Source organism: Gossypium hirsutum, chromosome A10 (assembly GCF_007990345.1).
Source record: "Gossypium hirsutum isolate 1008001.06 chromosome A10, Gossypium_hirsutum_v2.1, whole genome shotgun sequence".
In the NCBI taxonomy this organism is placed as follows: Eukaryota; Viridiplantae; Streptophyta; class Magnoliopsida; order Malvales; family Malvaceae; genus Gossypium; species Gossypium hirsutum.
Window position 1 is genome coordinate 117752828 of NC_053433.1, and position 70976 is coordinate 117823803.

Below are 70976 nucleotides of genomic sequence, written 5' to 3' on the forward strand. Positions count from 1 at the left end.
GATAGTGTGGCACAATTTTAGAGTGCCATGTCATCATATCTTAATGAGATCCAAGTTCAAGGACTAAATTGAGAAAAGCTATCAAGTTCCAGATCTAGCGTAGACCAAAAAAAATTTTCAAAAATCAAGCTGGAAAAAATTGTCAAGTTCAAAGATTAAATAAAAAAACTGTTCCAACACACAAAAAAGAGTGCATGTTAACATGATAAGTAAGGATTCTTTTTAAAAATAAGTTAATCAAGGATTATTTAGTAACTAACAGTATTATAAAAATAGAGGATCAAATTATGTCAAATTAAATATAGGGATTAAATTAAAAATTTGAGCATAATGAAGGGACCAAACTCATAATTTAACCACCAATTAAGAATTGATCTGAATATCATTCACAATGTAAAAGAAGGCGAATTTGGAGCAAACTACACACCTTATTAGACTTGGGAATCAATTTCCTCAAAGCTGTAAGCTGCGAGTTAATCCGATCCCTCCGACGCTTCTCGGCTTCACTATGGCTCTTGGAAGCCACCGTAGCTTTATCAGGTATCGCTGGGGAAGTAAACCCGTGGCAACGAACTGAGCTAGAAGCTGAGAAAAGAGGTTCGATTGGCCATGGAACTATGAAAGGAGGCTCATTGCTTATAGCAGCAGCATTGAAACCATCACAATTTGGAGGTTCAAGAAAGCTAAGAGGATAACAATTCTCCATTTTCAGCTAACAATATAAAAAACCAACAATACCAAAATGCTCATCTTGGCCTTCCTATGGAGATGAGAAACACTGTTGGTTGAGCTAATAATGTGTGGTGACTGGTGTGATATTTTTTAACTTTTGATTGGTCAAATGAAAATAATGTGTTGCCCATTATTCGGTTGTCATTTCAATAAGGATATCAATTTGGGTTTAACCTTTTCTTTCTTTCTCTTTTTTTAGTTCACATTAAATTAAGAGTCGAGCCAGATTGAATAGTTAAATAGGTAAATATTTTTTAGTACTTTTTTTGTTTTTTCGGGAAAGTGGGATAAATTATATTGGTATTGCTCAATTATTAATAATATTTTTTGGTTATTTAATTATGAAAAGTTACAAAATAGTCACTTAAAAATATTTTACTAATAGTTATGTGACTACTAGTGTTGTTTATCAACAAGCTAGAAATTTAGATTATGAAGCATCGAACTCTTGAGAGAATATTATATCATCGTACCTTAACATAATCCAAGTTTAGGGATCAAATTTTTAAAAAAATTATCAAATTTCAGAACTAATGTAAACTAAAAAAGAAGTTCAATAACTTAATTCGAAAAAATCACCAAGAATACAAAATTCGAACAAGAGATCTTACTTAAAAAAGTATCCAATGTTTTTCCACTCATCCAACAAAGGTTTGGAGTTTACTTTTTTTGAGTATTGATGGAGTATTAGAGGAGAAAGAGAATCATGGTTTGGCAAAGGCATTCAATACAATGAGTGTCAAAAAAAATATGGACAACAAAGAGAATTGTGCGGAAAATACATGTGGAAGAAATGAGATAATGATTTTTTTAGCCCTCTAATTTTATGAAAATATCATTTTAACCCCTCATTAAATTTTTTGTTTCTTTTAGTCTTTGAACTTGCATTCTTTGTCAAATCACCCAAAAATAGATGGAAAAAGTTAATATTTGTCAACTTTATTGATGTGACATACATAAGGATTATCATGTAGATAAAATGTCAGCATTTAATTAATTTTTTTAAATATTAAAAAAATTTTAAAAAATATTTTTATATTTTATACCTTTTAATAATTTTAATAATTTTTTAAATTTTAAAAAATTAATTAAGTGCTGACATGTCTGACATGTCAACAAAATTAAAAAAACATTAACTTTTCCATTCAATTTGAGGTATTTTGATAAAAAAAAGGCAAATTTAAGGGCTAAAAAATATGAAAATTTAAATTATGAGCTAAAATGACACTTTTATAAAATTAGAGGACTAAAGTCATTATACAAAAAATTTATTGTTGTTGCTTTTCAATCAAGAATTCATTGATATGTATTCAATTATTTCACTCCACGTTAATTTTGGGTTCAAATCATTCTAAGTTTTGTCAAATCAAACATTTCCAAATTTAGATCATATCAAATTCTATTCATTTCGAGTTAAGTTCATTTCAAATTACTTGCACGAATCATTTTGAGTTTATCGTAAACATATTTGAACTATTATCTTTTTTATAGTTAAATCAAATTTGAGAATTTCGTATCGTATCATGTTTTACTTTCTTTCTTTTTGTTGATGCTTATCTATGAACTATTTTATCTTTTTCTTTGTTTTTTTTTTCAAAAGAATGAAAAAGATGTCATTGAACCCCACATTGAAGTGAAATGCCTCTCTTCAGCTTTCTTAGATTGGGCAATATTTATGTCTATGCATTATTTGTAGTCTATAATGTAGAATTTTTAGTTAATATTATGGGATAAATTTGTGAGATTTTTGAATTATTAATCCTTATTTCGAACATAATTGAAGTGTCTCTAGATAAGATCGGATCGGAAATTTTATTATAAAATTTTCTTTTGAAAGAAAGAAAAAAAAACCTTTTTTTGTATTTTCCTAAGTTTTTTTTTTCTCCTCCTACATTATTTATCAAATTTTTATTATTTTTCTAAGAAGGAAAAAAAATATAATTTTGGTGGGTTTGTTTGTCGTCTCTCACTTGATTCTCTATCCAATCATAGAGTGCATATAAGCAAACAAAGTGGGCTTAAATTGTAGGGACCTCTTCAATCACCATTCAAATTGTAAACTCATTAGAGTGATATGAAATCTCATGACATTTGGATTTGTGTGGTGCCAATGATTTCTTTTTCTCCTTTCTTGTTTTACCTCAAATTAGTTGTGCAAACTCAACATCGAGTCACTCAAATCTAATGCAATCTAGTTTCATAATTAGATTTGACTTAAATAAAAAATATTCGAACTCAAAACGATTAGATATGGTTTGAAACTAGAAATTTTGAATAAAAAATTTAAGTGATTAGATCTTAGAATTGACACAAATCTAAAATAATTCGATCCATAATGACTTGACTCAAAACTAATTTAGCTCGCATAATTGACAGTGTTACCTCTTGATATTTGGATGGGGTGGTGCCATTGATTTCTTCTTCTTTTCGCTTAAATTCATTCTCATTTAAACTTAGATAGAAATTGTACTTAATTAATTCATGTATAAATTTGCCCCAATCCAACTTGATCATAAAATGTCAACAATCGAATTTACCAACCCAAACATGAAAATGAATCAAACCTAGAATAACCCAATTAGAAGATGACCGAAGTTGTAATCGAGCATAGTACCAAAATACTAGCAAGGTTGAGCTTGATTCTAATTCAATGCTTGCTAATTGGCTTGAACTCAATCAAACATCAATTTTTGAGTTCGAGCTCCACTCAAGATTTAATTGAGTAATTTGAGCTCAAGCTCAATCAAAACTTATCTATTTATTTTTGTACTCAAGCTCAATTAAGCTAATTCATATCCAAACTTAAACTCTTTATAATAAGGGTAAAAATTATATTTTGATAATATAAAAATATATATTTAAATGAAAAGCTCAATTAGGTTTGGTGGCCATTCAAATAGAGTATTACAGTGCTAAAACTCACTTCAACTAATAGCTCGAGCAGTTCAAGCTCGAGTTCTTCTCAATAATTACCGAATTGAATTCAACCTTGATTGGAAAATCCAAATGACTCAAATCAAAAACTAACTCGATGACAAAATGATCCAATCCAAAACTAATCTAGGACACTCAAGCCTTGTTTAATAAACCATTGAAAAAAATTAAATTAGCTAAAAATCAATATTTTCAGTGATTTAATTTAAGCATTTTGATAATCCAAATTAAAAAAAAAACAATTGATAAAAAAACTACTTATCACTTATGGAATTTTCTCAATTATTTTTATTCTCTTAGCATCCTATAAACATTTTGTCTTTAAAATTATTATTTATCAAATAATTTAATTACATTTCTTACTTAATTTTAAGTGCTGGTATATTTTTTTTAATTTACAAATAATATTAAAAATAGACCTCTATTTTTAATTTATTTATTTTTAAATATTTTATTATATATCAATAGGATATTTATCAATCCCGTCCTTATTTGGAAGTCTAAAAACTCTACTGTGTTAGTTGACAGGTCTACTTCTCCCCCAATGGACGTCGGCAAGGAACACAATGAAAATATGCGAAGACATAAGTTCATGCTCCAAAATGGATTTAGTCGCGAAGTGTTTCGTCCAGCAATTTAATGCATGGAAGCCGCCCTCTCTGCTGCTAAACAGCGGTAAAAATAATGAACTTCAAATTTCAAAACTTAGATTCATTTGAAATAATAACTTCCGTTTTATTATTTTATAATATGGTATCATAATGTAATTTATGTTATATAAAAATTAAATATATAATACTATGATATCTATCTATTAAACATATATTTAAATCTTTAATAAAAATATAACTGTTTAATATATATTAAAAATTAAATATGATCAAATCTAAATATATTTGAATTAAATATTTACAAATATAAATGAATTTCGAATATATATATATATATATTTAAATTTAGTTGAGTTTAGACAATAATGCATGTTGTTGAGATCATCCAAACCACTCAATTCAAATTCGATTGAATACAAACCGAGCCATAGACAACACCATGTCTAAATGCATAGAGTGACTCGCTAACAAAACATATAATTCTTACAGCATTATTTTAGAAGTACTAAGGAAACCGTTGTATTAAAAACTGATTACGTTTTATCATTTTATCTAAAAATAAGTAAATTAATTAAATTAAAAAGCAAATTAATTATTTTTGTTAAAAATAATTTTATCTATTTTTACTGTTAAAAACTAATAGATATGCCACGTGTACTTCATTTTAGTCTTCTAGCATATAGAGACTAATTTTTAATAGATAATACATATATGGACTAATTTGCATTTTTTTTTAGAATAGGAAGTACTTTTACTAATATCAAATCAATTTGCAAGGGATAAAAATGACATGGAAATGTATCATTTCATATATATACTCAGATCAATTCGGAAATGGAAAGGAAATAACAAAAATACAAATATTCATGAAACCCTTAGACTACCCTTTCTCTAGTCTCTAGTATATTAGCAGCCAAAAAATGCCTCTTTTGCTACCACCAAGAAGGAGAAAAATAATGAGGGCAAACTACAAAATCATTATCACATCCCTCCAAAATAAAAAATAAAAAAAACACTAAAATAGCATATTATTCCAAATTGATAAGAACTACGGTTTTTTCTCCTAAAAATAGAATCTTCAATAAAAAACAAACCATGTTCTTAAGGCTTAATAGCTGCCCATTGGTGGCATACCAAAAGCTGGCATCGAAGGCGGCATTCCCATTCCTCCCATGGGTGGTGGTGGTGGAGCAAAACCTCCTCCCATTCCAGGCATTGGTGGTGCAGGTAAGGCTAGAGGTAGCAACTGAGCATACATGTTCTGCAATGAACAAAGGCCATTTATTATAATCCGAGGAAGGGCAAACTGGTAAAGTTGTCGCTTCAATTTTTCTTAGTATAATTTTACCTGTTGTGCAATCACTTCCTTCTCTTCTTGCTCTTTGGCTTTTACTTCCTTTTGAGCCTCGCTTTTATCCTTGATAAGTTCATCGACTTTGCCGGTATATTCACGGATAAACTGGAGAAATACAGGACTCAAATAAGGTTCCAACACAATGTATCCAAAATAAGAAACAATTGAAACCAAATGGGCATAAAATGAGAAGTATGAATCAAAGCAATCACCTGCAACAGATACGGGAATGCAAAGTCGATCATATTGTGAATCCAGGCTAGCTCGAGAACGACATCTGCTCGAAGTAAGTCATAACAAACAAAGAGGCATGATGCAAAGCATTCCTTCTTACCCTGTAAAATGAATATCGACGATGAAATTATATCCAATTTAAACAAGAAGCAACAATACCGTGATAATAGAAGAAAAACTTCATTTTCCATGTAATCCGGCACAGTTAACAAGCAGAACAGACCAGACTAACATAATAGGTCTACCGGTTGAACGAGAAGGTCTAACACAATACTTAGGGATGAGTTTGGGTACCTGTTCAATAAAGTAAACAAGTAACTCCTCGGCAAGTTCACGTTCACCAGACTGTGAAGCTGTTTCCATTGCATCTTTGTAATGGTTGTCTTTCTTTGACAATGCAATGGACTGCTTCCATCTGCCAGCCTTCTTGTAAATGTATGCAGCAACTCGCCTCATCTCCAGCAGCTCATGTTTCTCGATCTGCTCAAGCAATTTGGAAACAAATCAGAAACCGACCTAACAGCAAACAAAAACACAACTAACAGTACTTCACCTTTTGTGCAAGGCCAATCTGATCAAAGTTATCATGCAAGTCAATAGATTCTCTCAATCTATCGTAATCTTCTTCCTCTACATAAATCTCATTCAACGCCTCATTTACTGCTGACACATTGTTGCTCTGAACAGCAACCATGTAAGGCTTCACAAGTCGCAGATGACCCGCCTGAAATAACCAACCCAAAATGCATTAAAATAATGCTTAAGCAAGTCAATAGTCTTTATATCAAAATTCGATCATTTTCATCCAAATTCAAACCTTTCTCATAATATCAACAACACGAGTGTGGTCCACACGAAGTGCGAGCACGTTCAACATATCATTTATGAGATCAGGGTGTTCTTGCAAGTAGAAGTGGACAGCCTTGTAATATAGCTCAACACTAGCAACTTTGACTATAATGTCTTTGAACTGCATATGATCCCATGCTTCGGGAGAGTGGTTCATCACGGTAGTTGCAGCATTGTCAAACTCGTCGTATTGAATGTATAAATAGGTAAGTTCCGTCCAGTGCTGCTGTTCATCACAAGCTCTTATCAGCTTGGGAATGTTGAGACGAGCAGAGAACAATTTAATGTGCTCCATAAGCTTCTCGGGACGGTATCTGGCATACAAAACTCCCAGTTCAGTAAAGATCCCCATATGTGCACGTTCCAGTCCTAAACCACTCTCCATAAGAGAGATCAACTCATTGAAGCATCCTCTGTTCTGATAGTATTCGCTAACTTCTTCCAAGTCGTCCACCTAAAAAATCAACAAACACAACGGTCAAAATCATCGTGGACAGTCATACACACATATTACATACTTTCTTGTTCCAAAAATTTGTGATTCATATGAAAGTAAACTCACCTGTATGATGATGTTAAGACCACATATCTGTGCCAATCGGAATTCTTCTGCATCAACACAAGCAAAGCAAACCTCCTTCCATGTCTTTGCACTGTTTGCTTTTCGTGCTGCATCAACAGCACCTTGGAATTGTTTAAGTCTCACCAGTGTAACAGCCAATTTGGCCCAGTTAGATATAAACGCAAATATTATTTTTGCAGCTTCGTATAGGGCTTCATCGAACAAGCGGTCACCAACATTTTGAAGATTAGCAACATTTGGCATGAGAATGAATTCTTCAATTTCGCCAAGTCTATCAATCTTTGCATAGGCATAAATAAGTTCACCATCCACCTTGGGCTCCTTGACCTTCTGCCTAACCATCAGAAGATACCTCACCAAATCAGGGTAGACATCAGCATCCTCGGAAGCTCGGATAACATCAAGGAACTGGGTAGCATCATCCGCGCGAATAAAAGATTCAATGGCATCGCTCACCAGCCCCTCCCTCAGTTGTGCCTTTGCAACCTGACTCCAAACAGCATCTTCTTCAACTCGGAATGCGAATTCCACAGCCCGATCAATGCTTCTGATATTGTCCAATAAAACATTGACGGCCTGCACGTTTAAGTTGAACTTTTTGAAGATCGCAAAAGCTTCTTCATACAGTTGGGCTTCAACGGCCACTTCTCCAACAGCAGGTCCGTCAAAATTATCCAACCTATTGATATAATCCATAACCCTAGATGGATCTGCCTTAATCGCCGTCAAAATAAGAAGATTCTGTAGATTGAAGTTCCCACTGAATGCAGAGTTTTGGAGTACAATCTTCTCAAGAAGCTCAATAAGTTCATGGGGCAGGTCAGCTGTCATAAAAGCTTTAACAGCTGCAGAGACTTGTTCGGGACTCTTGCTCTCTGGAAGAGCAGTCGATACAACCTGATCTATCAGCTGTCTTCTATATTCATTTTCGGGATTTAGAACCTTCTCCCAAAGATCACCATCCATCCTTTCAACAACATACCTGTGATCAAAGGGTGATGGACAATTAAGCCACTTTAAAAACATAGGATGTATGATCAACCTATCAGAAATAAACTAAATAATTACATACCTAGCCTGCAATTTAAACAAGGAGTTCTTATTTGTGACGTTTATAAGTTCATCGTCACATTGTCCTCTTCGGTATGCTACAACAGCCAGGGTGGGATCACGCTTCTCACAGTACTTACCAACAACCCGAGAATCATAGTAAGGGTTGGTAGTGAGGAAGTGCTCTGGATTGTTATTGCTGTCAATGATTATTTTACCCAGAGCATTGTGGACATGCACATCTTGGCTTCCCTCACTCACAAGATGCTCCAAGAACTGTGTTAGTAAACGAAGTCGATTTCTGGAAATCACATGCCGAAAAATTAGAATCACAGAGTAATACAGGTGGCAACAAGGACAAGAAATGCCGAAAAAAATTCACCTCTTCTCACATTCCTCCACAAGAGGCTCAACAGGAAGCAAAGAACGGACAGACAGAATGAGACCCTTTATAAAGTCTTCAGGACATTCATCATCTAGCAACTGGCCCACTACCAAAGGAGCATTCCCTGGGTTCACCTATCAAAAGAAGCAAACAAGTTCTCAATTACTTGAGCTCAAATTGAAGTCATATAGTATGCCACTAAATAGATAAATAGGTAGAAATATCACAAACCTTCTGAACATAACCTTCAATGTAACGGAGCATATTATTTGTGTAGAGGTAGTGAATGAGATCCGGAACAAACCCAAATCGATCACAAACATTAATCAATGGCCTAGCATCCGGAAGTTTGGCCTCCATCAAGAAGTTCTTTGTCTTTTCGGCATCATAAAAGTTTGATTCCCTGGTCACGCGCTCAACCTCCTTTATTTGTCCGGTTTTAGCAGCTGCCTCAATGTACTTAAAGTGTATATCAGGGTCCTCACTGTCCCATAATCAGAAATAAACATCTTAGTAAGCTTAGAAATGACTATGCTCTAAGCAATCAACTGAAGGAAACCAAATTTGCTAAATAACTTACCTTGAGCTCAAATATGAGCCCAGGAAAAAGTACAATCCTTCATACGACTTAAACTGCTCAAAAAGTTTTATGCAAGCATCAACACCCAACTGTTCACAATACTCCTTCGCAACCTGCAGAGACACAGAACTTAACATTTGGCAATCTCTAAAAGAATTAGAGTACAATCAGACAACATCCCTTACCTGCACAATTATTTGAAGGTTGCCTCTAAGATTAACCAGTAGGAGGTCCTTCATGCACTCCAAAGCCCATTCACGTGAAAGAGTACCAAAAAACTCAACAAGTGACTGTAAACGGAAGTCTGGTTAAAAACATGTCACAAGCTTCTATAGTCTCTAATTTTATCAAGAGATAAAGATAGTGGACATCATTGTACCTGTGGCTCAATAGCATGTGTATTCACAATGACACGTTTAATATCTGGAAACTCAGAGTAATGCTGCAGAAAAGGCATTACATTTAATCAAGGATATCAATATACTGTTAAAGCAGTATAGAAAATCAGACATAATGCAACAAGTACTAGTTTTAACAAGATACCTGCAGAGCTCGGATATACAGACCAGCTTTCTCACAAAGCTGAGCAATTCGGGGACGATCATAGTGACTGAACATTCCATTTGCTAAAATGGCATCAGCAACATTTGGAAAAGTTACTAGATTGATTTCCAAGACCTGTAGAGAAAAGATTGTTATTAAACTAAGTACATTATTTCAAGAAAGAAGGAAAATATAAAACAAAATTAGACTAGCTTAACAAGCAGCATTCAAAGAAATAACCTTTGTTTGGAGAAAAGCATGCTCTGGTAGATTTGGTTTCAAAACATCCAATAGAAATGCAGTAGCTTCCCTTATCAAGTTCCTCTGAAAATAAAGAAAGAAATCCAAAGAAAACAAATATCATGTGTTCGTCAGGAAAAGATTTTAATTTTCACAAACAATTCTATAAGCAGCAGACCTGAAGGAAAAGATCAGTAATGGTGTTGTAATCAACCGGACAGCCTCCCTCCATTTGAGACATCATCAATGCAAAATTAACAGCTCCCTGCAAGTAAAACAAGTGATAACTCATCCACTGCCAAAAAGATTTTTAGTAAATGAAAATTACACACATTCAATCCAGTCGAAAGGTTCATAATACTAACATCTTTCAGTAGGCAAACAATAAAAATGTTTTTCTACTCAGAAAACAGAACAATCATAAAAATTGACTTAATAGGCTTTAATAAGGAGATTTAGCACATATTGCTCATATGATTTGACATGCTTCAATACCTCAAACAATAAAAAGTAGAGAAAACAGAAACAAACCTGTGGATCTGTACGGAGAATTGTTTGCAAAAGGAACAAGTAGTCAGGAGTGTACCCAACCTGAGGAAAACAATTCAGTCATGAATATTTGACGCATACAATAACTGAAATAGAAAGAACAAGCAGGAGAAATACTTGACCCCACCCCACCCACAAAAAAATTTATGCTGTGAAAAAGGAGATCAGATATCATCACTCCAGAAAATGCCAAAAAATATTGTAGTAATCACCTGCTTTGAGTAAATCAAGATCTTGTCAAACTCCCTACGTTCAGCAAAAGCAGCAACAACTTTTGGAGTTGCCCTTGCTTTAATATATATTTTCAGTGCAAGATCATTATCCACAGTCTACAACAAAAACGAAGCTGTAATTAGAATACGGCAAAAAAAGTGTCAAATCATTTCCAATTTTCTTGAAGTTTAAATTCAGATAAAACTGAATAAATTACTGATAGACTACTATTCCAGTGGGTAAAAAATCAAACCTTCACAAGGTCACCCAATTCTTCACTGCATTCCAATTTATCTTCAGCCAACCAATTCTCCAGAAGGTTCTTCTTGTTTTGGTTTACCACAAGCCGAGATAGTTCCAATGACTCAAATGCATTGAGCTTCCCCCTTGTTAGAAGGATACTAAAGTACTGCAACAGTGGTGCAGTCTGCCCAGCTTGCACGGGAACACTCTGCAGAAATCAAGTAATGGATTCTGCTTTAGATAAAATGAACAGAATAGTACACAATAACAAGTATCTAAATGATAAAGAAAGCAAAACGAAACCTGAAACTTGGCAACCGTATCAGGAGTGCGAAGGATCCCTTGTGGAGACTCTGCAGCAAGCTCAGCAGCTTCTTTATACTTAGTTTGAGCAAACAACTCTTGAAAACGTTGGACAACCTGAGAAATCCAAGATTACAGAGTCACCATTACTGTTAACAAAGGTGCAGCATCACTAACTCTAATCATGCAATAAGAAGACAATCAGAAAATAGGCCACTAAAGTAAATCAAGATACAAAAGCCAGCATGTTTTCAATCTCAGCATATCAGTGAGATTGAAGAAACCCCACATCCAAGAAGGAAGTTACCACAAAAGTATCCCCCCCCCCAAGTTAAAAAAAAATTATTCCCTTGGATATTATTATCTGGCAACTAAAAATTGATAATGCAAACATTCACAAACAACACACCAGAAAATATACAAATCAGTTCACTTACCAAGTTCTCTGCACCAGGGAGGTTTCCTCTTTTAGCAAGACTGACAGCAAGCTCCAAGTTGTTCAACTGAAACAGCAAACAACCCAAAAGAATCATCAAGCTAGTATGTCTAGTTTACCAGAAAACAGAAAAGAAAAGGTACAAAAACATACTTGACCGCTAACAAATGGCACTAATGTTGCTTCATTTACAGTAGCCAGCAACACCTGACCTCGCCTGTTGATGGCATAAAACCCTCCAACTGCTGAAGCTTCAGAGGTTAAAAATATTGGATCTGGACTGATTCTATTTCTGTAAACAGCAGTCGCTGTCTCCAGATCATAAACGAACAGCAGCCCAAGTTTGGTGATAACATAAATCAAAGCATATTTGTGGGATATCTGCCAATTAACAGAAAATTGTTTCATTATTGGTACAAAAATAAACAATTTGCAAATAATGTAAACAAAATCTGAATCTAAAGATACCTGCATGGCGACAGGAAAATCATCTTGAAAATCTGGCGGGAAGAATAGATCTGCCTGTTTCTTAGAAAACGATGACTTACCTGCAAATATATATTCTGTTAGAAAATAGGATATATAATTGAGTGAAGGACACACAACAAAATATTATAGTTATTCAAGAATGGTTCATTCATTATTAAACACAAAACCCTTAAAAGTCTAAGTTGGAGTAGTCTTGGTTGTGATTAGAGCTTGAAATAAATACAAATTTAAGGTTTCTGAGCTAAAACCTAACATATACTGCAAAGTAGTGTCCCAACCAACTTAACTTGCCAGAACTCAAAGTACTTTCTGATTGTACTCTGAATTTTTTTATCATGTGAAAAGTTTATGGAAAACCTTTTTATTTCTTTTGTATTCATTTAAAAAATACCTTCAGTAACCCCTCATATATAATGTGGAGATAGGAAACTGACCTGGCTGGGCACCCAGCTCAATTACATGCAACTTTGATGTAATCTGGCCAGCATTAAAACTCTTGGTGGCAAACGAAATAAGAATAGATGGATTCTCATTTCCTGGGACCTGCTCAGCAGAACCAAGCATATATGATAAGCCACTTGTTAGATCAGCATCTATAATATGTAGTGAATAAAGTATAAGAAATGCCCTTACCTTAAATAGTGCAAATGAAGCAGCATGTGCTTCAAGAGCTTGGCTACGCTGCTGATCCACAGAGAAAAGTTGCATGTTCCCCTTGACCAATTGTGGCCTCTAAATGAAACAAGACATGTAGGGTAAAATCAGAATTTTATAGTGGCAACAGAGGTGGTTTTCGAAAGAGAGAATTTCTTCATAGTAACGACTATGCAAGGAACAACATTTCCAACAATAGAGAGACAGAATGGGGAAAAGAGAGAACTAAAAAGGGGTGCAAGGGATGCAAGCCCAAAATGACAACACAAGAGACAAGATAAATCAATAAACTAATTCACAGAGTTCACTTCGGCGGTTTCAACCATAGGAAACATAGCAACCAAAGCAGCATGAAGAACATTTTAGGCTCATTTAGCTTAGCAAAATATTTTGAATATGTTACTTCAAATGTCACAGTTTTCAAATTCCAAAACATTAATACAAATGAAGCAACTTCCTCTTCAATGCAAAAATAATCACCTTTAGAAAGCACTAATAGGCAAACATACCTCAGGTGCACCAGGGGCAATTCCAATCAAAACCAACCACTTCTCTGAAGGGTCACATTTATAGTTTATTATCTGATTGTTTGCTAAATTAGCTGTTCTCTCAAACATCTTAACTGGCTCAGATTCACCTGCCAGGGGTAAGATGCAAGGAGGAACATAAAGTCAAAGAAATTTTATACAATGGATATGAGAACATTCAAAAAAGATGAATTCTAAGAACTGAAGAAAGTACAACTGTCTATGATACTAGAAAAGACACCAGAATAACATCTAACCTTCAATCGACCAATGATACACAGAGGTCTGTGTGACCAAGCCAAGCAGTTTTGGGCTAATCCATTTCCAAAATACAACCTGAACATGAACCAAGGCCAGTTTGCTAAGCTCAGCAATCAAGTACGCTATTAACAATCACTGAAAAACAATGAATATACTATGGACAGAAAATGGAAGCATTGCAAGAAATAATAATAATAAAACAGCAGATAAGTTTCACCTGTTCAGGCATCTGATGTGATTTGATTTTTGCTTTCTGCTCTATGTTAAATATTTGCAAGTGATCTTGAGTCGTTCCTGGTAGTTGAGCTATAAAAGCAATGCCAAAGCTAATGAGCATAAACAATAGATAAATAACAATGTCAAAGGATACAAAAATAATAATAGCATTAAAAGATATTGAATTTTTCTCCATTAAAAATACTATCTTTACAAGTATGCCAAGCACCTCATGACTGGCAATTCAAGCGTAGTTTCCATATCTCATTGGACAGAATCAAAGCAAATTCTGCAGTAGGAAGAAATTTAAATGCACTGAGCACCACCGAGTGATGCTAACGAGCTTATCCAGGAAAATTAAACAAAAATGTAGTGCAATCGAAGAAACCCGAGCAATTTATCCATAAAACAGTAGAGTAGAAAAGTTTTAACAACTAAGAAACACTATAGCTCACAAACCCTATAAATCTGTAAGCAGGATCCTTACAGTTAACTGGCAGGACATTCATTTGTTCATATCAGAAAGCAAAAAGAAAGTAGGAAACCAACAACCACAAGTATTAAGTGAAATTTCAAACAAGTTTCCATTGAAAAAACTCTCTAACATAACTAGATTCTCAATCAGCCAAAGACCAAACGAACAACATAAGGAAAAAGTCCAACAAGACCAAAGAGAATGGACATATCAGATTTGCATCCTTCGAATCCATAACACAATCTATTAAAAGATAACATTCACGTAATCCAATAATAGTAACTAACTGCTGATAGTAACAAAAATCAACCTTTCAAGGCGAGGATTCTAGAATTTGGATTCATAAGAGCAGAGTCCGCCGTAATAGGCCGTCTCAGCGGCTGCATCGGCATGTTCATGTCTATGATAACAACACTGTTTTGTGGTGCCGTTTCCCTCACACAAATATACTTCTCAGATTCCATAGTTACATTCGTGAACGTGATGAATTGAGGACTAATGCCAATGCTTGGCAACTGCAAAAAAAAAATGGCATCTTTTCAGATCACTCGAAATTCTCACTATCTTTCAAATACATAAAACACAAAGTTCCGAGCAGATCTAAGCAGATTCTACAACTATTCAACCTAACGAGATTCAAGGAAGTATTCGTTCAAGCTTAATGAATAAAAACCTAATATTCGCTTATAATTCAGATTAATTTGCTGAAAAAAGAATCCATCGAATCGAAACGAAGAGTGAGTGAAACGAGAAGACTTACATTTAAGACCTCTTTCATGGCGATTGGAGCGTTAGCGGCCGCCATGGTGGCTCGGATCGACAAATCAAGAGCAGATCTTACGGCTGAGATTGAATATTTTTGAAAGCTTGCCACTGAGAAAGAAAAAGAGGAAAAAAAATATAAAGAAACTATACTAAGAGATCTGAACCAGAGATTTCAAAATAGAACAGTTGAAAAATCTTGGAGATTGAATTTTGTTGAAGAAATGAGGAAAAGAAGAGAGAAAGAAGCAGATAGAGAGAGATCAAATATAAGGCACTCGATAAAAATATATTATATAGTAATCTTATTTTCTTAGTTAAAATAAATTATTAATAAAATTATATTACACCACCAATATTTAGGGATAATATATTTTTTGACCCTAAGTTTGGTAACTAAATCTATTTTTGTACATGTACTTTTTTTTATTTATTTATTTTGGTACTTGAATTTGACAATTAAATTTATTTTGGTACATAAAATTGGATCCCATCAAAGACTTGATGATGTGACGTGTGTTTTTGAAACATGACTAGATTGGTCGCCCTGACTAACTAGACTGAGAATCGATCGTTATGTTAACCCAAATAAAGGGGTTAAATCGATTAAGTTAAAAATTGCTCAAAACAGATAAAAATCGAGAAGTATGACAAAAATCGATAAATGAACAAGTGAAGTCTTAACTTAAATGAAACGATATTTAAAATTGTTATCAAAGACCTGTTTGGCACGAGTTTGAATCGTGTTACCCATTTATTATCCCTAATATTGTATAAAAAAGTTTTTATTAAAGTAAAATTCTTTAATTAATTAACTTTTATTAAATTAAATAATTACTAATTTATTTTTTCAATTTTTTATAAAAAAAGTAATAAAATTAATATTTTTATAATATTTAAATTATTTAATGTTATAAAAAATAAAGTTATTTCTTTATTTATTAGTTTTTATTAAATATATATAAAAACATACAAAAAAAATATCACTATGAAGTGAGAATGACGTGGAAATAATAATTGCTATAGGACGATTCGGGTAAATGAGTCAATGACCCGACCCCGAATTTTTCCACTTTTCCTATAGAATGTTTAAATTACTTACAAACCCCTTAAATTTTTATATTATGCATTTAAATACATTTGAATCCACGTTCTATAACAGTAACGTCAACTTAAGGTATTCATAGATTAATCCGTACTTATATGATATTAGTTCTCTTATTGTGATCATGTGGATTAATTAAAATATTTTTAAATTTAAATGATTTGTTTAAAATTTTATAAAAGTATACAAAAAAACATAAATTGTTTTTTCATATTGGAATAAATAATATTAAAATAATTTTAAAAAAAGTAATATATAAATTCATATGTTCGTAGAAAAATTCAAAAATATTATTGCAGTATATGTTCTCGTACATTCTTTTATATTATATATATATGAGATGATATATAATATGATGTCATTTCAAGGTTTGATGTGTTATTTTCAACTTTTAATAATTTGGCTTCTAAAGTCGTTGATGTCATTTAAATATATAAAAAAATTATATTTAAAATATGTTTTTATAATAATTTTTTTAAAAGTTGTTTTTTTTTTGCATGCAATTATGTTATTTTGTGATTTGTATTTAGATTTTAATTTCAAATTTTAATTATAATTTAATGTATGATGTTTAAAGTTGTTTGTTATTTAAAATATTATTATTAATGGCAAGAAAATAATATCTAAAACTTAATTTAGAAAATGAGACCCATTTTAATATTTTAGAATTCAAAGAACTATTTCGGAAGTCGAAGTTTCCATAATTTAGATTAAGAACCCAAATCATAAATTTGAATAAAATTTTTGATAAAAAACAGTTTTTCAAATCTATTTTTGGAAGAGTGTTTTTCAATAAATTATATTTTTATCCTCTTATTAAATATTTTACTTTACAACATCATTATCTATTTCCGAAAGCACTTATAAATAGCAGTAATAAATACTACCAAAATTTTTAAAATCATTTTATCACGGTACTTTTCAATCTCAATGGTAAACCAACCCTTAAAATACAATACTAGTATACTTGATCATTCTAATCTAAATTTGAAAATTCAATTTAACTAATTCAAATCCGATATAATCTAATCTACAATTTAAATTTCAAACAAAAATAAATAAAATTAAAAAATTTGAAACTTGAATTCAATATCAAATAACCCGAATAACCCGAATTATATCAAGAGTTTTAAAACCCAAATGACTTGACCAAAAGTCAATATGACCCAAAGTTCTAATAGCAAAGACCTGCTTTTGAAACCCACCCAAAAAATGGAGTTATTTTGAAGAGATCTCGCCATTATTTGCGCTATGAGAGAGGTATACAACAAAAATTAATTGGCTCATTTGGCCATTAATTTCCCCATTACTCAGGCAAGATTGACAGATATGCATACTAAACATTAACTTATTTAAATAATCAGTTATATATTTTTAAAAGACATAAACTCGTATCTTTCAAATTATTTTATTATGATAACAAATCAATTGAACTAAAACTCGATTAATCTTAATAACAAATATTTAGTAGACAAAGTAAAGGCAACATGAATCACATAAAACTCATCATATTATTAATTTACTAAATTAAAAGATAAAGAGTATTGAATAACAAATCATTATTCATCCCTTCCTGAAGAAGAACAAAAAGCCAGCTGCCCATATGTGACCCCATATATTCCATTTGACTATGGAACAATTTAGAGCTAAAATGATGGCCACCCAAAAAAAAGCTAACAAAAAGTCGACTTTTAAGGTTGACCATGAATAGCTGTTACAAGTGCTCCACTACCTTTATTTACACTTTTAGCCCTTCAACTATTCTTAATTTTGAGATTTGATCCTCCACTTTAATTTTTGTATTGTAATGTTATTAGTAGGTCCAAAGAAAAAAAAAAGGAGACTAATGGTATTACCAATTTGTATCTACTACTAACATTACAATTTACAAAAGTAGACGATCAAATTATGTTAAAACTAAAAGAGGGTTAAATATTAAATTTCACAAATAAAGGGACTGAAACCATAATGATCTGCATCTGCAAGAAAGACAGGGCAATGTTGACGTCAAAACTAGTTAAACCCACCAACATTGCTGCCAACGGTTCCTGTTTTATGTAAGGATAATGGATGAAGCAATTTTCGAAAGTGTTAATAATCTAAAAGATCTACCAGCACGATAACAGTGGAATTTCAATTCCGTTGCTATTGAATTTAGACGAGTCAGAAGAGAAAATGTTGTAGCTGAACTACCATCACGCTGATGTCGTCAAATGAACCTCTCCATGATGATAATTCGGCAAGCTTCTTGCAAGCGGAAAATGGTTTAGGCTTATCGAGACCTACGCAAAAAGGCCGAACTAAATCGACTGCTTCTTGATTAGTAACCTGAAAAGGCAAACCAAAAAACAAAGTTCAATCCAACATTACAATGAAAAAAATAGAGAGAAATGGTTAATTGCAAAAGATCTGGAAACAAGAATCACTAATTGACCTAAATTAGTAAGATTTTCCTTAATTTTTTCCCTTAAAATCAGAAATAAAATTTCCTATTTAATTCATGATTTTAGGGGATTAGGGAATCCCCTACTATCCTAATAACAATACATGGTAACTTGAAAATAGACCATCAATGGGGTTCAAAAGAAGGTTATATGAACAATGTCAATTTAATAAATTAGATTATTCCAAAAACATGGGATTTGGGCATATCCTCTACTATCCATAATAACAACACATATAGCTCAAAAATGGATCATTAATGGGGTTCAAAAGAAGGTTATATGAACAATTTCGGTCAAATATTCCAAAAATATGGGATTTAGGAATCCTCTACTATCCATATAACAACACATAACAGCTCAAAAATGGATCATCAGTGGGGGTCAAAAGAAAATCATAAGAACAATTTAGGTTTTAGATTATAATTACCTTGTTCCAAAGACCATCTGATGCCAGGATCAAAAACTCACACTCGGGCTTAATTTTTAACATTTTTGTCTCTGGTTCAGCAAGCACCCATTGTTTAAGATGTTTATCACCAATGGCTCTTGATACAGCAAGGGAACTTTGAATTCTCCAAACACCATGGCAACAATCAACGTAACCACCCTGCGAATTAAACATCAAAAAACAAAATTCAATCACAAATGTAATAAAAAAAATTTGAATTTGAGCTAAAGATGAACAAAGAGGAATGATAGATTTACCAAAGCTTCAATTCTGTCTCGCTCATCTTCCCTTGAAGGGTGGTGATCATTTGTCAAAGCCTCTGCTACACCGTTTCGGCTCAAAACAGCACGACAATCGCCTGCATTTGATACGAAAAGATCGCCTTTACGAATCATTGCCGTGACGCAGCAAGTACCACCACCCACATCTTCCTTTAGAAAATCCATATCCGTGAATAAATATGCATCCCTAATTGCACCATCAATGGCATCTTCACATGTTTTTGATACTTCCTCCATTACTTTCTTATCTAAATTCTTTGCCACGAATTCAGCTGCCTTTGAATTTCCATGCCCATCGTAAACGCCAAAGAAAGCCTGTTAAAAATGAAGAAATTCCATTTTGGCCCCTTTCAAAATATTGTTAATTCAATTTAGACCCTTCTAATACAACATAAATTTGTGGTTTCAACCCCGTAAAATATTATAATTTTTTTTCGATCCTAACAATTTTTGCATGTTATGACCTTGAATTTTCTATGCATTTAAGAAATATATAAAATGATCCAGGAAAATGATTTTATTTCGATCCTAACACAAAATTCTTAACAATTTTTACATGTTAAGACCTTGAATTTTCGATACATTTAAGAAATATATAAAATATACGGTAAATTTTGATTCAAAGAACAAAATTAGAAGAAAAAAAAAAGTTACCTGTTTAGGATCACCGTTAAGATTAACGGCGGCTGAATAGCGGTCTTCCATTTTCCCTCTTCTCCCTCTCTTACAATAAACAGAATATCCTTCCTCTTCCACTTGCACCTCTTCCTCACCTCTAGGCGTCTCCGCTGCAAATCCAAGCTGAACCGCCATCGAAGTCGGTATCTCAATCCTCCCGGGCCTTTTCCTCTTCACCGGCGCCACATCTGTTCCGAACAAGAGCTGTTTCTTCGGTACACGAATTGACAACGGAGATTTCAACGGAGAAGAAGGAAATTGCGGTGTCGAAGAAATAGGGAGAGACGATTTAGGAGATGATAACGAAAGAGACAACGGAGACGACGGTGGTTGTTGAGAACCGTTGGTCCGAGGCGAAGACGAGAAAGAAGAACCGTCCGATTTGCAGAATATTGAAGGAACCTTTTTTGGTGAGAAAATGGGAGAATTAGGAATTATTAGAGACAATGACATTTCTTCTCCTTCCTTTCTCTTTTCTTTTCCCTTCTGTTTGGTTAGAGAGAAAATCTTCCAAATAAACTAAACAGAATTTTGAATCTTTCTTTTTTTTTCTTTTTCGTTTTTTGAGTGTTTTAAGAAGAGAATGTTTTTCATCTCTTTTACTCTTTATATATATATATGTTGGAAGAAGGATGATACGGCGTCGGTGTCGGAGTTTAGGGTTTGACTAAATTTGAATATTGGGTTTGGGAGATAATTCAAACACCATTCTCTTAGTGGCGCGTGAGTTCACGATCCGATTTCTTAGGGAACAAGGCAGTGGAGAAATTACTTTCTTTTGCGCTTACCTATTACCAATTTAAACTAAAATTCAGTCATTTTTAATCTTAAATTTTATCAAATTTGTTAATTTTTCTAATTAAAAAAATTGTTTATGAACAATTTTTTTCATTTTCTTTATTTATTGATTGTATTTTAGTTAAAATGCTTGGATTTTTTTTATTTTTAATGTCAAAGCATCAAATTAGTTTAAATTATGTCACCAACATTTATATTTTAATAAGGAAAAAATCGAAATAAAGTTATAAAATTTTAAATAGGGAACGCTAAAATTTTTTATTTAAAAGAGTCTAAATTGAATTAATAATTTTTTTAGAAAAAATAAATTGAAAATGCCCCTTTAATTATATGTCATTTCAAGGCCCCTATCTTATTTGACTTCTCCCGATATTTAAATGATTTAATTTATGTACTTAAAAGGTTATACATTTTATCGATTTAAAAGTTTTAGTCCAATAATTCGTACTATTAATATTTTCCATTAAAATTCATTATCAATATACACATGCAATCAACTTCAAAAGCAATCTATTATAGACTTTGTAAGCATACGTGATAGTAAAACATGGTTTAAGTGCAAAGACTTGTTGGTGAGGATATCAACAAGGGAAGAAGTACGGGGAAGAATATAGTGGTAATGAAAAAAGTCATTCACCCAACAACGCATAAAGTCGATGGAGATATGTAAAGGTAGGAAGGAGGCTATGGGCTAAAACATAGTTATGTATACTTAAAGGTTGATCCATTTCTCATCGTCTTGATAGGTATATACAATGGAGGTCCTATGCTTGGTAGTGCTGACATGGTGAATCCATTACCAATAAGTCATTATCATGGAATACATGAGGGGATGCATGTGATAGGACTCGTTATGTCATTCACTTTGAGTTGTGATATGGGGTTGTTATGTTCAGGTAGGATTTGGTGACCTAAAAGGCGTGTCCACAACAGGAGAGTATTTGTACTAAAAAAGTAGGTGCCTTGAAGAGCAGGTGACATATTCACTAAGACGGATGGATGAGACCTTTCTGAAATGAGCAGATGGTCCATTCACAGGGATGAACAATTTATCCTCAAAAGTTGGTGACTAGAATCCTTCCAAAGAGATTAGGGGTTGAATAAGGGCATGCCATTCGAAGTGCGGGTCATCTAATGACTACTCAGACAATGAAGAGTAAGAGCTACATCCTCAGTTGACTTGCCATATCGATACATATCCAAAACCGAAGAAGCATAACAGAACTAAACTCAAAATTTGTCAAAAGATAAATACTAATAATATATTTTAACCTTTTTTAAGATTGTAGTTTGGTAAGTGTTAAACTTTTTTTTTTTTAACTTCCCTTATTATTTATTGCAATACATGTTTTTGCCTTTTTTGATGTGTTTTAGTTTATGCAACAAATATTTTTTGGTTAAACTGTTTTATATATACAAATAAAAAAAAACAAGAAATACATTTAGGGGAAATTTATGTTTTGGCTCTTTTATATGAAAGACAAAATAATGTTTACTCTCTAAATTTAACAATTTTTCTCACATTAGTTCTTAAGTGCTTTTTTTGTTCCACATTAATATCGAAATTTGGTAGCTTTTCCCAATTTGACCCCTAAATTTAGGCTCCATTACAATATGATGATGTGGCAATTTAAAATTGTGTCACATCATTTTTTGTTTTTTAAAATTTACTTTTTTATCACATATTTATAGCGTTTTAATAAATTTTTTTATATGTATTCAAAAATTTTAATTGATGATGTGGCACAATATCAAAATGTCATGTCATTGTAACTCAATCCAAGTTTAATGATTAAATTGAAAAAAAAAACAAATTTCAAAGTTAATGTGAAAAATAGGGATTAAATTGAAACTTTGATAAATTCAAGTTTAGATGATTCCAAAGATTTTTTTCCTTACATTGCACGCGCATAAACGAGAGAGTGAAGTTGAACCGAATTAATAATTAAATTGTTTTTGACTCTCTTTTTTTCGCAATTAGAATTTAATTTTTTGCCGTTTATGATTTTGTCAATGGAAGCAAAATTCCAAACAGAGTAGTTATAATTTTTGGCTTAGCTAATAAAATTCCAAAAATATGGAATAATTTTTTGGTCAAACAACATTTATTTAATCAAATTTCTTAGATCTTAGTTATAGACTTGGTCTTATTTTGTCTACTTTCTCTTTTTTTTTCTTAAATATATTTATTCCTTTAATTGAATTATTGAATTTTACAATTTTTCAATTTAATCCCTAATTTTCTTTTTTTTTTGTTTACATTAGTAATGGAATTTGACATTTTTTCTTAGTTTAATTCTTAAACTTGGATTTTGTTAAGGTGTGATAATGTGCTACTTTCAAGTTGTGTCGCATCATCGTTTGGAATTTTTTAAAAATTATATATTTTTATATATTTTTAATAATTTATTTATTTGTTTTGTATTTTTAGATTATATATTCTTTTTTTAAGTTATGATGTGGTACAATCTTAAAGTATTACATCGTTACACTTTAATAAAATCGAAGTTTAAGATCAAATTGAAAAAAAAAAGTTGTCGAATTTTGAAACTAATATGGACAAAAACAAAGTTAAGGGACCAAATTTAAAAATACAAACCCTAAATAGACTCAAATCCAAAATGACTCGAACTTAAAATTGGCTTGAAACGAATGATTCAAATTCTTTTAAATTTGAATTAACTCGATTCAAAATCAACCTAATCTACTCAATTTATACGAGCGAAAGATGTTTATAAAATTTATTTTTTAAAAGGATGTTGTGTCATAGTCTAGAAATTCAATGACTAAATTAAGAAAAAGTTGTCAAATTTTAAAACTAACATACATAGGCCCCAAAAAATAGGACCAAACTGAAAGAATTACTAAATTGAAGGACTAAATATTATTTTAATCCCTTTTAGTCTGGTGAAAAGGAATAACTTTGTGTTGGTCATACCTTTCCGGCCGGCACCCGTCGCCATATGCATGTGCACCACATGTGTTTGCATTACCCATGACCCAAATGACTCAACAAAAGCTATTGAGTTGAATTTTTGTATTCAAATTCGGTTTTGTTTGTTTTTAATATGAGAAGACTAGAAATTTTTATCGAAATGACTTAAATCTAAAAATAATTTAAACTCATTTGAAATTATTTAAATTCGACATGATTTAATTATATAATCCGAAATAAACTTAAATTCGAGATTATTCGAACTTAAAAGTATGATTACCAGATTAACCAATGTGTTTTTTAAAAACCATTTTGTATTTTTGGTAAAATTAAAAATGAAAATGACAATAGCCAATTATTATAATTATTTAAAAAAAGAAGAAGTAAGAACCGGCCTGACCGGGAAATAATTATAATACAGAAGTTATGAAAATGAAGGTGTTTTGGTATGCTCTTTAACTGTTGATAAGGTCGTGTTTATGATAAAAGAGCACCCATCTTGAACTCTTCCATGTATTGCCCCCACAATTTTTTATTTAGTAAATTCACTTTTTTTCATTTTTCTTTTTCAAAACGGAAATTCATTAATCTATTCAATTAATAAAAATATATAGTTCGAGAAGAAAAAATAACAAATACCTATTGTACGTGCTGAAGGACAAGTTCCATCAACACAATAAAAGTTTTAGTTTTAGTTTTAGCATCAATAGAGCATTATGACACGTTAATTGGCTTTATCACAACTTAAGCACAACATATTAGGAGTGGTTGCAAGCAATACAAAAAGAAAATTAACCCCAGATGGTCCAAAGTGGCGGGCATAAATCGGCAAAAGAATCGAGCATCCACCAAACTAGAGAGGACGACAACAAAACTAACCCTAAAACCACTCGCGAAAACAATACTACATGCACAAGTAAGACTAAAAAAACGTACTACAATAGTAGACAAAAATTATAAAAGTAAATACTTATTAAATAATAAAACAAACAAACAAATAAAAATGTAAAATTTAATACAATACGAGTCAAAACTGACTCATGAAATAATTTATTATTCTAAAATACTCTCAAAATTTAGAAACAGATTAACAAGTCAATGAAGAGCTACCTTAAAATTAAGGGTCCATTTGAAAGTTACGAATTTTTATGTTAATATATGATAAAATTGAATTTTAGTCCTTCAAAATAATAATTTTTTTTATCGAGTCTTGTAAAATTTTTTAACTCATTTTTGATTTTTTTTTTTGCCTTGCTAGACCCAAAAACTTACTTAAAAAATATCAAATTTTTTACTACTTAATTTAATCCATTGATTTTATTTATTTTGTTTATATGTGTTTTCTGGAGTTGGAACTTTCTAAAAAGAAAGAAGAAAAAGAAAAAACTTGCATCACCATCTTCTTGATGCCTCATATATAAAAATACCTACTCAATAAAATAATGGGATTATTATTTGACATTTTTATACCAAAGGGACTTATTCTAAAATTGGTCAAACCAAGCAGCTAATTCAAAAAAGTTGCATATTTTATATATGCATGTGATGTGATTATCAACTTTTATTATTTAAATATAACAAGGACTTTTTATAAAAATATTATATGTTTGGAAAATTTTTCAATTAATTAATTGGTTTAGTTATAAGAAATTTATTATTTTGAAATTTTAGGTCACTAACTCAACCTCTCCTTTTATCAAAATAAATATGACTTTATTAGTAAATTGACCCTAAAATCACATCCCAGTTTCTCAAACAATCAACGTGATTAACGCAATTTAGACCCAGGCTACACTTTGAGCGATGGACACCCTTAATCATCAAATTATAATGCCTTAGGTGACGTATTACCGTCTAGAAATATTACGTGTCTTAGTCTTAAGCACATTACAAAAAATATTAATATATAGTGAATTGAAGAAAAATTCAAAAACTAAATGAGTCTTAAGCATTTAAAATTTGATAGGCCAATAGTTGATACACATATAACATATCTGCATATATTTTTTTAATTTTTCAATTTAGTCGTATATTATTGTTAAATTAATTGCAGTTTTTTAAGTTATGTTTTTAAATTTAGAGTAATTTAGAATCTAGATGATAATTTAAGTATATCCAGAGAAATTAGCCATGTTGTTGATCATGTGCATGTAAATTTTCCAAATTAATATAGTTAAAATATATTATCTGTATTTGAAAGAAATTTGAGATTTAACTTATGTACTTAAAAAAATTTAAAATTAAAATTTTTTAATTTTTTAAATTAGTTTTCTCAATCCGATCATTAACATTGTTAATATTTTTTGTCAGAATTTTCAACTCAATATGTTGATTAAATTTCCTTCATATGATATGTTATATTATTCAAGTTGATCAAAAAATATTAAAGTTATTAACAATTAAACTACTATTTTTAAATTAAAAGAATTTATTTTTTAACTTTTAAAGTATAAAGATTAAATCTCAACTAATGTAAAAGTAAAGTGACTAATATTTAGGGGCTTTCATGGTACTGAGTAGACTTATTGATACACTCTGTGTTAGTCAATGACCAATGTCTTCACAAGACATATGAGAAAAAAACTTATCATATGTCAAAATATAAGACTACTATGTGACATAATGTTATTGATAATCATTGCTACATTAATATAATTTAATAGTATTAGACAAATATCTAAATTTGTGAAAAAAAAAATCTCATTTCTACCATTAATATATATCGTACAGCTACTGTTTCTTTTTATTTACACCCTAGGCAAGAGATAACGTGTGAAGACCCTAAAGTGTCCCTCAAAAGTTTACCATGCAATGGACTGAACAAAAATTACTCGTGTCATCTTATTGGCTGACGGTGTGCTTACGTGGATCACAACCTGTTTCCTTAATCCACCACGTCGCCAATGCTTATCATTCATCACCGATCAACCCCATGCACTCCCTCCCATATATATACAAGCATTTCCCGCAATCGGTACAATCATCACTATCACAACTCACAGCAATATTATCACAAGCAGCAGCTAAAAAAAAAGGCAAGAAGAAAAATGGCGTCAGAGCAATATCAAGCTATGAGGAATGCACCACAAGAGGAAAAAGAAGAGCTTGATGCAAGGGCAAAGCAAGGGGAGACTGTGGTTCCTGGTGGGACTCGTGGGAAAAGCTTGGATGCTCAAATTAACCTAGCTGAAGGTATAAATTAATAAAGCAAGAATTTGTTTGTGTTTGTCAAATGTGTGTGTTTTAGGTTTTAATCAATATGCGGTTTTTTTTGAAATGTATGATGATGAAAAGGGAGGCACAAAGGAGGGGAAACAAGGAAGCAACAACTAGGAACAGAAGGGTACCAAGAAATGGGACGCAAAGGTGGTCTGAGCAACTCTGATATGTCTGGCGGTGAACGTGCAGCTGATGAAGGTGTCACCATCGATGAATCCAAGTTCAGAACCAAAAACTAAATATCATCTCCCACGACAGAACCCTAGCTACTCTTTTTATATATAAACCCTAATAATGTATGTTTGTTTTAGGTTTTAGGAAGAACTGAACCAGTTTATATGTAACAAAACGCTGGACATGTTTAAGCTTTAGCTTGGTGTCTGTAATCTAAGCTATAGCCCTGTTGACGGTTTGTTTTAGTGTTATTAGGACTAAACCAGTTTACATGTAAAAACTGGACATGTTTAAAGCTTAGCTTGGTGTCTGTAATCTAAGCTGGAGCTTAGTTTTTTACTGTTTGTTTTAGTGTTTTAAATGAGGACTAAACCAGTTTATATGTAAGAACTGGGCATGTTTAAAGCTTAGCTTGGTGTGTTTATATATGGACCTAGTGTTTTAACTGTTAAATGATGGAGTCACCATTGCTGAATCCAAGTTCAGCACCAGAAGCTAAAATCATCTCCCACAACAGACCCTAGCTAGTCTTTATATATACATGTACATGCGGAGTTTTGACAAAACCAGTTTATATGTAAGAACTGGACATGTTTAAATCTTAGCTTGGTGTGTTTCTATATGGACCTATCGTTTAACCGTTAAATGATGGAGTTACCATTGCTGAATCTAAGTTCAGCACCAGAAGCTAAAATCATCTACCCCGACCCTAGCTAGTCTTTATATATATATGGAGCTTTGACAAAACCAATTTACATGTAAGAACTGGACATGTTTAAGCTTATAAACTTGGTGTCTGCAATCTAAGCTATAGCCCAGTGTTTTAACTGTTTGTTTTAGTGTTCTAAATGAGGACTAAACCAGTTTATATGTAAGAGTTGGGCATGTTTAAAGCTTAGCTTGGTGTGTTTTTATTGGACTCTTAGCCAGAGCCTAGTGTTTTAACTTAAAAATATATGGAACTTTTGGTAAATGATCATTTACTATTCGATTTTTTTTTTGATTTATGGAAAGATATGGTGATTTTTAAAATCGAAATAATACTAATTTTAATTTTTAATATTTATATATTGGTTTAATTTTTTAATTTTTATTATTTTTTAATATTTTAGCCTGAAAAGTCTAAAAATTATCAATAAAAAATATATAAGAAATGAAAACATTTTAATTTTATAATGTTTTTTTAAATATTAATTATTTTTTGAAATGTAGCTTACCCTAAAAAGTCTATGCCCATGGGGTTGTTCTCATCCCATGGGAGGATAGCATTATTATGTCTGTATCCAAACAGAAAAACCTTCTAGGGTTTTAATTTTTTGGTGCTAAAATTAAAAAAAAAAATTAACAAAAAAGAGCGGGAGATAAAATTATAAACCATAGAACTCGCATTTCCAATTGCAAGCTCATTTCAATTTCTACACTTTTGACTCCCTAAACCTCTCTTCGAGTCGACTCACTCCTCAAAAAATGCCGGTTGGCGTTCGCCAACTCTCCGTACTCGGCGAGTTCAAGCCGTTCGGATTAATCGCCGAGGCACTTGACGGAAAACCGTCGGATACTTCGACCGATGATTACGATTATTTCCTCTTCGATCAAGAAATCGCGAGGCAACATGAGGATAGTTCGGATAATGACGCCTCGGCTTCAGCTCTCAGTGACCGCCGTGACCACGAGCTCTTTATACGAGGCAACCGGTTATTATTTTCACTTTTTCAGTAGTTTTTGATCAAAATTAGCTGCTGGTTACTTTTTGTACTGTTAAATTATTGGAAATTTGAACTTAGCGATAAGATTGACTAAAATTTGAGCTCAATTTAATCGTTTTTTACTTGCCTGTAACAGTATAATTTGGAGTATTGGTGCAAGAGTTTTTAAGAGATTCACATTACCTTCTTCTGTCATCAAGGTCTGTTGAATTGTCAATGGATTTTGAAATTAATGCTTTAGCCGTATGAAAAATAATATTCTTGGTGTATTTTGCTCGTTTTTACTAAATGATTTTTGTTTTGGCAACATTTTTTACCTTAATTCTAGGCATGCTGGTGTCGTATGGGTGATAATCCGGAAGCTCTTCTTTGTGTCTTACAACTTGATTCTTTAACCATCTACAATACATCAGGTAAGCATTGTAGACGAAAGCCGATTGTCAAAAACCTTTCTAGCTCTTGTTTTGCAGAGCTTAAGCTTATTTCCACTAGAGAGTAGCCAATGTTATATTTCTGGACTGGTTTATTTGGTTCTAAGGTTACTTGTTTTATCGTGTTCATTTTAGCTTATTGAACTTTGATCCTGATTTCTTAATGGTGAACGAAACTGATTTTCCTGATGCTTTTGTTTTGTGTAACAGGTGAAGTAGTATCCATTCCTCTTCCTGGTTCCATCACATCTATTTGGTCTCTTCCATTTGGACTGTTACTCCAGCAGGGGGCTGAAGGGAATTTACTAAAGCATGGCCCATTTCCATATTCAAGTCCTTCACTGGGTTCCCGTGACATAATTCGTAATAGAAGAGAAACTGGGCATAGCCCGCATAACAATTATAGTTTTCTGAGTGCTTATGATCAGCTTCTTAAAGGAGAATCAAGCTCAATGTCGTCACATTTGATTCTGAAAGATCTATTGGAAGAACCACAGGTTTGCAATTGAATGCATCTTATGTTTATATTTTTTTCTTCAGATGCTTAAGTATACATACAATTGTATTTTCGATAACATTGATTCTTCATTTTGAGCTTTTTGATTTTATATCTAGAGTTGAAAATATTATGTGACATGAAATTTGCAGTCAATTTACATTGAAGAAAGAGGAAAACTGAACATAATGAGGGATTTTGATGAAAGAACAATTTGGACCAGTGATCTCATCCCTCTAATGGCATCATATAACAAAGGTTTTGCATTCAACTTTTGTCTGATTAATACTTTTCCCCGCTAATATTTATTTACTTATTCTTTTCATATAATTTATTTATACTTTTGTTACTTTGTATGCAGTTAAAATGCAGCATTCAGTTTGGGTTGCTGAAGTAATTAATTCAAGCCTTGAAGTGGAAAATTCAAGTTTATCTGCTACAGTTCCTACTGGTGTATTACCGAAACGCTTCAGCTTCCATAGAATATGGCAGGGGAAGGGGGCTCACACAGCTGCTTCTAAGGTACTTGATCCCATTGTTGTCAAGGTGTGCACCTAGGTGCGCTTTTCTAGAAGGCGATGAGCATAAAAAAGGCCTGCCTTTTTGAATTCTCTTTAATTTCTTTAATTTTTCAGTGTTTTCGTTTGATATACCTTTACTAGGAAGAAAGGCATAACATCAAACTAAGCATTCAACAACAAACATTGACCAAAAGGAAATCATGCATATTGACCAATAAAAAGATTGTATGTTAAACTTGACCATACTTTAGAGTTAACTACGTATCTTAAGCATTATATATTATACATATGCAGATTTGCAAAGCCTCATATATGTACATATTGCGCTTTACTTCACTCAGGATACCCCTTTTTTTGCGCCTTGTGCTGAAGGCAATATAAGGGTTCTAGTGCCTGGAGTGAGCCTTTGGCAACACTGCTTGATCCTTTTCTTTAAAATTTTACCTTTATGAGTGTTATCTATCTGGTAGTCTGTTATCAATAGTTATATTTGTTTATCCTTTATCCTTTCTTCTTCTTCTTTTTCTTTTTTTTTTTTTCATTTTTAAAGTTGGTTAATTAGGATAATTGTGTGCATTGTAGAATTCTTGAACACCTTAGGAAATATTTTTTTGTTTATAACACTTGATTATCTTTTGCTAAATTTTTGAAAAAGGCACCTAGAAAGCTTCAGCTAATATTTTTGATTCTGTTAAGAGTTCAGTTGTCAGCGTGGAAAATCAAATTGGGTTAGATATTTAGGTGCCTAGTCTACCTGCATCTTTTTGTCTGGAGAAGAAAAGTTAGTCATACCTCCAGTTGCCTGAAATTCTTATATGACAGACCATTTAATGCATTTTAGGCTCTCAGATTTCTTAAAGGTTGGATAGTATAGCTTTATTGGTACTAAGATCCTTATCAGCAAGTTGCTTGGAGACATGTTAAACACTGTATTTCACCTATTCAACTTGTGAAAGTTCCTTGCCTTGATGTGAGGGAATGATAACTTTGGTAAGTATATTTTAAATGAGCTTTGTTTGACTTCTCTGGTTTTCCAATTCCCTTAATGGTTATGGAATTGCATGCACATTATCGTCTTTGTCATAATTCTATTTTACATTTGTTTTTTCTTTGGATGCATCCATGTATAATATGTCATGTAATGCACGATACTGGATTGTCATGCTGAGAGAGGGAGAGCAAGACCGAAGAAGACATATGTGGAAACAATAAAGATGGAAAATACTTTCACTTGGCTTATGGAGGATGTGAACTTAAAATACAGTATAGTGGTCCACTATGATCTGTGTAGCTGGTCCTATAAATATAATTAGTAGGCTGAGTTTGTTATTGTCCTAATATTCCATTCGATAGCTTTTGTTAAACCTATTTTTAGCTTTTGCTTTTGCTTTTTTTTTTTTGTTCTTCGTTTCCCAACTTCTCATTCAAGTCCTCTGAAGTTTAAGTTTATTTTTATGATGCTTTTCTTTTTACCAGTAATTGATGATTTAGCTATTTGTGTTAAGTGTTAACTGCTGGCCTCAAACATTTCCAGGTGTTTCTTGCAACTGATGATGATTCAGCTCCTATAATTTGTTTTCTTTTCTTAGAGCAAAAAAAATTACTTTCTTTAAGGCTTCAGACTGTTGAAATAAATAACGAGATACTATATGATGTTAAACCTGATATGAGCTGGAGCATACCTGCAATTGCTGCAGCTCCTGTCATTGTGACACGGCCCAGGTATTGCTACATTTATCTTTTTCTTAAAAAAATAATTTAAGTGGCTGATTTTTTTAGATTCTTTGTTATGGTTTTCTTTGATTTTTTCCCAGTGTGAAGGTGGGATTGCTGCCATATACAGACATCATTGTTTTGGCTCCAGAAAGCATATTAATTCTTTATGTAAGTTCTTCCTTTTCATGCTTTTGGCTTAGTGTGGTTTATAATATTTGTATAGGCAATTCCTTTTTAATTTCCTTTTGATACATTTTCTACTAAAATTATTTGTCTTTTGCACCCTTCCAATTGCTGATACTTTAGGATGCTGCTATGGTCTCTGTGTAGTTTCTGCCATTATGCTGATGTGCAGTTAGTTATTCCCTCGCTTGTAATCCATGTTTCTGTTTTTCATGGAATTTAGAGGCTATTCTGTTTTTTCCCCTGGTATAGACTTTCTAATTTTTAGTGGATGTCTTTTCCATTTGGCAGTTTATCTTACCTTCTTGTCTTGACCTTTCAAGCATAGTGATATCTATAGTATGTTGCAAAAATATGTTACTCAAAGAAACCGCTGGTGTTTGGTTCCCATGTGGGATTATGCATCGGCTCTTGCTTTCAAGCTTTTAAATGCGAGTTCTTCTATCCAGCTGATATGAAATAGGGATGGAGGGAGGTGAGAGATATAGTATAAATCAGCATGTTAAGGCTTGACTTGGTGGGGTAACTGAAGGCAAGAAGATGATAAGAGTTAAAATGTTTAATCAACTTAGGTATGGGGTTTTGATGTATTTTTGAAGTTGGTCTTAGGTTCCAAACTTGAATATGGGTTTTAGATTTGAAGAAGTATGGGTGGCTAAAGTCTAATATTGTGAAAGCAAAGCCCAAAAATCAATAACGAATAAGAAAGTATTTGTGAATTTTTGATGAAAAGAGAGTAAGAAATCAGTTTCTTCATGCTAATAATGTAATGTGATATTTATGTAGCCAGTCTTATTTTAAGTCCCCTTCTTTCCTAAGTCCTGTACAAATATCGAACAGTAGTAGGTAAGTCTAGGCACACGTAAGTTGTTGATGCCAAACTCCAAAGGAAGTTGATCGTTTAATAATTTTCTTTGACTTTCATCTTTTGATTTTGCTATCTCGATGCCTAAGAGAACGTCAATAAAAGGTTGACTGACTATTCTTTTGTTGATTATAACCTGCATCTCATTTAAATGCAGTCCGGGAAGCAATGCCTTTGCAGATATTTGCTGCCTTCATGTTTGGGCATAGGAAATCCCTCTTGCAATTTGGGGTTCTCAAAAGCAACATCCATTTCCCATGACCTCAAGATTGTAGGATTGGCTGACGCTGTTGAAGCGCGTATTAATGTGAAAGTAAATAATCGAATGGTATTGTACTTCCATGCTTTACTTTATTGGTTCAAGTGTTCTACTCTTGCTACTCAGTTGCTTACTATTCTATTTACAAATCTTGTTTTACTTTCATATATTTATTTTTCTATTGCATGAATTTTGCCCCTTGTAAGTGAAGCTGTTACTTTCTGTTTCTAGTAGTATTGAAGCAATTAAAAGTTCTATACTGTAGAAAATCTTGGTAGCCCTGAATTAGTTTCACTGTATGTTGCAATCTATTGAAATTTCTCGCTTTACATCACAGTTATGAGCTTTAACAATTTTAATTTGCCACGTATGTATAGATATTTCGATGTGCACTACATAGAAGCCCGTCATCGTCGTTGGCAAATGATTCCATAACAGCAATGGCTGAGGGGCTTAGCCCGAGTTTCTATAACCATTTTCTGGTTCTTCTTTGGGGTGATAGTGAATCTAGCCGCTTGTCAGAGGCTAATCCTACTGTTGATTCTGAATGGAGTTCCTTTTGTGATGCTATCATGCAAATGTGCAAGAAGTCATCTGTAGTTTCTCAAGAGACAGCAGAGTCGTCTTGGGAGTTTCTTCTCAATAGCAAATTTCACAAGAACTACTGCAAAATAAACAATATGATTGGATTGTCTTCTGGTGTAGCACTTGACAGGACAGGATTGGATTCAATGAGATCAAATATAGATGGTACAAAAAGTTCAGAAAAATCATTTCACTTTGATCTATTGATGGAAAGTTTGGACTCTCTGCATGCAGTTTATGAAAGTCTGAAAATGGATAACCTTCGAAGAAGGTAAATCAAAATCCCGTCCGTGCTATTCTCTTCACATGCTTTAGGTTCTAATGACTTTTTGCTATTAATCTTTCTGTCTGTTTATTTTTTGCTCTTGCCTTTTCTTTGCTCTTGCTGGCATTTTCTTCAATGTAGTTGCTTCAATAGATAATAATTTCACAAAGCATCTCTGTTTCATGAAAAAAGTTTAAAATATTACAATGTAAAATGATGTAGCTAGCTGATATGCGGCAATATTCATATGAGAGGGACCATGATTTATTCTCCAAAGATTTTGGAACTTTTTCTCATTTTAAATTGCAAGATTCCTGTCATGATATAATCGTGAGGTTAAGTGATGCAAGATTCTTAAGTTGTTAGGCTTGAATAACTTTGTGAGCTTGAAAGTTGGCTGTAATGTAATGGCTATTCATATTGACTGCTAATTTTTGTTTCTTTTGGTTTTACTTCAGCAATTTGCAAAAATGTTTTTCTGACTTTGTGCTTTTTGGTGTGAATTTCCTTAAATAGGGATTTGGAGCTTCTGGCAATTCTATTGTGTAATATTGCAAAATTCTTGGGTGAAGAATGTTATTTGGATCATTATGTTCGTGATTTTCCTGCTCTTTGCAAGACAGTCAAGATGGGCATAAATTGTTTGTCCAGCAAAGCTCCTTTCAATTTATTCAGATGGTTGGAAAATTGTTTGCAACATGGGTGTACTTCCGACAAAACTAACAATCTTCCACTAGTAGTTTGTAAAGATGGAAGTTCTGTGGTGAGCTGGGCTCGTAAGATTGTATCTTTTTACAGTTTATTATGTGATGCTAAAATCATAGGAAATAAGCTTTCATCTGGTGTTAGCTGCAACATTGCCTCTGGATCATCTTCCTCTAATGAGGAGCTCACGGTGTTGGCAATGGTTGGGGAGAAATTTGGGTTAAAAGAGTTAGATTCTTTGCCTTCTGGTGTATCTCTTCCTCTCCGACATGTAAGCTCCAATAACTCATAATACATGTAATTTTTAATCAAATATTTTGACAAGGCTTGAAGTATGATTTTGGTGCTACTGTCTATAACATTATAATATAAAAGGAATATTAGGTCAGTAATGACATTGTTAAACTTAAATGTTATCCATGATTATGGCTGGATATTGTTATTATTCATTATGATCTTTGTTTGTTAATATGTTTTCCATGTTAAATAGGTTTGTTATTCATTCTCAGCAATAAAGATGCTTCTTAAATTTATTGTTACATTTTTCACTTTCTCATTGTGCTCCCTCCATTATGAAAAAAATAGTTTTTCTTTTTATGATGTTTCATTGTCCTGTTAGAAGACACTTTAATGTTGCCCTTGAAAAGATGTTATCAGAATTTTTGTACCTTTCACTGGTCGCTCACTAAAAGGGTGATTTCTTCCCCTTTTTTTTTTTTTTTGCTTTGCTTTGCTTTACTCATGAATCATGATTGCTTGTGCATTTGCTTCTTAGGCTTTGGATAAGTGTCGCGAGTCTCCTCCTGCTGACTGGCCTGCAGCTGCATATGTACTAATTGGTCGTGAGGATTTGGCTTTGTCCTGTTTGGCACGTTCATGCAAATTTAAGGAACTAGAAACACAAACAAATATGAATTTGGTCTCTATGTCTACACCTTACATGCTACATTTGCATCCTGTGACAATTCCTTCAACAATATCTGATACTGTTGGTCTGGAAAGCACCAAGTTCGAGGATACAGATTCCATTGATGGATCAATGGCAGATGGCATGGAGAACATATTCAGCTCTTGCACCCAGTTGAGATATGGTCGGGATCTAAGATTAAATGAGGTCTGTCGCAGTCCAATCTTTTAAACAATAATGTCTAAGGCTTTATGTTGAGTTTAGAAGTAACTACTCTATGATCTTCACTGATACATCCTTAGATTTAGAATTAAATTAGGAAGTGCTTCCCCTTTTTACATCTGAAATAAGATTGGACATTCATCTTTAGTGTTCCTTCTGTTGTTTATAATTTTTGTTGCATGTTTATGTATATTTTTAATTATTGCGGAAAATGGAAATATGGTTGTTGAAATTTCTTGTCTTTTCGTACTTGCTATTCTCACTGGTACTAGGTTAGGCGCCTTCTATGCTCTGCAAGACCTGTGGCTATCCAAACATCAGCCAATCCAAGTGCCTCTGATCAGGATCTTCAACAGGTATGCTTCTTTTGTTGCTTGATTTGAATGCTGTATAGCCACCTCTTTTCCTTCTAGCAGATTGTAGCTTAAGTTGTAATCATTTTCTAATAAATTGGTCTGACAATGTATGGTACCACATGTATATCTATATATGCTTAGATCAATATTCTTAAAACACACTGGATGCATTAGCCTACAATTTCCTCCTTCCTTTGATAATGCCCTTGATAGTTTCTTTATAAGGAGATAGTGATAATGTTTGAGGGCTTGCAAAATACCCTTGAGATTTTAACATGAATATCTGACAGGATATGCAAACAACTTACATGATGAGATTCATTTAGTTTGGTAGTCTCTTCTATCTGACATGTTAGCTGTCATTTTAGAAGAGTAATAATATGATGATTATAGTTTGCGCTACACATAACTCAACGCAGATTGCATACATTAATGTTGTTTTGTTTGTTCAGGCTCAACTGTGGCAGCTTGCACAAAGGACTACTGCTCTTCCTCTTGGCCGTGGGGCATTTACTTTAGCAACCATATATACTCTATTAACAGAGGTACTCGCTCTTTTGGATTTTTACATTTATTTTCATCAATTGATTGTTTTCTTATGAGATTGATTACCTTAAGATGCATGCCACTTTTTTCCTGATGGAATCTCTTGCCACTTTATGCAGGCCTTTACTGTCCCAAAGCTTGTTTTAGCAGGGCGGTTGCCAGCCCAACAAAATGCCACTGTAGGTCCAGCAATAATTCTTTTGCTATTTCTTTTTTTCTTTTTAACATGCATTTGTTCTTTGGGTGATATCATATATACTGTCAAGTTTCCCTGTGAGTGAGCAACTGTATTATCATTTATGGAAAATTTGAACTAGAAAGCTTTCAGCAAAATATTATTATATATGGCGTATAATTCTTGCTCTATATTTTCAAGATTTATTGCCTATTTTTTTAAACTGTCGGATGCTTGGGTTAAGAATTCTGTGTTTAGCCACAGAAACCATTTGTAATTCTGTTCTTCTCCTTACTGTTCTTTCTTTTAAACATTCTCCCATTTATCTCCTTTGCATCATTTTCAGTTTTTTTTTTCCTTTTTGTATTTATTTTCTACAATTGTTGTGCTGATAGGTTAATCTTGATCCAAGCATAAGGAACATTCAAGAACTCAAGTCATGGCCTGAGTTCCACAATGCTGTTGCTGCCGGGTTAAGATTGGCCCCACTTCAGGTTAATATGATATCTTTTGGAAGTACAATACCAGTTTTACAGTGGGCCAAAAGTTCCTGTTTCTTCATGAATCTATTCTTTGAAAATTGCTTATGTCGTCTGGTTATTTATTTATTTATGAATATACAGTTAAAAGTACCTCGCAAAATTTGAGACTGTATGTTGCCATTTATGTTCTCTAATTTTCTTTTTCTCTTGCTCAGTTGTGCTAATATATTATGTGGTTTACGCATGCTTGCTAGTTTGGGATTATTATGTGATGCATTTTAAGCTTTTGCAGGGAAAAGTGTCAAGAACATGGATAATATATAACAGGCCTGAGGAACCTAATGCAGTTCATGCTGGACTTCTCCTTGCTCTGGGACTACACGGGTTTCTGCGTGTTTTAACTATTACGGACACATACCAGTACTTTTCACAGGTTCTCTTGTTCATTGAAACTTTTTTCTTGCAATTGATTGGTTACAGCACAACCTAATTAATTATGTGATGATCCTGTGACTGGTTCTGGAATTCTCAAGATAAAAGAGGGGGAGAAATCAGTATTGACTAAATGCATTTTAAGATGAAAAATCATGTTTCGAAGTCTTTAATCGCAAGGTTAACTGAATGTAATTGCATTTGCTTAGTGATTTCTGGTATCTCTATAGCTGTAATCACTGAGGTAGGAACAACTTCTATCTCTGCAAGAAACCTGCATACTTTTTGATAAGTATACTAAAGGCTCAAGTAGCCCTTTTTCATTATTAGGTTTTAATATACCTAACTGATTTTTTTCACCAATAGGAACATGAAGCGACAACTGTAGGCTTAATGCTTGGTCTGGCAGCCTCTTATAGAGGGACCATGCAACCTTCTATATCAAAGGTAATAATTTATGCTTTTTGAGCTTTAATGTAGTACCTAATGTTTGCTGATAATATTAACATTCTTCTAACATTGCGGATCAATACACATCTGCTATGTCATCTAACCTGAACAATGGCTCTACTCTATACAGTGCCTTTATGTGCATATACCTTATCGACATCCATCTTCCTTTCCAGAGTTGGAGTTACCAACACTGCTGCAGGTAACAGATTGTACTTCTCTCGTTATATAATTTACTTGCACACTTGTATGTGTTAGGAATTATATATAGATTCATTCATTATTGTCATCAGATTGCCAGCATTGATGTTTGAACTGAAATAAACCTTGGACATGCAGCTTTAGCAGGTTGCAAACCAAAGTATTGTTCTTTGAGCTTCTTTATGTGAACATTAAAGTCACCTTATTTATTCATATTTCTCTATTCTTTGGAGTAATTATTCTCACACTTTTCTGGGTTCTACAGACTGCAGCACTAATGTCAGTTGGGCTTCTTTTTGAAGGATCAGCACACCCTCAAACAATGCAAACATTACTGGTATGATTTTACTTCTTATAGTTCTTTTGCTTATCAACTTAATAGGATGTTTTACTAATAATTGTAGGTCAACAATAAGCATCCTTGTTTGTACTCCTGAGAAAGTTCAAAATTGTATTTGAAATGCACACATGTATACGTATAGTATATTTTTACTTCTTATAGTTCTTTTGCTTATCAACTTAATAGGATGTTTTACAAATTGTAGGTAAACAACAAGCATCCTTGCTTCTACACTTACAGAAAATTCAAAATTATATTTGACATGCACACATGTATGCATATATACATATAAGAAAATGGACATTTACTTGTATAATTAGTATGTGCGTGTATACACACACATGAATACCGCAGACATGCAAGATTTATCTTTTACATTCTCTTTATTTGTCCAACAAATTTCTGGTAACTGTTGCTATTTGCTTTATTCTATGGTTCCTTGGTTAATAATACATCTTCCACGGAAAAGAACCTTTTTTTTTTTTGTATTATAAATCAATTTCTATCCATGCATTTTGACTGTTCAATCTGAGTTTTTGGATAGAAAACAGAGTTGGGTTGTATTCGTAACAATAATTAATAAGCATTTTCCCTTTTTATTACAATGATTAAAATACATCTTCCTACCATTGTAAACATATGCAGCACCTTTGGACTGTTTCTGCAATTTTCTTCATTCTTAATTGTTACCAAATCTCTTGTAGTTAAACATGTCTTTTTCTTGCAGGGTGAAATAGGCCGAAGAAGTGGAGGTGACAATGTCCTTGAAAGGGAGGGTTATGCTGTTTCTGCCGGCTTTTCATTGGGTCTTGTTGCATTGGGTATGAATCATTCTGGGCTTTTATATTAATGAATGTCTTTTAAGTTATGGTTCAGATAACTGCTATCTTGAATGAAGGCCGAGGAGAAGAGGCATTGGGATTCATGGATACACTGGTTGATCGGCTATTTCACTATATTGGTGGGAAGGAAATCCGTAATGTACATTGCCCACTTTAAACTTGGTTTGTTCTTTTTGGTTTCTTCTGGTGGAGGGTATGGGTTAAAAATCAATGGTTTTGTAACATATTTCTTAGTTCTGTACAGTAAGAAGTATATCATCTTGATCAGTCTATCCTTCCTGAAAAGTTTGTCCCCTTTCAATTAGCACAAGGTTTAATAAGTACAATTTCATTTTCATACCACTCCTCTTTACACTTTTTTGATCCTTTCTTATTTTCTAACAGTTACTGCTTCTATATGATTTAGGAGTGGACAAACATAATAGATAGCTAAAGAAAAATTTTGGATGAGTATTTTGGGGAGGAAGATGAATTTTCCCATGGCTTTTTTCTCCTTGAATTTTTTTACATTTTCTGAAGTGCAAATCCTCTCTCTCTCTTTTACCAACTATTTTAATTCAGGAAAGATCCCTTCTGCTTGCGGCATCAGTGGATGAACACAATCGGGTCACTGGGCAGGTTTGTTACCTATCATTGACTTAATTAAGTTCCCTAATTATAACCTTGTGTTTGAAATTTCCGTAAAAATGTACAATTTTTTTCCTCTCAAGGCTGCTGATATCTGTTATATTGGTGTACTAGATGATGGACGGAACCACTGTCAATGTTGATGTCACTGCACCTGGGGCTATGATAGCTCTTGCTTTAATGTTTCTGAAGGTAATTTTAACATGGGAAATTATGAGCAGATTACCACATGCATATGACATAAATAAGATATATTAACCTTTCTCATTTTATATACCAGAGTGAATCAGAGGTGATTGTCTCTCGGCTTACAATCCCTCAAACACATTTTGATTTGCAATACGTAAGACCTGATTTTATAATGCTTCGTGTCATTGCTCGGAATTTGATAATGTGGGGCAGGTAATTTACTTGATAAATGTCTTAATTATTGAAGCATTCACTGTTTAAGCTTCTAGTTTTCATAACTGAGTTTAAGATTATTCTCTTCAGGATTCATCCCTCCAAAGACTGGATTCAGTCCCAGATTCCTGAAATTATAAAAAGTGGTGTCAAAGGTCTTAGGGATGATACTATGGACATTGATGAAATGGATGCAGAAACTATTGTCCAGGCATATGTCAATATAGTGGCTGGGGCATGTATTTCTCTTGGTATGGTATTCCTGCTGATTCATATACTGTTTACCACGTTTAGTCTTGCATATTCTCAACCTTATCATATTTATGCAGACACACCAAGAAAAAGAGAGTATCTTATATCTGTTATGATTAATTTTGCAGGATTGAGATTTGCTGGCACAAAGGATGCAAATGCACAGGAGTTGCTTTATGAATATGCTGCCTACTTTTTGAATGAGGTCTTACATAAAATATGATACTGCTCAACAAGTACAATTGCTTTTGAGAGATAACTGAGTAATTTTAACGGCTGCAGATCAAGCCTGTTTCCACTACAAATAGGAGTACCTTTCCCAAAGGTTTATCTCAGTATGTTGACCGAGGCACATTGGAGATATGCCTTCATCTTATTGTTCTATCCTTGTCTGTGGTAAATGAAGTTGATAATTTTATTATTATTGTTGTTGTTATGTTGCCAAATTCTGCCAAGTAATAGTAGTGACTTCTGAGTCATTTGGATGTAGGTTATGGCTGGCTCTGGACATTTACAAACCTTCCGGCTTTTAAGGTTTCTCCGCAACCGGAGCTCTGTAGATGGGCATGCTAATTATGGTATCCAGATGGCGGTAATGTTTCTAAATATACCGTAGAGAAGGATCTGATTGAATTGTATCAACTTCTCATTGTGTACTTTTTTCCTTCAGATTTAGGATATAACACATTATATGCATATTTTTATGATCTCATGCATGTCACGAACTCTCGAATCATGTGGAAAGTGCAATTTTCATTCTGAGAATCTATAAGATAAGGATAATAAATTGGTTTATGCATATGGATTCTACAATTCACCTGCTGCAAAAGAAGATCATTTGTTGTTTATCATCATATATATCAAGCTTTTAACATCTCCTAGTTTGCTGTGCCAAATGCCTAATTGTTGAGCACGTGAAACTGAGGTCTTCTTGTAAACCTTTAAAGCATTTAGGGTTTAATAATCCTTCTTCCATTGCATGGAACATTACGAATGCCTCTGTGGCCAATCTTTCATCAGCAAACAATGTTGAATGCATAAGAATGGTATGGCTTATTGGTCACGACTCAATGTGTAACCCAAGATAAACTATATCATGTTTGTTCGCATTAATCTGAAATAGACGGGTTAACCAACATGCTGTCAAACAGTTTGCTTATTTTTAGGGCATCTTAATTTATTTGTAAGTGTATTCTGATTTTAGGTGAGTGTAGCAATTGGTTTCTTGTTTCTTGGTGGAGGCACGAGGACATTTTCTACCAGCAACAGTTCCATTGCAGCATTGCTTATCACTCTTTATCCACGATTGCCTACTGGACCCAATGATAACCGTTGCCACCTTCAGGTATGTTATGATTAATATTAGGGTGTTTTTCAGGTAGCTTAAAATTTGATTGGGTGGAAATAGTACTTGGTACGACCCAAGCATGGCAAAAAATATTTTACTATTGATTTTAGACGGTACACTCCAGTGGGACCTATATTTACTTGGAAGGACTTGAATTCTGTTTTGTTTTCCCAAATTGGCTTATATGTTGTACATTACCTCTTTCCTATAACTGCATTTCCCAGGCTTTCAGACATTTGTATGTCCTTGCAACGGAGGCTCGCTGGCTTCAAACTGTTGATGTTGACACTGGCCTCCCTGTTTATGCTCCTCTTGAAGTCACAATCAAGGAAACTGAGCATTATTCAGAAACAAGTTTTTGTGAGATTACTCCTTGCATTCTGCCTGAGCGTTCTATTGTAAGTCAAAGATCTGTTAACAAACTTATTAGGATTGTCAGTATTTTCAAACCTTAATTTTCCATGGAAATGAATTTTGACGTTAATTTGCATGAATCTGTTAGCTTTTGAGTGACAATTTGAATTTTGAAGTAACTATTAAACTTTCTGTTGCTAGTGTAGTGAACCTTGTGGAATAATCCAAATTGTAGGGAAACTGCATGTCAACTGTAGCAGAACCTACCTGTCTGCTAACATGTCTATTCTCAGAAAATTTCTCATGTGTAATGCTTTACTTGCCATGCTGTTGCAGTTGAAGACAGTTCGCGTCTGTGGTCCTCGATACTGGCCTCAAGTGATTGAGCTTGTTCCTGAAAGTACGTGGAGTTTGTTGCTGCAATTTTTCTTGCTAAATGTTAATTTACATATTTCTGATCATTTATGTTGTTCCCTTACAGACAAACCTTGGTGGAGTTTTGGTGACAGGAACGACCCATTTCACTCTGGTATTCTCCATGTCAAACGGAAAGTTGGAGCTTGTTCATATGTTGATGATCCCATAGGATGTCAGTCACTGCTTTCACGAGCAATGCACAAGGTTTTGTTGGCATAACTTTACCTTAACCAGCCCTTACCTGTTATAGTTAGGTCTTCAAATGGATGTTGATTTATCTGTCGCTTAGGTATTTGGTTTGACAAGTCTAAGAGCTGGCTATACGGGTAATAACAGCAACAATGGATCTGCTGCTGTTACTGTTGATCAGCTTGTCAGCACCTTCTCTTCTGATCCAAGCTTAATAGCTTTCGCACAACTTTGCTGTGACCTTTCCTGGAATAGCAGGTAAGACCAGAAATTATGTATCCGGGCCTCCAGTTCTAGAACCTGCAATGCAGTATCCTTTTTCATAGGGCTCAACTTTATTTGTGCTTCGACCTCCCCCTTCGACTCCCACCTTTGGTGTTCTATTCTATTTCACTATATTTTGAACGTTGGCTCATGAGTATCAATTTTCAATGATAATTGTAATTAATACTAAGTACTGAAGGAATTCAAGGTGCCTATTTTATCATCTATTCATTCTGAAATCAACGTGCTTGCAGATCTGATATTGATTTCCAGGAGTTTTGCTTACAAGTATTATTTGAGTGTATAAGCAAGGACAGACCAGCTCTTTTGCAGGTAATAGTCTGATTTTGTCCTAAATTCTTATTTTTTGTATACAATTTTTCTCTATTACATTGCAGTGCCAACTGGAAATAAGTTAGTTTGTTGGTATACCTATAGCCTGTTGATCAGATCAAGTTTTCTAAACGTTTTAAAATTGTTTTTTTCCGGATTCGCTTTACTCTTGTCATCTATTTCTCAATGTATTTTTTATCTGTGTTTTAATGTCTTTCTGCTTGTTAGGTCTATTTATCCTTGTATACCACAATTGGCTCATTGGCACAGCAGGTTTCCAATAGTAATCTTCTTGTTGGTGACTCGTTATCTGTCTCGAGTTTAAAGGTACTTTCCTGTAACTTCTTTATGCATTCTTGTTTCATAATACAATTATGTTATAGCGATAAAAAATTGCATAAATACTTTTTCTTTGTTTTAATTCCAAAAATACTGGAATCCTGTCTATAATGCTTCCAACTTGTATTGAATGTCACGTATAGAATGTGATACTGGATATACTCAAATTTAACAAGTCAAAACTGGCTGATTTTCGGCATGTTTTGGTTTGAAAGCTTCAATTGTTTGTTGGTGCTGGTTTGTTTTGCCTTTTAGATCTTAGGTGCACTTGTGTCCATATGTCTACTCTTTGTGGTCGTAATTTATTACTCAAGAAAAACTTTATTATTAGTTTTATCTCGAGAACTGAATTATAGTGTTATTTTCAATGAATGAACTGGGATTGAATTGCAGTATGCTATGTTGCATTGACTGGCATGGGGATATGACCCTTAAGGGCCCCCCGATACTTGGAATAACTTCAAAATTTTGAATATTACCCGTCAGGCACATACCCTTGTATACTATTCACACCCAAGTCCGTAACATAGGCTATATGCTCTGATTTTCCTTATTCTTCAATGTACGGCAGCATTGCGAATTAATTCTAATTGAGCTGCAGCTATTAGTCTGTGCTATTATCATCATTAATAATATATATCCTTTTTTGCAGCTTGCGTTGTCCTATAACGAGGCTGTCATGACTGGAAGGTTGACAACTTCAAGAGGCAGCATTGTTCAATCCGTTTTTCTAGGATCTCTTCGGAAACAGGTAGAAGAACTCTTGAATAGTGCCGAGCAATTAAAAACCGATTTGTGTAATTATCTGAACTCGGGTAGTTGGCCCAATGATGGATCCTTTGGGGTGAAAAGTTCAACAATTCTTTCTTGGTATCTTCAATGGTTTGGTGTACCGGCTGCACCTACGGTCAAGACAATGGTGGACAAAATTAAGCCCATGAATACGTCATTGTCTCCGGTTCCTTTGTTATGTTTGTTATTACCAGGCACTCACATAAATGCAGTCGAAGAGATAAACCGGTTTCTGTTGTCTACCTGAGTGTACAAATGAAGACCTGAGCATTTTTCCAGCTCGGTGCCTACCGTCTATTGGAGCATCTTCCCTGGTAAGGTTCATTTAAAATCGTTTTAAATTGTACCTTGAACCTGTTTACAATGAGAAGACATGCTACCTGCCTTTAGTAAAACTATATTAGTCACCCATTAAATTTCTTTTTTGTTACGAAAAGTTATAAAATGGTTATTTAAATATTATTAAGTTCTTTTCTGATCACCAAACTATTAATTTGTTTTTTTAGTTTAGTTGGCTAACGGTGGCATCTTTTAAAATTGACTTAATAATAATTTTAACTCTCAACATTTATAAATTATGTCATTTTAGTCTCAGTTCTAAAAAGAATTTGACATCTAAACATTGTTAATTTGATTTTTTATTTTTATTTTTTCAGCTTTGCTTTTCTTTATGACATTAAGAGTTAATTTTAAGAGAATGAGAAAAAATGAAAATTATTATCTTTATTTTTTGTATATTTTAATTAAATTTAGCTGATAAATTTGTTATTTTAGCTTTTTAGGTGAAAAGTAAAACTATAAAAAATATTAAATTACACAATGTACAAGTAATGTGGGTTAGATTTTTTTAGAATTAAGATTAAATTTACAATATATAAATGTTCTATTATGTCAATTTTAAAAATTATTATTAGTCAACTTATGATAAAAAATATAAAATTTAATAGTTGATTATTTTGTATTTTTTTGTAGCTGGGTTACTATTTTTATAACTTTTCATACCGAAGTAATAATTTTTTTTTTTCCTTATAGTTAGGATATTACAAATCTAGTTTACTGTTAATCTATATTGCTTGGACTCACAATTTTTTATGAAATACCTATATGACACATGAATAAGTTTCATATTAATGTTGAATATATTATACATACTCGTATCTAATGTTCATATTCGAACCCGAGTAACATAATCTTTTAATATTTCAAATATTTGATACTAACATGATACTTGACCTGATCTACTGAAGAAAGCACCGCAAACAGACTTGAAAACGAGATCAAATATGGATAATTTCAGAGAAGTTACCGACCATAATCGGACTACTTTGTATGCTAGGAACACCGATGCCGGTTTAATTTTCGGTAAGCCACCATTTGCTTTATATTAGTTGCCATTTTAGTGTAGCTTTTTTTTTTTTTTACAGTTTAAAATAGACGTAAATGTAGACCCCAAAATGTTTATTTATTATGTTCATTGTATCCCATAATCATGAGATACTTTGCTTCTTGTACATTAATATTAAGTACGTCAAGCTCGACATAGTCTCACCTTTTTGGCCCTTGATTATAAGACAGTCTCTTTGCTATGAACTGATATTTATTTTTTCTTAGAACGCAGTTCATCATGCTGGCATGATTTTTTTTTGGTGTTTGAAAGAGTTTATATACGTATTTTCTAAACTACTGACAAATGCACTCAAACAAGTTTCAGATTGTTGTGACAGTAAAGAGTGTCAACCATATAGTAATTTTAATTAATTATTCGAATTAACTAAAAGAGGAAAAAGTATGAAATTGTTTGATAAATAAGTGTACGAAAATTAAATGTTAAAAAGTGCAAAATAAGTGTTGAAAAGCATCTCATATATAATTAGATTATTATTATTTGATAAATGTGAATGTTAAATTATGAAAAGAATTTACATTTTATCTTTGTTTTTTTAAATATAATTAAATTTTGAACATAAATAATGATTGGTATTGAATTTTTTTTTGTCAAATTGTTTAGATTTAAAATGAATAAACTTACATAAAAATTTAAGGCATTTAATTTTTAATTATTTACTTAAAATATCAGAAGAAATACTATTGATGTTGAAGATCCCAAATTTGACTGAGCGCAATAGGAAGACCACAAATGAAAAGAGATGCAGAGAGTTGGAGATGCGGGGTATCGATCCCCGTACCTCTCGCATGCTAAGCGAGCGCTCTACCATCTGAGCTACATCCCCTGGCGTCTTATGGAAAGAAGAATGCACTTACAATCAAAGATGGATTAATATAGATAATCTTAATAATCTAAAGCAGCTATCAATTCCATGATTCAAGCAGAGCTAAAAGGGATTAATGAAGCTTTTTAACTTAAGTGGATTAACAGAAGGTAAAAAAAAAGTCAGTTTAGTTTAGTTGGTTTTAATACAAAAAAAAAAAATTATATTTCATTTCATAAAGATTATGAATTTGGTTTAATTACTTTTCGGTCTTTTTCAACTTGATTAATTAAATCAATGGATTGCTCTCTTTTAGATATTCTAAAGTTTTAGAATGATATTACATTCGAATTATTACAAATAGAATGTACAAATCAAATATGGCATATTTAGGTTAGAATAATTTTAGATAAGATTCACATATGGCGATATTTAAATTAAAATGAATCTAGATAATGTTTACATATTATTTATACAAGATCTTGAACTCGGGCACTAAAAGTCTGAGACCTCAAAATTTGACAAACTGTGCCATGACTTTCTTCACATTTACCATGATCATTTTTTTAACTTTACGCTATGGTATAATTAAAGTACAGATACAAAACTTGAATTAATATAATCAAACTATTGCAGTACAACCGAGAACAAAGATTAAAAAAATCCAAATAAAATCAACTAACTTAGACTAAAATCTATACATGGCATGGTACAGTGACCACTTAAACCTTAGAAATTTACATTTTAATTTTAATTTTAATAAACTATAGATATCAAGAGTAAACATAATTAAAAAAAGTGTTCCAATTAGTATCAAGAATAATTATTTTTAATTTAACGTCTATAATTAATTAAAAATTAAATAAAAATATCGATTGAGTCTTAACTTGGTTAGCATTAGTATTGTTGTCAGTGTAGGAAAATGTTGATTGAGTCCTAACTCGTGTTGGTGAGGGGTTATGAGTAGTTTTAGACATTGTATAAAAAATTAAAATATATCTGTTGACTTCTTAATTTCTAATTGAGTTTGCTAATTTTTGCTGAGTATTATCATCTTATTTACACCCCTAACCCCAGTTCTTACTCTCTAACGAGTACTGATATTGTTGTCCTCCAATGAGAGATAGCTGAGTGCATCGAGTGTGGACCAATTCAACTCCAGTCTTCTCTTCTGTTTGATTAAACCCAAAATTTGGCAAATTCATGAGACTATCACCATGTGGAGGAAAAGTACCCCACATGAGACTATCATCAGTATAAAAATTAACTGAAAAGAGGAAAGGCAGCAGAGGGAAAGAGGAACTGATAAATAAATCAAGGACTAATAACTCTGTGTGGATCAACCCCACCTATCATATTACCTTTTCTTCTTCAAGCTGTGTTTCAACTTTCCTCTGCTCTTTCTTCAACAGAGACTGAAAATGGGGGAATCTTGTCAGCAGAGATACAACTTCTGCAAAGCTGGTAACGATGATGGAAGCAGTAACAGAAAATGATCCACCTCTCAAAATGAGACTTCCCTTTGAGCTGAAAAAAGGGCAATCACGTGTTTTCCATCAGCTCCCCTCTAGTGTAAACATGAAGGCTATCGTTCAAAATAGAAAAGGATCCACCTCTTGTTTTCGTTTATGGAAGTTACCTATTCAGCTTGGTGTTGGGCTCAACATTGGTTGCCTTGCTTCTCAAATTCAGGTTATATAATCTTGTGGAAACATGATAAATTGGTGAATGTTTCTCAGTCGGAGATGTCATTCAAAGAAAAAACCCGGCATGTATGCCTACTTTTCCCCATAGAATAAAATTAACATGAATTTAAAAAATGAAATAAAAGAAAAGAGAGGTGATTGGTCATCATCTGCCATGATAATCAATTTTTCATTTTCATCTTGCTTGTACGCAAAAAGCAAAGATTTTGTTCAGAATATGACATACTTTTCTACAGCTTAGAGCCGATTCTCGAGTTTGAAGAACACTTTATGTGATTTCTGCTACATTATTAATGCTCATAATATCTTGTTAAAAGATTACTTTGATTTTTTTTTTCCTGTAAAGTTAAGAGATCAAATAATGTAAAGGAAGTAAATTTCAACTTCTAGCACAATAGAGGGATTAGAAACAAAAATAAGCCTTGTAATATTCTCCCCGGCCATGTAACTTCCTTTCAAACTAAAGAAGAAAAATGAACTCACTGCCAAAACCAAAGGAAGGCGGGGCCTTGACCCGATTAACCAAATGGTTAAATTGGCAATCCCACAATTAAGTAATTGAAAGTACTTGGAATTTTATTCTGTAATTTCAAAAAGAAAGGAGTTACTGCAAGTACAATGGAGAAGAATAAGAATAATCCTTATACCATGAGCTTCTTCTAAGCTCTTGCTGCTCATTTAGAATCAGTTTATGATCATTCACCATAGTCTCTCCTTTTTCAGTTTTTGTTGTTGTTGTTATTCTTGTTGTTGCTATTGTTGCCGTTGTTGTTACTGTTGCTGTTGCGGATGCCGTTGCTTTTGCTGTTGCTGTTTCATGCGATGGTTCATGAAGATGAATACATCTAAATCTATGTATTATAAAAGCAATAAGCAGCCATAGATTTGCAAGACATACAATGAATTCATTATGTCTTAAATTGATTACATTAATCTGCAATGCCACCTCCAACAAAGTGTCGCTCATGAAAATATTGAAAATATCGAATTCCAATACCATAATGACACGAGAAAATATGGTGATTAGTGATATAAAACAGTAACAATAGTTAACGTCCTTAAAATAGATATTAGAGATTATAGCAAAAAAGCATAAACCACTCATCTCCATTGAAAACCTTTTTATTGGCCCTAATTGATTAACACTCACACGCGATATTCCACGGTAACTTAATTTCAATGGAAAATACCCAGTGACAAACGTGTATGTCACAAGGAGCAACGTTTCTGCACCTTTCTTATCCATATCCTTATCGATCATCTTCCAAAATTTCCACTCATACAAATTCAAGAAATTTGAGATGTCATTGGTTAGTATAACAAAGAAAAGAAAAGTCCAGGCCGATGCAATCATACTTGCACACATCCAAATAAGCCTCACGAATTCTGCATAAAATTATGAGTCAATACTTAATAATGACAAACAAGTTTCATACTTCATAAAATAAAGGAATACAAAATTAATAAATGTTGAGTGTAGTGGTAAGTCACATCACACTAACAAGGAGAATAATGTTCGAGTCTTATTAATAGAGACAATCATTAACCCCGATCATGAACTATAAAACAGACATGAAAAATACAGAGAAAAGAAGAGAAAAAAAAGAGGAAGTGAATTAACCTCTTTCACTAACGAAATGTAATGGAGATTTGTATTGAGATGTGGGGCAAATTATGAGCACAAAATGAAATTACACAGTTTTGTGAATTAATAAAAACATGATTTTTAAAATAAATAAAGAAGGATAAACATGATTATTAACAAGATTTTCACTATTTTTAAATTTTAAAAGTGGTATTTTAAAGATAATTTCAACTAAATTTAACATAGAATATATTATTATTATTATTATGGGATAATTCGCAGATTAAAATATATCAATATTAATTATTATATTTTAAAATTAAATTAAATCCACACACATCTCATTTTATTTATTAAATAAAGGCAGATATTTCAATAAATAATAATCTTTAAAATACTTCCATAATAACAATTTTGTTTGTTTTGGATTATAGGGGACGTGTGCATGCATGTTAAAAAGTAGAAGTTTCTAAAAGTTGTAAGTTCATGTATGATCATATAAGCTAATAAAATCAAACGTTCACTTTTAAAAATAATCATTCCATAATTTATATGTTTCGTTTACATACACTCAGGGGCGGCGAAGCCAGAATAATTTTTAGGGGGTCGAATGAAATTTTAAATTTTTATAGTTTATATCTTTATAACTTTTAAAGGATTAAATCGAATTTTTATAATTTTAAAGGAGACTAAAGCACAATTTTACCTTTATTAACTTAATTTTTTTTAAAAATATTAAAGGCTTAAATAATAATTTTACATTTTAAAGGGCCGGAGCCCTGCCAATACTTGCTAAGTTAGATACATCAATCTTGTTATGGACTTATTGTTTCAACTTGGGACTGATATTCAGCCTTATTAGTTAATGATTACTCACCATAGTATTTGTATTTGGGACTGTTACAATACATACAGGGTAAAGTTAGAAATTTTTAAGGGGCTCAAATTTAAATTGTATATTTTTCCAATAGTAAAAATATAATTTTATCATTTTAATATCTATATCTTTATAATTTTTAAAGGATTAAATAAAAATTTATATTTTAAGAAAGCCAAAATGCAATTTTATCATTATAAATTTAATTTTTTTATAAATTTTCAAGGGGCTTAAATGAAAAAAAATTATTTTAAGAGAACTGGAGCCCTTACCAACCCCCTTAGCTACACCCTTGTATAGAGTTAGTTATGTACTGATGTTAATGCTATTGCAGTGATTTTTTTTTGTGTTCTAATGTACTTTTAGGATTTATTGGAATTCTATGGTCTTCCTCATCCTTCTATTTTAGTGGAAATTTCTACTGGTGTCCCAACAAGATTGCCTGAAGGGGTGGAATTTGATATGCATACATTGCCAGTAAGGATATTAAATGCCATTTTAGTATTGTTCAAGGGAGGTTGCTCTTTTGGTCGGTCCCAAACCCTCATCATTGGAGGTATTGTGTCCAAGATGTCTATTTTTGGTTATACTTAGGTTTTTATTTTCCATAATCCGAAAAGAGCCGAAACAGATTCATAAAGTTTAGGCAGTGTCTCACCACCAAGGAATCGTTTAGCATTTAGCCAAGTGGTATAGATTTGAGCCCCACCGAAGCTAAATCCTAAACATTTTTTTGGTGGCGAGGTGCTCCAAACTCTGTGAAACCTTTCAGGCTGTCTTCGAAGTATAAGAGATAAAAACCCAGGGATAACTGATAATAGACACTTCGAGCATGATACCTGTAACACCCCCTAACCCTTTTCCGTCACCGGAACAAGATTACGGAGTATTACCCCTCATTACAGAACAATTATAGATAATTCTTGATATTTACTGTTCATAGCGAAACTATCCACTTGAGTCATAGCCACTAGCTACAGAACTCCAAATTAAGATCCGCTAATTTTCCCTGAAACTATACTCACATATCTTCTTACCATGATTTTTTCAGAATTTATGGTTTAGCTAATAAGTACAGTTTATTCTTTAAAATCTCCCCTGTTTTGCTGTCTGACAGTTTCAACCCCTCTTCACTAAAAATTAATTATCTCTTCCTACAAAGTTCGAATTATGTTTCCGTTTGTTTCGCTTGAAAATAGACTCATTCAGAATTCTAAACATATAACTTTAAGCCCCTAATTATTTTTCTCCAATTTTTTTATGATTTTCCAAAGTCAAAACAGGGGAACCCAAAATCATTCTAATCTTGTCTCACAAATTTTTTTATATCTCATAATTTACAATGCCATTACTTACATCGTTTCTTCTATAAGAAAATAGGCTCAATAAGATTTAATTTAATATTTTAATTAACTTCTAATTCAATTCCTATAATTTCTGGTGAACTTTCAAAGTTAAACCACTGCTACTATCTAAATCTATTTTAGTATAAAATGTTGATAACTAAGTTTATAACATCTTCATTTCTTTTCTCTACAATATTTACCATCACTCCCTCTTATTTCTCTTCACTAACATATCAAAAACATACCATTAGATAGTATAGCATATTAAATATAACTATGCATGTATAGGTAGACAATATCATCGTATGCATCATTTACATTCATTTCTCAAAATGACAACAAAAGACGACCTAGGTACATGCCATTACCAATAATAAACATATTTCACTACTTACAATTTGGAATCGGCCTGGGATGCTGATTCAACGATCTAACTTTAACTTATCCTGCGCACGAAAACAAACCGTACGCTGAGTATGAACTCAGTGGTATTTCTATAATTCAAACATTTAACAATATGAAAAGATAACATTCATTTAAAAGATCATATAACAATCACAATTATATAATTATTCATTACATCGATAAATTCTTTATACTAATTCAATTCTTATCATCTATTAACCCAAATAGCTTTTCACAATAAATTCACAAATCATTTGAACAATAGTACTTTCCATTCATACGTCTCACTTATACTTCTGTTCATTATTCAATTTCAGTAAATAATAATCAACTATCACATTTCATTCAGTAATCCGTTATAATCCAAGCTCAATATTAGTCAATATTTTTCAGTATCAATCAATTTATCAGTTTCATTCAGTAGCAATTAGTTATTCAGCAACAGTCATTTGCTCAGTAGCAGTCAGTTATTCAGTAACAATCAATTTTTCAATAATAATTGATTATTCAATAACAGTTAATTATTCAGTAATGATCAGTCATTTTGTATCTTTATTTACCCCTATTAACATGACTCGGACATTGACGGATATATGGATTCCAACCCAACGCACTAGTATGGCACATTGTGCCTAAAACGGTACATAGTACCTAATCAGTATACGACACATAAGTTCCTGAAACGACACACGAGGTGCCTGAAATACGACACATAAAGTGCCTGATATACGACACATAAAGTGCCTGATCGACAAAACCGGTAAATCTCGTACTCTTCCAAATCCTATGGCATGCCAACTATATCCGACTTAACCCGATACAGTTAATAGGGTTATCGATTCACTTTCTTAATTCAGTATTACTTTTAATTCATTTACAATCAATTCAATTTCACTTTTCATCAATATACATTTCAATATCAATACTCATCCATCATCAATTCAAGTTCCTTTTTAATTCCACAATAGTCACATATTCATATTTTTAACATATAAATATAAATATAATTCAATTCAATCAATATATATAATTCAATAAATTCATCATATACCAAATCAATTTATTTCCATTATAGAACATAAAAATTTTCACTTCAACACTTGCAATATGCATTAAATAAAAATATAACAATTAATAATTAAGTTTGGATTATAGAAATACAAACCGTAATTTCTGAGCTAACCCTCATCGGCTTTGCCTTGTCCTTTCTTGGCCGAGGTTTCCGGCAGAATGTTAGCTACGGAAATTAAAATAGTTATACTATTAATTACAACATTAATTATAATAAATAATTAAATTTCTAATCAATTCCTACCTTATTCCCAATTTTATCTTCACTAAGTTTACTCACTTTCCTAATTAAATTCACTCTCTATTTCTATTCAAATTTTATCCAAACTCAAATTGAACTATTAAAATTCCAGCATATTTTCCTAATTTTGAATTTTCCTCAATTTAGTCCCTACAACATAAAACTTATAGCTTACTTCACAAATTAATCCTTTTTATCAATTCTAGCTTGAAGTTTATTCAATTAAATCCTTAATTCATCTTTTTATTCAACATGAACAATATCTAGTAATCTAATAACTTTCAAAATATCAACTTAATTTCATCAAAACCTTATTCCAAGGCTTCTAAAACATCAAAATTAAGTAAAAAGGACTTGATTGACTTACCTATTTAAGCTTCAAGCTTCAAATCCTGAATTTTCCCTTTTTCTTTTCTTTCTCCTTTCTTTCTTCCTTTCCCATTTTGCTCTCTGTAACTTTCTTTCTTTTTCTTTTATGTTTCATCTTTGTTTCTTTTATAACACACATATATATATTAGTTTATATTAATAATTGTTTTTATAAAAATCTATTTAATAACAAATATAATTAATACAATTGTACAATAATAATAAATAATAAATATCTATTTAATTACTAATATCTATATTACAAATGTTTTTATTTTAATAATTACACATGGGCTCTATCTCAACCATACATTTGTCATAAATTTAATTTATTTTTCTAATATAATAAGATAAAATAATAATAAAACAACAAAATTTCTAAACATTTCCTTATATGCTGCCTCAACTTCCAAATGTAGCTTAATTGCCCATTTGGTCCCTACTATTTTCTTTTAATCTATAATTAAACTTTCACACTATATTCAATTTAATTCTTATATCTAGTTAATCTTAATTAAACTAAATTCACTTAATTAAACTCTAATTTACCATTCAATTAACTTCGTAAATATTTATTAAAATATTTACGAATCCATTTTTTAGAAACGAAAACTCGAAAATATACTTTTCTTATAACCGTAAAATTTGAGTCGTTACAATACCTTCACTTTTGAGGTCCGAAACCAGCCTAAAGAGAGACCTCCCCTCGACAAGTATATGTATAGAATTTGATCATTTTGATGCCGAATACTTGCTTAACTTAAATTAAGTAGATGGAAATTCAGTACCAGATGGGGATAGTTCAAATGTGTATGTGAATATTGATAATCCTAGGGAGTCATCGAACATACCTAGAGTCGTTCTTATGAATGCAGTTTGAAGCATGGACACGGACACGGACACGCAATTCGGATACAACATGATACGGATACGGCGACATGGTAATTTTTAAAAAATTAGGACACAGATACTGTAGGATACAGCAATAAAAAATAATAAAATGTAAATATAATCAATTTTTTTTTTACTTTCTTACCCCATTATAAATTTATAACTATATAAGACAATACATTAACTATCTTTTTTTCTTTCTTACACAGCATTAACTATTTTTTTTTTCTTTCTTATGCAGCCCTTTTATTTTCTTCCCCATTAACCCTTTTTTCCCTTCTCATTTACCATCCTTTGCTCTGTATTTCATTCTCTGCAAAAAAAAAAAAAACCCAGCATCATCATCTTCATATAAGCGAATCAGGTATGTTAAAAATCCCATAAATTATCACAATTAAATGTTAAAGTTCATTTTTTCTGTTTACTAAAGTTTTATTCTTGTATATGTGTTTTTTTTCCGTTTCTGATTCAGGCCAAAGTAAAGTCCGGGAGTGTCCTTTTTTGACACGCTTCAAAGCGTGTCCGGTACATATACAGCGGTGTCTGTGGCGTGTCCGTGTCGGACACCAGTACGACACTGGTACGAGGGGATTTTCCCCGTGTCGGTGCTTCCTAGGATGCGGTTTGAAGATCGAAAGCTCGTGCTAAGAAAAAATATGCCAGAGCTGATGAACTTTGCCACAAGATTATCGAATCAGGATACCAGTTAGCTACATTCAACTTCTCAAATTTGTAGTACTACTGTGATTCGAGATTGTTAACCATTGTGTATCTGCAGGGTCATAGACCTTCAAAACGAAGAGATTCTTGCTCAAAAGTATCAGATTCGACTAAGGTAACATTATCTGTTTGTAGGACTTTTATGTTGTATTTTGCTTTTTAGGCCCTACACAAAATTAAACGATTTAGTACTTAGAATTTTATCTCTGTAATTTCTTCGAAAAGAAAAGGGTTAGTCCAAGTAAAATGTAGAAGAATAGGAATAGTGCTTATTCCGTGAGCTTTCTTCTAAGCCTCATTTAAAATCAGTTTATGATTAGTCACCATAGTCTCTCCTTTTGCCAATTTTTTGTTGTTGTTGTTGTTTCATGCTATGGTTGAAGATGAAATTTGCAACACATACTATATATTCATTATGTCTCAAATTGATGCCTTCTTTAACAAAGTCTTCAACCTTCAACCTTCAAGCTCCTCCTTTCTTCATTCGACGTTTAAGTTCTCTGCTTTCTGCACTCTTCTTTCAAGCTCCAGAATACTTCAAGCTCCCTGCTTTCTTCCTTCAAGCTCCCGATTCCTTCAAGCTCACTATTAGAATAGTGATGATGAAAGAGAATTATTCATTCATTCATGTGAAAACCAGGTGCACCTGTGTTCCTTATTTACAAGTGATATAACAGATTCGTACAAGGAATTATTTCATAGGACACAAAGGACAAAGGAGTAAGGACAAAGAAAAGGGTTAGTCCAAGTAAAATGTAGAAGAATAGGAATAGTGCTTATGCCGTGAGCTTTATTCAGTTTATGATTTGTCACTATAGTCTCTCCTTTTGCCATTTTTTTTTTTGATTGTTGTTGTTGTTGTTTTGATGCTATGGTTGAAGATGAATACATCTAACTCTCAGCACCAAATTTGCAACACATACTATAAATTCATTATTCTCAAATTGATGCCATCTTTAACAAAGTCTTCAACCTTCAACCTTCAAGCTCCTCCTTTTTCTTTCAAGCTCCTCTTTTCTTCATTCGACTTTAAGTTCTCTACTTTCTGCATTCTTCCTTCAAGCTCCAGATTACTTCAAGCTCTCTGCTTTCTTCGTTCAAGCTTCCGATTCCTTCAAGCTCACTACTTTCTTCCTTCAACCCTTCTCAGAACACTTCTCATACCTTTCATTTTTTACTTCTTTCGGCCAAAATGCCTGGAAAGGAAACTATTGCATGGATAGCCCTTTCAGTAACGGCTTATATTGGGGTTCTCATCTTACTTGCACATTTTGCTTTAGGAGAAAAGCTGCTTAAAGTCTTTGTAAGTACATGGTATTACGTTCCTGTTCTGTTCCCTATTTGGCACTTGATTCTCCTCTCTCGTTATGTTTTCCCTGCTAATGTTTACACGAAGTTGGAGAGGCTGGAGATACACAAGGGTTAACAATCTTGAATCACAGTAGTACATTAGAACACACAAAAAAAAAATCACTGCAATACCATTAACATCAGTACATAACTAATCTTTTTGATGTTATGGGCCTTTTTTATACCTCAACATCTGCCTTTTGATGTCTGCTCAAGGTCTCAACAATAAGCCTAGCAACCTCTTCAGGTGTTTTTGGTGGGGGTTTTACTTCTTTCCATGCTTGCAATAGCTTCCCATACCTTAATGTAAAACAGACCAAAAATAGTCAACCTGATGGTGTTGATAATCATCATTATCATCACATATGTTAGTTACCATTTGACTTGAGCCTTCCTTGATGATACAACATGCTCACTGAGATCTTCCGGGACCTAGAAGAAACTAGTTTCCAATTTTAAACAAACAAATAAGCTTTTTTCAGCTCAAAAAGATCAACAAAGAGAACAAACAAAAATAATCATTTCCTGGGATGTGGTTTCAAAGTTGAAGTGATCATAGGCAAGAGCTGAAACCCCAGGAGCTGTAGTGGTATAAGGTGGCCCTACTGAATCAGAATCCCCACTGGTGGAGGGTTTGCAACATTTCCCATATAGGAACCTAAGAGCATTTCCCATTTACAAATGCTAAAGTGTCTCAAAACATACATATATGAAACATTAGTAGCAAATGGCCTCAACTCAAACACGCTCAAACAGAGGCAAATAGAACATTAGAAATGACCATAATTGCACTCTAGTACACGAGTATGGAAAACTAACAACCAAGAGAATTGCTCCTTAGCTTGTAATTTACTAAAATGTCCATTGCTGGAATAAAAATTGCTGTTTGGATAGATTCAAGCAGAAGAAATTTCATCATTTTTGAACAAAATATTTTCAAAATTTACTCAAAAAATACAAATATTCTTATAAAAAAAATTTGAACAACTTTAATTGAAATCAACAGGGATAAACAGAAATTATATTGGAGGGCCCAAAGACTGCCAAATGGAAGATAGTTTTGAAGGAATTTCCCTTGCAAACGGAGGATTTTGGTTTGTTGTAGTAGAGGTAGAAAGTATGAGTCCTACATCCAATTAAAAGAAATTGAATGATATTACTATAAATAATGATCACAAAACAACTGAATATTTATATCTGAATAAAACATCATACCTCACTTCCCTAAATATAGAATTGGGAACTCGTCGAACTGAGGTGATCGTGCTTCCTTCGGCAATGGTCTGTGATGATTGGTTATAGAATCTCATAGTTGATGAGAAGTCTCCACCCAAGAGTCTATGTAGAAGAAGAGGCGTTGGCGGCTCCAAGTACGTTCCTGTTTTGTTCCTTGTTTTCCTTGCTAATATTTACACGATGTTGGGAAAATATGGAATTATAATTAAAACATGTCTAGAGTTCGTTACCAACTGGAGAGGCTCTTTTTTCTTATATAAAATAAATCCTTGGAATGATATGTACCAACAATTTGTATGGATTTATTACTTTTTAGGAGTAATGAATTTATGTTCATCTAGGTTTGTAATACCCGGTTTTATGTTTACAAATAACATAATATTTATCGACCTCTCATTTGTATCAACGTATTCTATCCATCATAATTTAACTAATAGAACAGTGGCATTAGGAACTTTATCCTTTGTATTATTGTTATTACGTAATTTCGTTAAGAACAGTGATAACGTTTTGTATAATGCAAATGTTGTTCATCCACCGAGTGAAGGTGATGAAGAGGCGTAAGCAAAGGTGAATCAAGTTTTGCCTCGGGAACGTACATGGTTGACACCATGTCAATCCTACTCCAAGTCAGGCGATGTTTACTTTCATGCCTTGGAGCAAGCGTACTCACACCGGCGGTAGGCTCAACCTCAAAACTAGAAGTAGGTGCAAGAGGGTGACGTCTGCTCTCACACCTCAGAGCAAGCTAAATCTCGACACTGGCAGTAGGCTCACACCTCAGAGGGTGACGTTTTACATGTTTTAATTATAATTCCATATTTTCCTAACATTGTGTAAATATTAGCAGGGAAAACAGGGAGAGTGTCAAATAGGGAACAAAACAGGAACGTACTTGGAGCCGCCAACGCCTCTTCTTCTGCATAGACTCTTGGGTGGTGACTTCTCATCAACTATGAGATTCTGTAACCAATCATCACAGACCGTTGCCGAAGAAAGCACGATCACCTCGGTTCGACGAGTTCCCAGTTCTATATTTAGGGAAGTGAGGTATGATGTTTTATTCAGATATAAATATTCAGTTGTTTTGTGATCACTATTTATAGTAATATCATTCAATTTCTTTTAATTGGATGCAGGACTCATACCTTCTACCTCTACTACAACAAACCAAAATCCTCCGTTTGCAACGGATATTCCTTTAAAACTATCTTCCATTTGGCAGTCTTTGGGCCCTCCAATATAATTTCTGTTTATCTCTGTTGATTTCAATTAAAGTTGTTCAAACTTTTTTTTATAAGAATATTTGTATTTTGTGAGTGAATTTTGAAAATGTTTTGTTCAAAAATGATGAAATTTCTTCTGCTTGAATCTATCCAAACAGTAATTTTTATTCCAGCAATGGTCATTTTAGTAAATTGCAAACTCAGGAGCAATTCTCTTGGTTGTTAGTTTTCCATACTCGTGTACTAGAGTGTAATTATGGTCATTTCTAATGTTCTATTTGCCTCTGTTTGAGCGTGTTTGAGTTGAGGCCATTTGCTACTAATGTTTCATATATGTATGTTTTGAGACATTTTAGCATTTGTAAATGGGAAATGCTCTTAGGTTCCTATATGGGAAATGTTGCAAAGCCTCCACCAGTGGGGATTCTGATTTAGTAAGGACACCTTATACCACTACAGCTCCTGGGGTTTCAGCTCTTGCCCATGATCACTTCAACTTTGAAACCACATCCCAGGAAATGATTATTTTTGTTTGTTCTCTTTGTTGATCTTTTTGAGCTGAAAAAAGCTTATCTGTTTATTTAAAATTGGAAATTGGTTTCTTCTAGGTCCCTGAAGATCTCAGTGAGCATGTTGTATCATCAAGGAAGGCTCAAGTCAAATGGTAACTAACATATGTGATGATAATGATGATTATCAACACCATCAGGTTGACTATTTTTGGTCTGTTTTACATTAAGGTATGGGAAGCTATTGCAAGCATGGAAAGAAGCAAAACCTTCACCAAAAACACCTGAAGAGGTTGCTAGGCTTATTGTTGAGACCTTGAGCAGACATCAAAAGGCAGATGTTGAGGTATAAAAAAGGCCCATAACATCAAAAAGATTAGTTATGTACTGATGTTAATGGTATTGCAGTGATTTTTTTTTTGTGTTCTAATGTACTACTGTGATTCGAGATTGTTAACTATTGTGTATCTGCAGGGTCATACACATTGCTTTTGAAACATAGATCTGCTCCTAAAATTGATCTCTAAGGGGAGCATTGTACCATAATTCGGCATGCTCAACCCAAACATATGAACACCATTTAACAAACAAAGACGTAACATCGTATTCATGTCAGCCGAATCGAAACATCTTCATGTAGGGCCAGAGCTCCATTCAAATTTTCTGAGCATAGATTTGCATAAAGATCTGTTCAGCATGCAAAATCCCCATCGATACAATCCATAAACTACCAAAATCCATTAAAAAGAAAATATAACTATATACAAATCAGTCATAATAATCTATTATCTCAATAGCAAATACAGTAACAGTTGAAAGAACAAAAGATGATAAAACAAATGATCATCAAAGGATACACAAAGGGAACAAAAAATAAGCAAGTGGATCAAATTTAGCTCTTTTTCAAAGCATCTAGAAGACAGCAGCTACATCAATTGAAAAGCTACAAAAATGAATCAATTTAGGCCTTTTAAAAGCATTTATAGCCATAAACAAGCATGCATAAATGATAACCTTTCGGATATCTTTAGGAACACCAAAGCCATTGCAATTCATTTGTCCAACAAGTACTTGCATATGGTATCACCAGCTTTAGCTTCCTTAAGTGCATCATCGAACCATATTTTTACTAACCGGGAAACGAAATCCGATCCGGGTCAACCCGGTTATCCATTTCCTTCTGCTTCACTTGCTCCGAACCTATTTTGATATATAATTTTTTTAAAAAATTTATTTCAGTAAAAAACCCTTAATGATATCAATAAAAGTTTCACTATTTTTAAATTTTAAAAACGAAGTCGCCGACAAAACCAAAGGAAGGCAGGGCATTGACCCTATTAACCAAATGGTTAAATTGCTTTTTAGGCAATGCTGATTGAAAAGTACTTGGAATTTTATTCTGTAATTTCAAAAAAGAAAAGAGTTACTGCAAGTACAATGGAGAAGAATAAGAATAATGCTTATACCATGAGCTTCTTCTAAGCTCTTGCTGCTCATTTAGAATCAGTTTATGATCATTCACCATAGTCTCTCCTTTTTCCATTTTTGTTGTTATTGTCGCTGTTGTTGTTACTGTTGCTATTGCCATTGCTTTTGTTGTTGTTTCATGCTATGGTTGAAGATGAATACATCTAAATCTATGTATTATAAAAGCAATAAGCAGCCAAAGAGTTGTAAGACATACAATGAATTCATTATGTCTTAAATTGATACAATAACCTGTAATGCCACCTCCAACATAGTATCTCTCATGGAAATATTGAAAATATCGAATCCCAATACCATAATGATACGAGAAAATATGGTGATTAGTGATATAAAGCCGTAACAATAGTTAACTTTCTTAAAATAGAAATTGGAGATTATAGCAAAAAAGCATAAACCACTCATTTCCATTGAAAACTTTTTTATTGGCTTTAATTGATTAACACTCACACACGGTATTCCATAGTCATATAATTTCAATGAAAAATATGAAGTGACTGACATGAATGTCATCAAGAGCCACAGTTTTGCATCTTACTTGTCCATACCGATCATCTTCCAAAATTTCCACTCATACAAATTCAAGAAATTTGAGATGTCTGTGGTTAGGATAACAAAGAAAAAAAAAGTCTAAGCCGATGCGATAGTACGTGCAAATGTCCAAATAAGCTGCACAAATTCAAGAAATTTGAGATGTCTGTGGTTAGGATAACAAAGAAAAAAAAAGTCTAAGCCGATGCGATAGTACGTGCAAATGTCCAAATAAGCTGCACAAATTCTGTATAAAATTACGAGTCAATACTTAATAATGGCAAACAAGTTTCATAATTCATTCTAAAAAGGAAAAATCAAAGATGCAATTTAATAAAATAAAGGAATACAAAACCAATAAATGTTAGGTGTAGTGGTAAGTCACATCACACTCATAAGAAGAACAAGGTTCGAGCTTTATTAATAGAGACAATCATTAACCCGAACATGAACTATAAAATAGACATGAGAAAAACAATAATAAAAAAAAACGAGAAAAAAAAGAAAGTGAATTAAAAGTCGAAATGAAATGGAGATTTGAATCGAGATGCTGGTGGATTACTCATAGGAATAGAACAAAATTAGAAGAATAATTCAAATCGGCAGATTATGAGCACAAAATGAAATTATATAGTTTTGTGAATTAATAAAAACATAATTTTTAAAATAAAGAAAGAAGGATGAACAATGAATTTTAGTGAAAGAGTTTAAGAGTTTGAAAGTGATATTGTTAACAAGATTTTCACTATTTTTAAATTTTAAAAGTGGTATTTTAAAGATAATTTCAACTAAATTTAATATAAGAATATTTTATTTGTCCCATTATATTTATTTAATTATTGATATAATGATTTATTTAGTCTTTTAATTTTATAAAAAAATCATTTTAGTTATCTATTTAATTTAGTCTTTTTTAGTCTTTAAACTTGTATTTTTTTGTTAAATTACTTTCAAAATGGATGAAAAAGTTAACGGTTTTTTAACTTTATTAATGTGACATACACTTGGATTACCACATTGATGACACGCCATCATTTAATTAGTTTTTTAAAATTTTAAAAATTCAAAAAAAATTTTAAAAACAATTTTAAAAAATTAACAATATTAAAAAATTATAAAAACTTTTAAAAATTAATTAAATACTGACATGTCATTCATGTGGCAATTCACATGTATGACACAAACAAATTAATTTTTTATTTATTTGTTGTTGTTGTTGTTGTTTCATGCTATGGTTGAAGATGAATACATCTAGCTCTTAGTACTAAATTTGCAACAGATACTATAAATTCATTATGTCTCAAATTGATGCCATCTTTAACAAAGTCTTCAACCTTCAACCTTCAAGCTCCTCTTTTTTCTTTCAAGCTCCTCCTTTCTTCATTCGACCTTTAAGTTCTCTACTTTCTGCACTCTTCTTTCAAGCTCCCGATTACTTCAAGCTCCCGATTCCTTCAAGCTCACTACTTTCTTCCTTCAACCCTTCTCATCTCATTTCTCATACTTTCCATTTTTTACTTCTTTCGGCCAAAATGCCTGGAAAGGAAACTTTTGCATGGATAGCTCTTTTAGTAATAGCTTATTTTGGGGTTCTCTTCTCTCTTGCACATTCTGCTTTAGGAGAAAACCTGTTTAAAGTCTTTGTAAGTCCATGGTATTACGTTCCTGTTCTGTTCCCTATTTGACACTTGATTCTTCTCTCTTGTTATGTTTTACCTGCCAATGTTTACACGAAGTTGGAAAAATATGAGATTATAATTAAGACATGTCTAGAGTTCGTTACCAGCTGGGGAGACTATTTTTTCCTATATAAAATAACTGCTTGAAATGATATGGACCAATATTTTGTATGGATTTGTTACTTTTTAGGAGTAATGAATTTATCTTCATCTAGGTTTGCAATACCCGATTTTATGTTTACAAATACCATAATATTTATGGACCTCTCCTTTGCATCAACGTATTCTATCCGTCATAATTTAATTAATAGAATAGTAGCATTAGGAATTTTATCTTTTGTATTATTGTTATTACGTAATTTCGTTAAGTACAGTGATAACGTTTTGCATAATGCAAATATTGTTCATCCACCGAGTGAAGGTTGCATCTCTATTGCACACACACAAAAAATGAAAGCTCCTACCCCTATTTATAGAGTTTAGTGACCATTGAATTATTGGCACATGTCAACATCCTTACCATTAATATTACAAATATCTAATAACTAGAATGTTCATGTATAATATCTAATCTTCTAGATAATATCTTCTTTTTTATTTTTATTTTTTATTGTAGAATATTCTAAAGAAATTATCTTTTAAAAGTTAACTTTAGTTTTTATCTAGAATTTGCATTGACTTTCAACACTCCCTTTGAATGCAAACTTCTTTCTACAAATGATTTGCAAATCATATCGAGTGCTTCTCTAAACTTCTCAAACTCTGGTTTACTTAGACTTTTCATAAATATGTCTGCAACTTGCTCATTTGTCTTTGTTGCCACCATATTGATCTCCTCTTCAGGGACCTCATCGCAAATATTATGATAATGCACTTCTATATGTTTTGTTCTTGCATGAAAGATCGGATTCTTTGCTAGACGTAAGACTAATAAATTATTGTAGAGAAGCCTTACTTGATAGTCTGTTGGCTAATAAAGATCTTCCATCAGTTGTTTCAGCCAAATACTCCTTTGTGTCACTGATGTTGCCGACCAATATTCCACTTCGGTGCTTGATAATGACGCTATTGGTTGTCTATTGCTGCACCATGATATTGCTCTTGATCCAAGGCTGAAGATGTACCTCGTTGTTGATCGTTACGTATCATAGTCTCCAGCACAGTCGACATCACAATATCCAACCAACAGATATTCTTTTGTTTTCTTGTATAAAATAAAAAAATTAATGGTGCCTTTAACATACTTCAGGATGCACCGTACTGTATTGAGATGAGGCTTCTTAGGATTACTCTTGTATCGACTAGCCACTCCAACTGCATAAATTATGACTGGCCAGCTTAGATTAAGATAGATAAGACTTTCGACCAGCTACCGATACATAGTTACATCTTCTAAATGTTTTCCTTCATATACTCCTAGTTTTATATTGGGATCCATGGGAGTGGAGATAGACTTGCAGTCAAGTATCCCATACCTCTATAGAAGATCCTTCATGTTTTTCTGTTGGCTCAAAAATAATCCTTCCTTTGTGCGCTTTACTTCAAGTCTAAGAAAATGTTTGAGTTCTCTTAGTTCCTTCATATGAAATTTGATAAAAAGATTTTCCTTTGTTTGCTAAATTTCCTTGCAATAATATCCCGTGATGATTAAGTCATCCACATATACTAGCATTATAGCTAGTTTTCCTTGATTTGCTTTCACAAATAACCTAGAATATGAATGAGCAATTGTAAAACCACTTTGTTTTAAGAACTCACCGATCTTCCTGTACCATGCTCTTGGAACCTACTTCAAGCCGTAAAGTGCCTTCTTCAATTTGTAAACATACTCAGAATGGATATTGTTCTCGAAACCTCTTGGTTGCTCCATGTAGATGTCCTTGTCAAGTTCTCCATGTAGGAAAGCATCCTTGACGTCCATATGCCACAGCTTTCAAAACTTTCTAGCTGTCAATTCTAGTAAAACTTGAACAGTTGTAATCTTTGCCACCGGGCTAAATTGTTGGTGTCAATGAGCGTGCAAGTAACTGGTCCAGCTATAGCTTTGGCATAAGTCACGATTCTTGCTAACCAAGCAAGAAGAATTCGAGCAAAAAGAAAAGAAGAAGGAAGAAAACAGAAGAAGAAGCAATGGAATCAGTTGAGAAACTTGATGAAAAAGATATGTATTTCATAATTCATCATCAGCATATTGCCATTACATATGAAAAACTAAAGATGAAGAGTACAGGTCAAAAAAGACTACTAAATCACATACCTAACCCCACTCTATTACATTGAAAACAACTAAGTTAATTGTCCAAGTTGTATTGCTGAAATTTCAGTCAATCAATCAATGGATTACATCAAAATATTACCAACTAAGTTGAAGAAACAAACTAGATTACAAAATAACAAAACATTAGTTCAAATCCAACAGCAACAAGAAACCAAAGCTGCTGCATGTTTGTCACGAGCTTGCATGGCCAACTTCCAGCTGCACTAGCTTCATACCAGCTGCATGGAGATCAGCTTCAACACTCCTCCTTGAGCTCCATGTTGCAAACTCCCATAAGTCTTCTTAGCTTGTTAAATTTCGATGCACAAAGACCCTTGGTCAAAATGTCAGCGATTTGATCCTCCGAATTGCAATGAACCAGCTTTATTTCACAAGCTTGCTCCATCTCCCTTATCACATGCAACTTTATGTCAAAGTGCTTAGTTCTACCATGGAAGACAGGGTTCTTTACAATTGCAACAGCAGACTTGTTGTCACAAAGTATCTCTGTTGCTTCCTTTTGAGAAAGGTTCAAATCTGCTAAGATTTTCCTTAGCCAAATGGCTTGATTTATTGCACTAGCAGCAGCTACATACTCAGCCTCAACTGTCGATTGAGCCACTAAAGACTGCTTTTTGAAACTCCAACAGACCATTGCTGACCCCAATATGAAGGCATACCGCGATGTACTTTTCATGTCGTCTTTGGAACCAGCCCAATCACTATCTGTATACCCTTTCAATTTCAGTTCCTTAGCCTTGCTATATAAGAGACCACGACTTAGAGTACCTTTAATGTATCTCAGTACTCGTTTTGCACCTTGAAAATGTTGTTCATTACAGCAGTGCATGAATCTAGAAAGCAAACTTACTGCATACATGATGTCTGGTCTCGTTGCAGTCAAGTACAAGAGACAACCAATCAAGCTTCTATAGGTAGTTTCACAACCTTCTTCATGACCCTCTTGTCTTGATAATTTTAATCCAGCTACAATAGGTGTAGGAGTTGGCTTGCAATTCTGCATTGAAAACTTTGTCAACACTTTCAAGGCAAATGACTTCTGATTCAAGAAGATTCTTCCTTGTTTCTGGCTTACTTCCATTCCTAAAAAGTATGTCATCAGTCTCAGGTCAGTCATTTCGAACATTTGCATCATCTTTGTCTTGAATTCTGCCAAAACAACTTCATCTCCTCCTGTCACCAATAAGTCATCCACATACAATGACACCACAAGCTGAGTTTTAGTTTTGTTTTTCTTGAAATACAAAGTTGGCTCACTAGCACTTCTTTCGAAATTCAAACTGAGTAGATAAGAGTCAATTCGAGCATACCATGCTATGGGGGCTTGTTTTAGGCCATATAAGGCCTTCCTTAGTCTGTAAACCAAGTCTTTCTTCCCTGGTACTTTAAATCCCTCTGGTTGCTCGACATAGATCTCCTCTTCAAGGATTCCATTTAGAAAAGCTGATTTTACATCAAGTTGATGTATGTTCCAGTTCATTTGAGCTGCAAACCCAACAATCAGCCTGATTGTATCTAGTTTGGCAACAGGAGCATATGTTTCAAAGTAATCCAGTCCATATTTTTGATTGAATCCTTTTACCACCAGCCTAGCCTTCAGTTTATTCAAACTTCCATCAGCATTCTGTTTTGCCTTGTAGACCCATCTTACTCCAATAATTTTCCTGTTAGCAGGCTTCTCAACCAGCTCCCAAGTTTGGTTCTTCTCGATCATGGCAATTTTATCTGCCATTGCCTGTTTCCAGCCTTCATGCATTGCAGCCTCTTCAGAACATGTTGGCTCTACTAAGGCTACATGTGCCCTCTCATAGATTTCAGCCAAGGATCGGGTACCTCTGATTGGTACATCATCAAAGTCCATATCTGGATCATTTTGTTTTAGCTCAGTCTGATCAAACACAAGATCTTCAGAGACAACCTCAGGTTCATTCTTGTCCCAATTCCAGCTTGCTCTTTCATTGAACACAACATCTCTACTTGCAAAAACCTTATTTGTTGAAGGATCCAAAATCCTGTAGCCTTTCTTCTCTGAGCTATATCCTACCAAGATGCCTGCTTGTGCTCTTTTGTCTAACTTACTTCTTTTAACAGCTGGTATTTGTGAAAAACACAAACAGCCAAAGATTATTAAGTGAGCCAGTGATGGCTTGAATCCAAACCAGGCCTCAAATGGAGTCTTTTGCTCTAAGGCTTTGGTTGGAAGTCTGTTTTGAACATAAACAACAGTGTTAACTGCCTCAGCCCACAAGTTTTTGGGCAAATTCTTCTTAAATATCATGCATCTGGCCATATCTAGCAAGCTTCTATTTTTTCTTTCACTTACCCCATTTTGTTGAGGTGTGTACACATTTGTTAGTTGATGTTTGATGCCAGCTCTTGAACAAATGTCTTGGAACTAAGCTGAAGTATATTCAGTCCCATTGTATGATCTTATTGACCTTAGTGTACAGTCAGTCTCTGTCTCAGCTGCTGTTTTGAACTTCAGGAAGGCTTGAACTACTTCAGACTTGTTCTTTAAGAAGTAAATCCAGCAGTATCTGGTACTATCATCAATGAAAAGAATGAAGTACCTGTTGCCATTGAGTGACTCGGTCTTCATAGGGCCACACAAATCTGTGTGCACTAATTGAAGCTTCTCTGAGGCTCTCCAAGCTATTCTTGTAGGAAATGGAAGCCTGGCTTGCTTTCCCAACTGACAAACTTCACAAACATCTTCATTTTGGACTGATTTGATGAAATTTTCAGCCATATCCTTGCTGATCATTCGAGCCATTGATTTAAAGTTGGCATGACCAAGCCTTTGATGCCAAAGCTTGGATTCTTCTATGGAAGCAGCATAGACACTATTTAGCCCCTTGTTCCAGTCCACAACAAAACTCTTGTCAGTCATGGCTACTGTCATGAGTATGGACCCTTTTTGGTCACTAATCTGGCACTCATTTCCTTTAAAGAGCACTGTATATCCTCTCTCAAGCAGTTGAGCTATGCTCAGCAAATATCTATCGATTTCAGGTACAAGCAATACATCTGAGATGAGTTTGTTACCTGAAGGAGTGGATATCATCACATTACTTTTGCCCTCTACTTGAATACATTGTCCATTTCTAATTTTAACTCTAGTCTTACAGCTTTTGTCTAGAGATTTGAAGATAGATGCATCTGGTGACATGTGGTTGGTGCAGCCACTGTCAAGGAGCTACCCTTTTGTAACCTTCCCTTTTTCAGCTAAGCATGAGACTGCAAACACTTATTCTTCACTGTCACTACCTTGTTCAGCTACCCGAGCCTCAGCAGCCTTGTGTTGTGGTTGATTCTGACCAGGTCTGTCTTTTTCTTTACACACCTTTTCAACATGGCCTCTTTTCTTGCAATGTTGACATATGGCATCTGGCTTAAACAAGCATTTTTCCTCTGGATGACCAGGCTTCTTGCAATGCCTGTACGGTCTATCCCATTTTCTTGGAGCATCTGTTTTGGACCTATCCCTCCAATTTTTCTTACCTTTGTAGGCAGCATTACTCGAGTTAGGCTTGACTTTGGCCTGAAATGCACCCTCTTGATGCTCCTCTATCCTGCTGGCTCTTCTTTGCTCTTGAGCATAGAGAGCATTGATAAGCTCAGTCAGGGAGATCCTTGTCAAGTCCCTCGAGTCCTCTAAGGAGGATATCTTTGCTTCATATCTCTCTGGTAAAGTAGATAGAACCTTCTCAACTATCCTTACTTCATCAAACTGCTCACCAAGGAGGCTTATACTGTTTACAACAGCCATTATCTTGTCAGAGTATTGCTTGACAGTTTCCTCTTCTTTCATTTTCAAATTCTCGAAATCCCTTCTCAAATTTAGAAGCTGCTGCTGCCTAGTCCTTTCAGTGCCTTGAAATTCCTTCTTCAGCTTGTCCCAAGCCTGCTTCGGGGTCTCACATGTCATGATCCTGGTGAAGATCACATCAGAAA

General features: G+C 33.2%; 6 protein-coding genes, 1 long non-coding RNA gene and 1 other non-coding gene across 9 annotated transcripts in view; 3 read left to right on the forward strand and 5 right to left on the reverse strand.

The window, feature by feature from the left end:
• The window catches only part of LOC107936329 (transcription factor bHLH51), a 1840-nt gene extending 901 nt beyond the window's left edge, over window positions 1-939 (reverse strand). The window contains exon 1 of the mRNA XM_016869034.2: window positions 428-939. Coding sequence (XP_016724523.1) covers window positions 428-706 — 279 coding nt within the window. The 5' untranslated portion in view covers window positions 707-939. The remainder of the gene's footprint in view (window positions 1-427) is intronic.
• A 4124-nt stretch (window positions 940-5063) lies between these two features.
• Window positions 5064-15524, reverse strand: LOC107936361 (clathrin heavy chain 1). Its single transcript, XM_016869071.2, has 30 exons — window positions 15222-15524; window positions 14772-14976; window positions 13988-14076; window positions 13767-13845; window positions 13492-13619; window positions 12962-13060; window positions 12763-12871; window positions 12308-12387; window positions 11993-12220; window positions 11841-11906; window positions 11404-11520; window positions 11111-11308; window positions 10857-10973; window positions 10627-10686; window positions 10274-10360; window positions 10096-10179; window positions 9856-9990; window positions 9692-9754; window positions 9498-9602; window positions 9313-9425; window positions 8964-9216; window positions 8730-8866; window positions 8370-8648; window positions 7277-8279; window positions 6683-7168; window positions 6419-6589; window positions 6160-6345; window positions 5844-5966; window positions 5626-5736; window positions 5064-5538 (listed from the first exon to the last, which is right to left on the reverse strand). The coding sequence occupies exons 1-30, from the start codon at window positions 15264-15266 to the stop codon at window positions 5386-5388; spliced, it is 5109 nt and encodes a 1702-aa protein (XP_016724560.2). The 5' UTR covers window positions 15267-15524; the 3' UTR covers window positions 5064-5385.
• Window positions 15525-17820: 2296 nt separating this feature from the next.
• On the reverse strand, window positions 17821-20816 carry LOC107936352 (probable protein phosphatase 2C 25). Its single transcript, XM_041078408.1, has 4 exons — window positions 20156-20816; window positions 19478-19816; window positions 19200-19379; window positions 17821-18656 (listed from the first exon to the last, which is right to left on the reverse strand). The coding sequence occupies exons 1-4, from the start codon at window positions 20630-20632 to the stop codon at window positions 18492-18494; spliced, it is 1161 nt and encodes a 386-aa protein (XP_040934342.1). The 5' UTR covers window positions 20633-20816; the 3' UTR covers window positions 17821-18491.
• Window positions 20817-26883: 6067 nt separating this feature from the next.
• On the forward strand, window positions 26884-27715 carry LOC107936340 (late embryogenesis abundant protein D-19-like). Its single transcript, XM_016869044.2, has 2 exons — window positions 26884-27104; window positions 27207-27715. The coding sequence occupies exons 1-2, from the start codon at window positions 26960-26962 to the stop codon at window positions 27368-27370; spliced, it is 309 nt and encodes a 102-aa protein (XP_016724533.1). The 5' UTR covers window positions 26884-26959; the 3' UTR covers window positions 27371-27715.
• A 908-nt stretch (window positions 27716-28623) lies between these two features.
• Window positions 28624-46849, forward strand: LOC107936371 (anaphase-promoting complex subunit 1). 2 transcript variants are annotated; one of them, XR_001694387.2, is made up of 38 exons: window positions 28625-28999; window positions 29148-29211; window positions 29340-29424; window positions 29653-29939; window positions 30091-30196; window positions 30300-30460; window positions 31994-32181; window positions 32274-32343; window positions 33381-33551; window positions 33860-34338; window positions 34849-35308; window positions 35813-36151; window positions 36439-36522; window positions 36975-37067; window positions 37188-37247; window positions 37639-37737; window positions 38018-38158; window positions 38524-38604; window positions 38738-38809; window positions 39074-39145; window positions 39876-39969; window positions 40047-40129; window positions 40552-40608; window positions 40732-40809; window positions 40898-41019; window positions 41110-41270; window positions 41400-41476; window positions 41554-41667; window positions 41762-41863; window positions 42476-42616; window positions 42844-43017; window positions 43310-43373; window positions 43455-43594; window positions 43680-43837; window positions 44098-44176; window positions 44405-44503; window positions 45168-45621; window positions 46555-46849. XR_001694387.2 is itself a non-coding variant. In XM_016869090.2 (37 exons), exons 1-37 carry the CDS (start codon window positions 28773-28775, stop codon window positions 45552-45554), a joined length of 5469 nt encoding a protein of 1822 aa, XP_016724579.2. In that variant the 5' UTR covers window positions 28624-28772; the 3' UTR covers window positions 45555-46849. The 2 variants fall into 2 exon arrangements, 1 of the variants encoding a protein (XP_016724579.2); XM_016869090.2 differs by having other exon boundaries at window positions 28624-28999; window positions 45168-46849.
• A 616-nt stretch (window positions 46850-47465) lies between these two features.
• On the reverse strand, window positions 47466-47538 carry TRNAA-AGC (transfer RNA alanine (anticodon AGC)). The gene has a single exon. It is a non-coding gene; the product is annotated as a tRNA-Ala (tRNA).
• Window positions 47539-49588: 2050 nt separating this feature from the next.
• On the reverse strand, window positions 49589-50902 carry LOC121207906 (uncharacterized). The gene is made up of 2 exons (XM_041078409.1): window positions 50845-50902; window positions 49589-50609 (listed from the first exon to the last, which is right to left on the reverse strand). The coding sequence occupies exon 2, from the start codon at window positions 50587-50589 to the stop codon at window positions 49828-49830; it is 762 nt and encodes a 253-aa protein (XP_040934343.1). The 5' UTR covers window positions 50590-50609; window positions 50845-50902; the 3' UTR covers window positions 49589-49827.
• A 5268-nt stretch (window positions 50903-56170) lies between these two features.
• Window positions 56171-57538, forward strand: LOC121207909 (uncharacterized). The gene is made up of 3 exons (XR_005903003.1): window positions 56171-56372; window positions 56481-56713; window positions 56787-57538. It is a non-coding gene; the product is annotated as an uncharacterized lncRNA (long non-coding RNA).
• Window positions 57539-70976: the final 13438 nt, after the last annotated feature.

What these genes read in the sequence shown, in the direction of transcription:
- LOC107936361 (XM_016869071.2), bottom strand. Translation starts at nt 15,266, where the DNA reads ATGGCGGCCGCTAACGCTCCAATCGCCATGAAAGAGGTCTTAAAT. An exon ending in CTTCATTTGCACTATTTAAG is followed by an intron (nt 12,872 to 12,961) that starts GTAAGGGCATTT and finishes TCTGCTGAGCAG; the next exon opens with GTCCCAGGAAATGAGAATCC. An exon ending in ACCTTCAAATAATTGTGCAG is followed by an intron (nt 9,426 to 9,497) that starts GTAAGGGATGTT and finishes GTGTCTCTGCAG; the next exon opens with GTTGCGAAGGAGTATTGTGA.
- LOC107936371 (XM_016869090.2), top strand. Translation starts at nt 28,773, where the DNA reads ATGCCGGTTGGCGTTCGCCAACTCTCCGTACTCGGCGAGTTCAAGCCG. An exon ending in ATTATGGTATCCAGATGGCG is followed by an intron (nt 41,864 to 42,475) that starts GTAATGTTTCTA and finishes TTCTGATTTTAG; the next exon opens with GTGAGTGTAGCAATTGGTTT. An exon ending in GATTGAGCTTGTTCCTGAAA is followed by an intron (nt 43,374 to 43,454) that starts GTACGTGGAGTT and finishes GTTCCCTTACAG; the next exon opens with ACAAACCTTGGTGGAGTTTT.
- LOC107936340 (XM_016869044.2), top strand. Translation starts at nt 26,960, where the DNA reads ATGGCGTCAGAGCAATATCAAGCTATGAGGAATGCACCACAAGAGGAA. An exon ending in TCAAATTAACCTAGCTGAAG is followed by an intron (nt 27,105 to 27,206) that starts GTATAAATTAAT and finishes GATGATGAAAAG; the next exon opens with GGAGGCACAAAGGAGGGGAA.
- LOC107936352 (XM_041078408.1), bottom strand. Translation starts at nt 20,632, where the DNA reads ATGTCATTGTCTCTAATAATTCCTAATTCTCCCATTTTCTCACCAAAA. An exon ending in TTAACGGTGATCCTAAACAG is followed by an intron (nt 19,817 to 20,155) that starts GTAACTTTTTTT and finishes CATTTTTAACAG; the next exon opens with GCTTTCTTTGGCGTTTACGA. An exon ending in GAGACAGAATTGAAGCTTTG is followed by an intron (nt 19,380 to 19,477) that starts GTAAATCTATCA and finishes TTTAATTCGCAG; the next exon opens with GGTGGTTACGTTGATTGTTG.
- LOC121207906 (XM_041078409.1), bottom strand. Translation starts at nt 50,589, where the DNA reads ATGTGTGCAAGTATGATTGCATCGGCCTGGACTTTTCTTTTCTTTGTT.